The sequence below is a fragment of the Lathyrus oleraceus genome, chromosome 4, assembly GCF_024323335.1.
Source record: "Lathyrus oleraceus cultivar Zhongwan6 chromosome 4, CAAS_Psat_ZW6_1.0, whole genome shotgun sequence".
In the NCBI taxonomy this organism is placed as follows: Eukaryota; Viridiplantae; Streptophyta; class Magnoliopsida; order Fabales; family Fabaceae; genus Lathyrus; species Lathyrus oleraceus.
In genome coordinates this window covers 34,302,823-34,374,911 of record NC_066582.1, presented here as the reverse complement: position 1 = coordinate 34,374,911, position 72,089 = coordinate 34,302,823, and the positions used below count along the sequence as shown (strand labels likewise).

Below are 72,089 nucleotides of genomic sequence, written 5' to 3'. Positions count from 1 at the left end.
GAAGTTACTCCCGAAGATGTTGCCAAACAAGAAATGGAAGAAGTGCTGAAAATCATTCGCAAGAGTGATTTTGATGTTGTAGAACAGTTGGGGCATACCCCGTCTAAGATCTCGATGTTATCCTTGCTGTTATCTTCTGAACCTCATGCCAATGCATTGATAAAATTCTTGAAGACCGCTCATGTACCTCAGGAGACATCTGTCGATCAATTCGAACATTATGTTGCTCACTTGGCTGTTGACAATGGCCTGGGCTTTTCCGACGCTGATCTGACACCAGCAGGAAAGAATCACAATAAAGCCCTGCATATCTCCATTGAGTGTAGGGGAATCACTTTGTCTCATGTGTTGATCGATAATGGCTCTTCCTTGAATGTGCTGCCGACAGCCGTGCTGGATAAGCTGGATTGTAAAAGCATTGAACTGAAACCTAGTGACATTGTGGTACGTGCTTACGATGGTGCGAAGAGTGTTGTCCATGGCGAAGTAGTCCTGCCTATCAAGATAGGACCTCAAGTCTTCAACACTACCTTCCATGTAATGAACATTCGTCCTGCCTATTCCTGCTTACTGGGACGCCCTTGGATTCATGGGGCAGGCGCTGTAGCCTCGTCTCTCCATCAAAAGTTGAGGTATCCCACAAAGGGCAAAATTGTCACCGTGTGTGGAGAAGAAGAGTACATTGTCAGTAGTGTGCATACCTTCAGATACGTCGAGATGGATGGTGAATTCATTGAGACTCCTTGTCAGTCATTTGAAGTAGTTCCTCCGACCAATCCTGTCCTTAAGCCAACTTCCTGTGTACCCAAGGTTATTCGTGCTCCTCCTGCTATGATTTCTCTGAAGGACGCTCAAGCCGTGGTTGAAGATGGTGGTCGTACTGGCTGGGGTCAATTGATCGACGTACCGTACAAGTCTGACAAATTTGGCCTGGGGTTCAGCTCTGACAAGAGTCAAATTAATGCTGTAGAAGATGCTGACAGCGATTGCGACCTGGATAGCTGGATTTTCCCAACAATTGGTGACGGACTCAATAATTGGAAGGCTGAAGACACTATCCCGATTTCCTTTAGTCAGGAGTAATTGTTATTGTCTATTTTAGTGTTGCAAATTTTTGTTTTTTTTACAATTGAACTTCTCCAAGCGTTGTGTCTATGCCCGGGGCACAATAGCTAATTTGTTAAGGGTTTTGTCATTTTCATAAGCATATTCATATTCAATAAATCAATGGACTTTTTGCATTCAAATATTGCGCTCTTTGTCTTTTCTGTCATCTTCCAAACAAGCTATGTTTTCTTACACACACTCACGTAACAAATTGCAGATCCATACCCACTCTGGATCCTGTTGATAATAGTTCTACTACTGTTCATTATGACTTTGAAAATCCGATCTACCAAGCCGAGGATGGAAGTGTGGAAGATTGTGAAGTACCTGGAGAACTTGCCAGACTGTTACTGCAGGAAGAGAGGACTATACAGCCGCACGAGGAGTCAGTTGAGATTGTAAATCTGGGTACCGAAGTAGACAAGAAAGAAGTCAAAATAGGAGCAGGCTTGGAAAACAGTGTCAAAAGAAGGTTGATTCAGATGTTACATGACTATGTAGAGATTTTTGCTTGGTCTTATGACGACATGCCAGGACTGGATACTGATATAGTAGTACATCGGCTGCCAACGAGGGAAGATTGTCGTCCTGTTAAGCAAAAGGTTCGTCGCATGCGTCCTGAAATGTCTGAGAAAATCAAAGCCGAGGTGATGAAACAATTTGATGCAGGTTTTCTGGCTGTTACTTCTTATCCTCAATGGGTTGCTAATGTGGTACCAGTGCCAAAGAAGGATGGTAAGGTGCGAATGTGTGTAGACTACAGAGATTTGAATAAAGCGAGTCCCAAAGACGACTTTCCACTTCCGCACATTGATGTTCTGGTAGATAACACCGCTCAACACAAGGTGTTCTCATTCATGGATGGATTCTCAGGTTACAACCAGATTAAGATGGCGCCTGAGGACATGGAGAAAACTACGTTTGTGACGCAATGGGGCACGTTCTGTTATAAAGTAATGCCATTTGGTTTAAAGAATGCAGGGGCAACGTACCAGCGTGCTATGGTGGTTTTGTTCCATGATATGATCCATCATGAAATAGAAGTGTATGTGGATGACATGATAGCCAGATCTCATACTGAGGGAGAGCATCTCGATCATTTATACAAACTGTTCGAGAGGTTGAAGAAATACAAGTTGAGGTTGAACCCGAACAAATGCACCTTTGGAGTAAGATCCGGCAAACTCTTGGGCTTTATTGTCAGTGGTAAAGGGATTGAGCTTGACCCGGCTAAGGTGAGGGCTATTCAAGAAATGCCAGTTCCCCGTACAGATAAAGAGGTCAGAGGTTTCTTGGGACGTTTGAATTATATTGCCCGATTTATCTCCCACTTGACTGCTACCTGCAAACCCCTCTTCAAACTACTGAGGAAAAATCAAGAGATGAGATGGAATGATGAATGTCAAGAAGCTTTCGACAAAATCAAGGAGTATCTTCAAAAACCTCCCATTCTGATGCCACCAGTTGAAGGAAGACCTTAATCATGTACTTGACCGTGTTAGAAAATTCAATGGGGTGTGTGTTGGGACAACATGACGAGTCTGGCCGAAAAGAGCATGCCATATACTACCTTAGCAAAAAGTTTACCGACTGTGAAACAAGATACTCACTGCTCGAGAAAACTTGTTGTGCTTTGGCCTGGGCTGCTCGCCGACTAAGACAATACATGTTGAATCATACCACTTTATTGATTTCTAAGATGGATCCTATCAAATACATATTTGAGAAACCCGCTCTCTCTGGAAGAATAGCAAGATGGCAGATGATTCTAATAGAGTACGACATCCAGTATACTACCCAGAAAGCAATCAAAGGAAGCGTACTAGCCGATCATTTGGCTCATCAAGCAGTGGATGATTACCAATCTATGAATTTTGAGTTCCCAGATGAGGATGTCATGTTTGTTACCAATCATGAAGAACATGGACCGGATGAAGGACCCGAACTAGGATCCCGATGGACTATGGTTTTCGATGGGTCTTCTAATGCATTGGGCAATGGTGTTGGTGTGGTAATCATTTCTCCCGAGGGTTACCATACGCCTTTCACTGCTAGACTATGTTTTCATTGTACCAATAATATGGCTGAGTATGAAACGTGTATTTTGGGACTCAAGGCTGCTATAGACCGGCAGGTCATGTTTTTGAGTGTGTACGGAGACTCAGCATTAGTAATCAGTCAGATCAAAGGAGAATGGGACACTAAACATCCGAATCTCATCCCTTATCGAGAGCGGGTGTTGACATTAATCCCATACTTTGAAGAGATTACATTCGAACATATCCCACGAGAAGAGAATCAGTTGGCAGACGCATTAGCTACCATGTCATCTATGTTCAGAGTCAGATGGGACAATGAAGCTCCCAGGATCACCATTGAGCGACTAGATGAACCGGCATACTGTTATGAAATTAACACTGAGGGAGTACGGGAAAAACCTTGGTTCCACGAAGTAAAAAGATATTTAGAAGCTCAGGAATACCCTGAAGGGGCATCCATCAATGACAAAAATTCCTGAGGAAGTTCTCCGCTAAGTTCTTTCTGAGTAATGGAGTATTATACAAACGTAACCACGATTCGACTTTGCTTCGCTGTGTGGATAAAAAGGAAGCAGAAAAGATTATGGGAGATATGCACGACGGTATTTTTGGGACTCATTCTAGTGGACATACGATGGCCAAGAAGATTCTGAGATCAGGGTATTATTGGTCTACCATGGAAGCTGATTGCCACCATCACTCCAGAACCTGTCACAAGTGCCAGATATATGCGGATAAAGTACATGCACCTCCTGCTCCATTGAACGTGTTGACCGCACCTTGGCCCTTTGCAATGTGGGGCATTGATATGATTGGGGAGATTAAACCTACTGCTTCTAATGGACATCGCTTCATCCTTGTCGCTATTGATTACTTTACAAAGTGGGTAGAGGCCGCCTCATTTGCTTCTGTCACCAAGAATGTGGTGGCACGGTTCATCAAGAATAGTCTTATTTGTCGGTATGGTATCCCTGAAAGGATTATCACCGACAATGGTACTAATTTGAACAACAAGATGATTACTGAACTCTGCACGCAGTTCAACGTAAAACACCATAACTCTTCTCCGTACCGACCAAAGATGAATGGCGCTGTAGAAGCTGCTAATAAGAATATCAAGAAGATCATACAAAAGATGACGGTGACGTACAAAGACTGGCATGAGATGTTACCGTTTGCTCTTCACGGTTATCGCACTTCAGTACGCACTTCGACAGGAGCAACTCCTTTCTCTTTAGTCTACGGAATGGAAGCCGTTTTACCAGTGGAAGTTCAGATTCCCTCTCTAAGAATCATGAAAGAGGCGGGCTTAGATAAAGATGAATGGATTCAGACTCGACTCGATCAGATAAACTTGATTGATGAGAAGAGACTTGCGGCTGTTTGTCATGGACAGATATATCAGAAACGCATGACCCAGGCATTTAACAAAAGAGTCAAGAGACAGGTGTATCAAATTGGCGACTTGGTGGTAAAGCGCATCACTCTACCACAAGGTGATCCCAGAGGCAAATGGATTCCCACGTACGAAGGGCCGTTTGTAGTTAAGAAGATATTCTCTGGTGGAGCCATGATACTAGCTACAATGGACGGCGAAGACTTCCCGCATCCCGTGAACGCAGACATAGTCAAAAAATACTACGCATAAAAGAGACCTGCTAGGTCGACGTACCTAGGCAAAAGTAAGGGCATCCCGGCGAACCAAAAGGGTTCGGGCAAAAATTAGGGATAAACATAAAAAAATGTGCACCCGGCAAGTCGAAAACCTGAAAAGGCGGCTTGGGCAAAAAGGGGTATCCTGGTGGATTGAAAACCTGAAAAGGCGGTCCAGGCAAAAATTAGGGATCAAAGCGTATGACTATGTCCCGTTCTCAGACAGCTTCATCCAAGTTCAAAGGACTGAACAAGCTAATCACTTCTATCCGACAACAGGAGATGAGAGGCTTGAAGACATAATGGCAGTAGTGGAATTAAAGTCAATAGGACGTTTTCGGCATAGCTTTCTCTTTGTTTTCTTGACAATTTCCTCTTACTAGGATTTTTGTCTCCTTGTACACAAATTGCCTGTTTATAGGCCCTCTTTCGAAATCAATATAATTTTAGTTTCAAAAAAAAAATGCTCTTGTTTTACTTTCTCTGTTTTGTTTGCATAAACGTCCATTGATTTAATTCGAATTAATATATGCATTTGGATATGATCGATGTTTACCAAAAATGCGTGCATGAAATAGAAATAGCGATTACTACTAGGCTTCAGGATCGAGAAGAAGGTCTAATCATGCTTTCCAATGAATCCGTTGCTAATCCTATTCCCCAGCAAAGCCAGTCATTCCCAGAAGAGAGTGGCATTACTAGACAAATGGGTCATCTCTTCCACCCCCAGCCGGGCTTGTGTTGAACATTTCTACCATCAGACAGAAATCAAGCATCTCCGGCTAAGAAAGGGTCATCGATACCAGTACCTCCCAACCAGAAGATTGAGATTTATTTTCCCCAGTAGAGTCCCCTGGAAGAACTTTTCCGATGCATAATTCATTCATTACATCATTTCACAACATACGCATGCATACATTGTTCGCATTTAGTTTCAGAAGCATAAAACATCTCATGCATCATGACATGGCATGAAGCTAACTTTATTTTTCAGGTTAATTATCCTCCTGATACAGTCAAAATGAAGATCCATTCAGACGGACATCTTTATCGATTACATTCAAGATTCAAATACATTCATTCTGATAAGCACTCTGATATCCTCCTAATGGTGGCATCTTTAAGCCCACCCCAGATATTCATTGCAAATACAGCATCTACAAATACGATCAAATACAGTCTAACGTACGGTTCATTCTGATTCAGCCCAACATATAACTCCTTCCACTCAGATACGATCTAACGGACGATCCATTCTGATCTTCAACTACTCCAACACGGTCTAATGTACGACCCAGTTGGACCTTCATTTCTCAGGTACTACCTAGCATACGGTCCATCCTGATTCATCTCAACATATGACTCCTTACTCAGATGCGATCTAACGTACGATCCATTCTGACCTTCAACAACTCCAATACGGTCCAGCATACGACCCATTTGGACCTTCAAGGCCTCGGGGGCTACCTAGCGTACGGTACCTTCTGAAGTGTAGTCTGGCGTATGACTACCCCTTTATTATCAGATGCAGCCTAACGGACGGCTCGTTCTGCTACTCAGAGACGGTCTAGCTTACGACCCGCTTGGAGGTTCATCCCCTCAAATGCTACCTAGCGTACGGTACATTCTGAAGTGTAGTCTGGCGTATGACTACCCCCTTCATCATCAGGTACAGCCTAACGGACGGCTCAGTCTACAACTCAGATACGATCTATCATACGATCCATTCTGATCCTTCACCCCCAGTAACGATACAGCCTAACGGACGGCTCGTTCCGCAACTCAGATACGATCTAGCGTACGATCCATTCTGATCCTTTATCCCCAGCGGCGTATGACCCATTCTAACTCCCCAGTGAAGTCGACGGCCTAATGAATGACTCACTATACGGTCTGGCGTATGACCCAGTGACACCCATGACTTCAGATATCTTCTAACGTACGACGCACTCTGAAGCTCTCATCATCAAACTTCCTAGATGGCATCTTTAAGCCCATCTCCATCAAGACTAACTAATTGACAAGTGCAAATTTTTGGGGCGTTCTAAGTGTTCAATAATCTTCCACCTCCAGACCACGAATGGCGTACATACCATTCTGACTCTCTCGGTTCAAGAATATTGAACAGGGGCAGCTGTCATACCCCAAAATTTGCCCATTAATATTTTAAGACATTTTTCAGGGCACTCCGACTCATTTTTATGACACTGATCTTAAAGGAACGAAGGCCCAGCTCACGAATGGCCCAATCCAGAAAATGGCCCAAACTGGCCTGTTCGCTACACGTTCGCTACACGCTCGCCTAGCAAACGTTCGCTACACGCTCGCCTAGCGAACGTTCGTTACACGCTCGCCTAGCGAAGCTGACAGATAACAGAAAATTCTGGGCTTCACTCTGAGCCCATTAGGTCACAAAAAAGAGCATTATAAATACCAGCACTTCAGTAATGAAAAGGGGACGAAAACGACGAAAGGAGAACCCTAGCACGCAAACCCTAGCGCTCACAGACGGAAAACCCTGAAGGAAAAGCCGGCGGCAGCAAGGTCACTTCCGCTCAATTCGATCCGATCGGCCAACTCAAGGTTACAATTCGATTACAAACAGGTTGGCATTGCTATTACTACCTTATGTTCTTAATTTGCATATGGTATCATGATTGAATTTATGAAACTATCTTAAGTTTTACATATGAATTTAAGTATGCATGAACACCTGAATGCCTAACCCCATAATCTCTGTAATGGATGCTATAAGGTGTGAAGCTTGCTGACATTATGCCGTTATCAAAACCAGAATCCGCAGCCGCTCGCTAGCACATCGCTAAGCGAGCATGCAGCGAGTATTCGCTAAGCCCTCGCTAGGCGAGGCAGCGGCGACCAGGACAGTCGCTGATTTTTCTGTTCTGTCCTTTGCTAACCTGTCATGTTTTTATCATAGCGATGCATTGTTTATCTGACCCTACTGCTGTTCTGGTTTCTTTTGCGGTGCAATCCTTGATTGCATCCTGACTTGGTACTCTAACCCGTTTGCTGAATTTTGTAAAGGTTCACCTTTCCCAGGAAAAGATTGCTGTCTAGGTCTTCCACTTTATTTGTGGGATACCCTTGTGGAGTTTCACCCTAAATTACCTAATTAATTTTAATGTATTAATTTTAATGTATTAATTTTAATGTGGAGATTCATCCTAATTACCTAATCGATTGTAAAATACGGCCTCTAAATATGTGATCTTGGACCTCTCTTTATTGCCTTACGATATTACGGTATTACGGTCATGTCCCGCGAATGTGGGGATACCCTTAGCAAAGACCCTTCGATTAAATCATCATGTCCCTTTAAAATAAATCATAGTCCCTCGGATGTTGCCTTCGAATATATGATTTTGTCCCTCGATGACCCTTCGGTGTAGCCTACGGTTAAATGATGATCGTCCCTTCGAATGCTAAGGTATCCTTACAACTGTTGCCTTCAATGACCTATCGATGACCCTTCAATGACCCTTTTACATCCAAAGGATAAAACTACTTACTTCTCAATAGTAAGGACAGTTTTACCCTCATAAGGATAGGAAATGCCCATAACGACCTTAGGAAGGTATAACTCTCAATTACTGGATCATAACCTAAAACATTTTCCACCCCTCACACTTTGCAAGTCCTAGAAAATCACCACTTGGTATACATTCATATTAGAATCATTACCAAGTTATATCTTTCTAAACTGTTTTTTCAAAATCAAACGAGATAAATACTTTGTATACATTCATACGAGAATCATTACAAAGTTAAACTCTCTTTTCGAAACATTTTTAAACAATTCACCAACACTTTTCAGACAAAAATATAAGTGATCCAGCAATTAAGAGCCCATGGATAACCATGGATACAAAGGGTGCCAATACCTTCCCTTTGTATAATGTACCTCCCGAACCCAAAATCTATTGAGGTCTTTCCTGTTCTTTTCCACCTTTCCTTATTGGATAAAAGAAAAGTCGGTGGCGACTCTTGCTATCCGCGACATTGCGATAAAAAAGCAAAATACCCCAAGTCAGTTCACCGTATGACATTAAGAAAAATGCTTAAATTCAGTTTTGGTTTCTCTAGTTTGGGCGTTATAAATAATTGACCCCTCTATTACAAAATCTGCGGTATTGATGATTGAGATAAAACATTTTTTAATTAAACGACGAGGATGACTAGAATAATTATTAATTAATATGAATTAAAATGAATTAATATTGAATAAGTTGAATTAATATGTTTCTAAACTAATTAATTAATTAAAAAATTTAAAATTAGATCCTCTGGGCTTAAACCCATTCCTTTACGAATTTTTTACAAAAATAACCTACCTTTTTAAGGAAATTCCCAAAATACCCCTGGTTTCAAAAAAAATCTCAAATTACCCCACTTTTAGTTAAAAATTGAATGCAGTCGTCAATTGAATTGGCTAGGACATGTGCCCTAGCCAATTGGATTGTCGTCCCTGTGTATACCTTGAGAGGAGACGCCAATTGGATTGTCGCCTCAGTGTAAAATACAATTTTTATGTTATAAATAGATGTGTTGTGTGAGTCATTGTTCCACATCTCAATTAATCATTTGGCAATCATGTTTGGTGTTCGTCGCCGATATGGAAATATGATTTATGCGAGAGACAAATCTCAAATGCTGATGTTGTTCTGGAACATCACTACGTTCGATCAACTGAAGAGGGAGCTGGTTCGTTGGTTAGATGGAAAAATACCAGAAGGGGAAAAAATTAGAAGTATTGAGAGACTCAACAGTATCTTTGGTTGGGTGCGAATGAAGACTGATAAGGATGCTAGGGAAATGATGTTCGGTCGAGATGACATCAATTTGATTGTTGTAATCAGTTAAAAATATTTCTATTTTCAGGTAGCTTATTTTGTACTGATGTTTGTTGTGAACCTCGTTGTAACAAAAACTTAATGATATATGATGATTGAAGGTTACATAAATACAATGTTACAAAAAGCTTAAGACCCAGATGAACTCGCCGATTTTGGTCATATAAGCAAGATTTTGTCTTGGTCCGTAGATAACAAATTCATTCTAGCTTTATGCGAAAGATGGAGACCAGAGACACACACATTTTGGTTCCCAACCGGTGAGTGTACTGTGTAGTTAGAAGACGTCTACATGCTTTTGGGACTGCCCATTGAAGGTAAGGCTGTTAATGGTAAAACCAACTATGCAAATTCAGTTTGCATGGATCTCTTGGAGACTGATTTGTTATATGATAACGCAAGAGGTCAAAGTATACTACTTTCACGCCTTAAGTCGTACTATAATAGTTTATACTTAGATGAGCATTCTACCGAGAATGCTCGAATAATAAAAACTAGGTGTTACATTATGCTGTTAATTGACTCATTTTTATTTCCCGAAGGTAGTGGTTATAGCATGCATATTATGTATTTACCTTTACTTAGACATGTATATAGAATAAGAAGTTACAGTTGGGGATTTGCTTGTCTAGCCTATCTCTATAACTCCTTGTGCAAAAACTCACACAAAGACACATCTACATTTTCTGGATGTGCTGTTTTGCTACAAGCATGTGGTTGGTCAAGACTATCGTCCCTAACACCCGTCAACAACAACCCTTTCACATTTTCGTATGCACAAAAGTAAGTTGTTTAAATTGCTATATCTTTACTTACTTCTTTAAAGATTATTATCTCTAACTAATATTTTTTGACTTTTTCGTGTAGATGGTCTGCATGTGGTATGAGTTACAACAGATGTCCAAGACACTGTATTACTCAGTATCGCAACCGGTTGGATCACCTTCGACCGACAGACGTAAGGAAAATAACTTAATAATTTCGTTATATTTTGTTAACTTCTTCTACCTAGATTATAATCTTATCTTCTCACGTTTCAGTTCATTTGGCGTCCATACCTTAATTTGGATCATGACCATCAGGTTAACGCTGAAGACGCGGCCGTATGGACTGCATGCACACCGATAATACGGTTCACAACTGTGGAGATGCACAACAGTGATCGTGTGAAGCTGCAGTTCGGTATGCCCCAAAATATCCCAGATCCCCCAGCTAGCTTAAGAGAATTGCATCTGCGTAAAGTTAACGACCAATGGAACTTCAATCCATGGCAAAGCTTCATAAGATCGGAGTATCGCAAATGGAAGCACCGTCATGACCATGTGTTAACTGACGCAGTCATGCCAACTGAAGAAAAACCAAGTCGTACTTATATGGCTTGGTACAGATCAGTTGGTTTTCAGTTCACCGCCGAGGATATGTACTCGTACGACCCACGCTAGATGACTTACACACCTGACACCTCAACATTAAACCCCCAATAACAGTGTCAGATCGGATACACACAACCCCCTGTCCGTCAAACGTTTCGTTCAACCAACACACAAACATACAACCAAAATATACCATACACCCAACCCCAATACCAAGAGCATACCCCATACTACCACAAATAAATTGACCATCAACTTGAGACTTAACATCGCTTCGCACCCACCCTATCACCCTATCAAAGTCGCCTAAGCCAGAACACCCAACGATCATTCAACACCAACCGCCTCTCCTCCTACCATAACCAAGAAGCCCAAACCTCACAAAATCATAACATCCAACAACCCTATCTCTACCAAACAACCCAACAACCTTTCCAATCTTTCCTCGATGCATGGTTCACACCCATGTCTCCCTTCAACCGTCCCGGTCGCCCATCAATGAGTTAACCACAACCCAACTTCTCTGGCATGGGTCATGAGCTTAGTTACGGCGGTACACCATCGATGCATACTGAAGACTATGCTGACTTGTCTGACTACCTCAATATGCATTCTCCTGTAGTTGGAAGTGACGCTCCTGGCCCCTCAGATGCTCAAACACCGGTACCGAATCATCAACGTGGGTTAAGGCCACGGGTTAGGGTAGCTAGAGGATGTGGGACCGGAGGTCGGTTAGGTGATCCCGGTCATCACCATTAGGTTTCTTTGTGTAAATGGAAAATTTTATTAATATCAATTGGTCTTATATCAAATTTATCTATCACGTATACCATTTACAAAAAAAATATCATTTTACACTAAGGCTCCAATTGAATTGGTGCCTCCTCTTAAGTACAACACAGGGGCGCCAACCCAATTGGCTAGGGCACCTGCCCTAGCCAATCCAATTGGCGCCTCCATTCAAGTATTTAAGAGGAGACGCCAATTCAATTGGCGCCTCCTCCTAAAAGTGGGGTAGTTTGAGATTTTTTTAAACTAGGGGTATTTTGGGAATTTTCTTGAAAAAGTGGATTATTTTTGTAAAAAAATCTTCCTTTACAACTAATGCTCAATATACATATTATATTTTAACTTGTGTCTAGTAGATTTATAAACACTTAAATTATTTTTAACAAAAACAATGTGAGACTCTATTCTAACCAATTTGTGTTCACCTTATTTTTCTGAGACTCTTATCCCCCCTTAGAGTGTTCTCCTTCTACTTAACTAGTTCATTTAGCTCTAGGTTCTTGTAATTTGAATTATAAATTTTTTAATTGACTTCAAACACAAAACAAATTATCCATACTTTATCTTTCAAATGTTAGTAATCTATCTCCAATACCTCAATGGTTTTGGAGAAAATTACAAACATTGATTTTCACGTATATTTCAAACACCAATCTCATCGGAAAATTTCCTAATTTGGAATTAAAGTTTGCCAAAGATTTTGTTATACATTTGAATTCAAATCAACTCGAAGGTTCCATTCCTTCTTTTTTATTGCAAGCAACAATATTGCGTCTCTCGGATAATAAAATTTTAGATTTAGCTTCCTGTCTATGCATCAAAAGTAAGCCTAATATTTTAAAAAACTTGGATTTATCAAACAATCAACTGAAGGGTGAACTATCTAACTGTTGGCATAATTTAACCTCATTAGTAAATGTTAATATGACCAATAATGAGTTGTCCGGAAAAATCCCCTTTTCAATGGATTCTCTATGAAAGAGGAGATTTTTCAAAAAAAACATTGATCTCTCAAGCAAGAATCTTATATGAGAAATACCAAAGGAAATGAAGTATTTAATTGGATTGATTTCATTAAATTTATCAAGAAATAATCTCAGTGGAAAAATCATTTCAAATGTAGAAAACTCGAAATCATTTGAATTTTTTGAATTTTTTGATTTGTCAAGAAACCATCTTTCAAGCAGAACTATTTCCCGTCTAACTCACATCGATCGTCTCACTATGTTGGATTTGTCAAACAATCAACTCTATGAAAAAATTCCAATTGGGACACAGTTGCAGACCTTTAACGTTTCATGTTTTGAAGGTAATTCCAATCTTTGTGAAGGACCACTTGATAGAAAATGTCCCGAAGAAGAGCCCACAAAACATCAAGTGCCAACAAGTGATGATGCAGAAGACGACAATTTAGTATTTTGGGAAGCGTTATATATGAGCATGGGATATGAACACAAATTGGTTAGAATATAATCCCATATTATTTTTGTTAGAAATAATTTGAGTATTTATAAAGCTATTAAACACAAGTTAAAATGTAATAGGTATATTGAGCCTTAGTTGTAAAAGAATATGTTTAAGCTCACAAAATTTAATTTTAAAAATTAAATTAATCAATTAGTTTAGAAACATATTAATTCAACTTATTAAATATTAATTCATTTATAAATATATTAATTAATAATTATCCTAGTCATCCTTCCGACCTAATTATTTTTTTTATCTCAATCATCAAAGTCACGTCTGCAAAAGTGGAGAGGGGACACAAAAATTTAAAGACCCTCAAAATTAAGACAAAATCACAAGTTTTATAATAGGAGAATAAATTGTTTAAAACGCCAAACTAAGAGAATCAAAAGTGCATTTAAGCTTAAGAAAAATAATGATTGTTGTATGAAAATGAGAAATTATGAATGTTTTACAAAATTATTCTTCAATAATGATAGGTAGAAGATAAATTTATATAATTGAAAAAAAAGATAATAATAAATTTTTAAGGATATAATAAAAAAATAACATTAATTATTTATTGATAATATAAAATAATTTATATTGTGGTATAAATTTTTTTTAGATGATTTATAATAAAAACATAAGGAGTATGTAGTTACTACTGTCGTGGGTTTCAGTATATGCATTTCTTTTTATTTTTTTAAATCTAATTTTTTATTCTAATAATTGATAGAAATGCTAACCAATTGCCAATGATAAAAATGGAAATAAAATAGACCCACATATTTTCACCTGTTCCTTTTATTTATAGGGATAAATTTGTAGATATAAATACAAATGCAATATCGTTTTTCTTTAAAATATACTATTATTCTATAATAATAATTTTCTTAAAAATATATTATATAAAAGAAGAAGAGAAGTTACAGGGATCCATGCAAAAGAATGTATAGAATTCAAAACAACAAAATCGTTACTTGTAAATATCATTCCGTCTCCTAAAGAGTGTTTCATTTAGAATAAAAAAATATTTTAAAATAAATGATCAATTTCAATTTTTAATGCATCTTTTTCAATTTTACTTTATGATTAATATTACTTTCATAATTTCAAATACATATTTTAGTAAAAATATCATTATCTATCTTTTCTTTTTTCTTTTTTCTTAATCATTATGAAATTGTAAATTGAATCACTCATTATGGAACATAGAGAATAATAGTACTAGTTAAGGATAATAAATTAACGAAAAAATAACTCGATCCAAAATATTATATCTCCTTTTATCTATAGTTATAATTTCTAAATAATATATACTAGTACTATCTAACTTATAATCTCTTCTCTCTTTATTTTATAACAAAAATTAATTTTATCAACATTGCTAACAATATTTTTGAACAATTTAAAAAAATTGTTAACTATATATTTTTATGAACATTGGATTGATGGTTATTGATATTGATAGGGGTGTTCAAAATCAAACCAACCCAATAGAAAATTATAAATCGAACCAAACCAAACTAAAATCGTAAAAAATTGTATTTGATTCGGATGTGTTTGAGTCATCTTTTAACAAAATTGTAAGGTCCAGTTTGGTTTGCGTTTATATTTTGCAAACCGAACCAAACTGAATCAAACCGCACTATATTACAACCTATTTCACTTAACTCACATCCAACCCAAACCTAAACCTATTATGCCTTAGCCTTACGATTACGAATGATTTTCTTTTCCTCACACTCAGAATTTCTGTTTCAATCTTCTCAAATCACTCATAGAAATATCACATCTTCTACGCTAAATACATCTTGCATCTTCTTCTCTAATATCTACTCGTTTATATTCTTTCTTTTCACCCTCTCATTTTTATGCAATAACTCTCTCTTTGAATTTTGTTTTTATGGCACATTTTTTTTGTCTAATCTCTCCTCTTTTTTGTTCTTTCTTTTTCATCTTCACTAGTCTCTTATCTCCTCTATTCTTTAATTATAATATTTTTGATATTGTTTTATGCTATGTTTATTGTTCCAATTTTGTCAAATCTGAATTTTATATATTAAATGAGAAGTTATTGTCAAATATTTTATTGGTATTTGATAGTGTATAAATGATTAAATATAAAGTTATCTTGTGTTCTATATGTGTATTTATGGCTCAATAATATTTTTATAAAAAAACCGAGCAAACCAAACAAAACAAAACCGCATTAATTTGGTTGATTTTATTTTTAAAAATCAACCGAAACAAATCACGTATTTTTTTTTCTGGACGACTTTTACGTCAAAACTGACCAAACCGCACCGAAAACACCCGTATATATTGATATGGATATCATTGGAGAGTGAAAAGGGCAACTGTTAAAATGTTTTTGGATCCAAAGCCGGGAAAGAGAAAAGGCACCGAATCTATGAAGTGATACGGGAAGTTTGACCAATTACGTTGACTGAGTATAAAGGAGGGTAAATTAGGAATCACAGAAAAAAATTATATCATCTTGGAACCCTTACTTACCTTACCCTGCTTTTCAACTTTCCATCTCTTTACATTCTCACTCACTGTTCTCCCTCAACTCCGCCGCGTAGATCCGGGGAGTTTTTGGGAAACCCTAGCTCCGTTCAACTAACGCCGTCGCATTTTCTTCTTCACCTCCGAATCTTCAAGGTACTCTCTCTTTTTCCTAATCCTTTTTCACATTTCACTTTTATCAGCAACTATAGAATAGCTTATTTTTGGTTTTTGGTTTTCGTTGTATGGTTCAGTACTTTATTATTGCGTTTTATTCGGTAAATTAATCAAATTTTTTTGAAAGGCTTTTAGAGTTGGAAATCTCATTTTGCTATTTTTGATAAACTGTAGTAACTTTTAAGTTAGGTTAGTTTTGCTTGTGCTGGTTTTGTTGCTAAACTGTAATCATTACTGTTTGTTTTGCAGCTATGGCAGGCCTTGCACCCGAGGGGTCACAATTTGATGCTGGGAAATTTGATGCCAGAATGAATGACTTGTAAGAACTTATACTTTTTTTTTAATACTCGTTAGTTAGTTACTTATAATGTGAGCATTCTAGATTTGTTTGAAATCTTTTTTACAAATGCTGCTGTTATTGCTGTGACTGTTGTCCATGAGGTGGAGAGGGTTTTGGGGATTTGTTTTTATTGAAAAACCAAAACCCCTAATTTGGGAAACTAAGAAGTTGATTGGTGGAGGGGTTTGGAGGGATTAGTAGAGTTATCAATCCCGGGAGGGGCCGACCCAAAAAATGGGATAGTGGGATAACCGCTATTTGACTACTTTTTAGACTAATTATATGAATACTCTATAAAATATATATTTAATGTAAAACCAAACAAAGAAGAGGAATAGAGTTATTAAATGACTATTACTTAAAAAAAAGAGGTAATGAAAAACATGTAAACTCAAACCAGATTTATTTATTTTAAGGGTAAATATAGGTTTTTGCATTCTGAACAGTTCAAACCCCGTTCGGGCCAAGAAGCGTCCCGCTCCCGCTACCCGCTAAACATCAAATAGCCGCTTCGGGCCGCTATCTCGGGATAGGGCTGCTATCAATAACTTTGGGGCTTAGATAAAATTGTTCAAATATAATTTATTTGTTATAGTATTCTGAAAATTAAAAATATGTTAATGATAAACACTATTTTATCATTCCAGACAAAATTATTCTTTCAAAAAAAAGTTTTTCCTATATTTTTTTTAAAAATTCTGTTTTCGAAACCCTCCCTTCCCATCCCCTCTAAACTCGCAAACAAAGCCTTAGAATATAACTGGGTTTGCTTCATCGCAATATACTAATAAAAGTGTATGTTTTGTTTTTTATGATTTTTTTTCCAGAATGGCTGGTGATGGAAATGAGTTCTACACTATTTCTGACGAGGTTTGTGAAAGTTTTGATGCTATGGGCTTGCAAGAGAATCTCCTCAGGGGCATTTATGCTTATGGTAAACTTAATGTTCTTTTTAGTATATTTTTCTTCTGTTTTTTGCCCTATTTTTAATGCCAGTAATATTATTGATCCCTACTATTCCTGTTGATTGGGATTTACCTTTCTACCTTGGAGCTCTTAGTAATTCAAAATGTATAGCGGCAGCCTAGCACTACACATGTTGTATAATGCGCGTTGTCAATTTGGGATCACTGAAAATAGCGGTTTGCTCAAATTCTGTCATGATACAATGTTATAGCGCCACTACAGCCGATATTTACCTGCACTCTGTACTAAACACCACACCATATAGTAATATCGACTTGTTCAAATTATGCACTGATATACCACTTTAGCTGCTATTCAACACCACTTTATTGTTTATCATATCATCCTGTGTTAATCCTATTGTCTTTGCTACTACTATCACTCTGTTGTCTTTGCTACTGTGTTTCTATATGGTGGATTGAAATTTTTTAACTAGTATGACTTCTGCTTTAGGTTTTGAAAAGCCATCTGCCATTCAGCAAAGGGGAATTGTTCCTTTCTGCAAGGGACATGATGTTATTCAACAGGCTCAGTCTGGAACTGGAAAGACGGCAACTTTCTGCTCTGGTGTTCTGCAGCAACTTGACTACAATGTGACCCAGTGCCAGGCCTTGGTTTTGGCCCCAACTCGTGAGCTTGCTCAACAAATTGAGAAGGTTATGCGGGCCCTTGGAGACTATCTAGGTGTTAAGGTGCATGCTTGTGTGGGAGGTACAAGTGTTCGTGAAGATCAACGCATTCTATCAAGTGGTGTCCATGTTGTGGTTGGTACTCCTGGTCGTGTGTTTGATATGTTGCGCAGACAGTCCCTCCACCCGGATTACATCAAGATGTTTGTGTTGGATGAGGCTGATGAAATGCTCTCTAGAGGTTTCAAAGATCAGGTACTATTTATTTCGTAATAGTTGTAGTCCCCTTTCACTTTTATTGTGTGTATTACCCACACTAGTTTTTTAACTTATTGGCTTTGTTGTTATCAGATCTACGATATATTTCAGCTTCTGCCAGGTAAGATTCAAGTAGGAGTTTTCTCTGCTACAATGCCTCCTGAGGCACTTGAAATCACAAGGAAGTTTATGAACAAACCTGTGAGGATCCTTGTGAAGCGGGATGAGCTCACCTTGGAGGGTATTAAGCAGTTTTATGTCAATGTTGAGAAAGAGGAATGGAAGCTGGACACACTCTGTGATCTTTACGAGACATTAGCAATCACTCAGAGTGTCATTTTTGTTAACACTAGAAGGAAAGTTGATTGGTTGACTGACAAGATGCGAAGCCGAGACCATACAGTCTCAGCTACTCACGGAGACATGGATCAGAATACCAGGGACATTATTATGCGTGAATTCCGTTCTGGGTCTTCACGTGTTTTGATAACTACCGATCTTTTGGCACGTGGTATTGATGTACAACAGGTGTCTCTGGTTATCAATTTTGATCTCCCTACACAGCCTGAGAACTATCTCCACCGTATTGGTCGTAGTGGAAGGTTTGGTAGAAAAGGTGTTGCCATTAACTTTGTCAATAAGGAAGATGAAGCAATGCTGCAAGATATCCAGAAGTTTTACAACGTGTTAGTCGAGGAGCTGCCATCAAATGTCGCTGAGCTCCTCTGATGAGATTTTGCCCTCCATATTAGACGCAAATTAGTACTTTTTGGTGGTAAGTGTTATGGTGATGTTTACCCTCCCACTCAGTTTTTGGTTTTATTTCTGCTTTTGAACTTATTTGTTTGAAAGTCTTGGTAATTTAAGTTGCACTGTCAGGTAAGTACTTTGTGTAATTCTGTTATTGGCCAAATTAGTGTTGGATACTCTTGCACATTTCTAGAAGGCAAATTTTCTAGTGTAAGTTTTAACATCACTTAAACTTCAAATACATTGATGTAGTTTTATTGAAGTATTTAGACTCAAGTTGAGATTTATATGCTTTTATTTAGACCATTTTATTCTTGCTTTGTTTTTTGAAATTTAATTTATGAAATATAACAGCAATCAAGTCTTATTGTCTTATTCCACTTGTTCTCGTAAGTGGGGTAGACTACAAGATCAAATTCTGCCATAATGGATGAAATATAAGATTAAAATCGTATCATTGTATGTTTTTTTTTTTTACAGAATAGCATGCAGTTTTTGTTTGTAAAGCGAACGCTTCAAGAGGATTAGAGTGATCAACGAAAAAGATAGAAATAATGCATTGTACACGTATTAAAATAAGAGGAAATTGACACAATGGTGTCATAAATCGGAAGAACTTATGATTTTATATTAATTGAATATTTTCAAGTAAAAATCATTTGGATATTTTTAAGCCTATATGAAATAGAGTGGAATGTAGAAAAATGAATTTTTTATTTGTTGGAATATTAGCAAAATGACATTTCAAAAAATGAGATGAAAAAGAAGGAATATATTAGAGTAGAGATTCTTAAAGAATTAAAGAAAATAAGAGATGTATCTAATGAAAAAGATGCGTTATTAGTAAGAGAGATTTGAGGGGATTGAAAGTGAAATTTTAAGTGTGGAAGACAAAATCGTTTCTAATCGTAAGACTAAGATATAATAGATCTGGGTTTGAATTGAATGTGGGTTAAGTGAAGTTTGAGTTGTAATAAAATACAGTTTGATTCGGTTTGATTTTCAAAATACAAACTGCAATGCCATTTTATTAAAATAAAATGGCCCAAATAGATCCGAACCAAATATGATTTTTTGCGATTTTCGAATTGGTTTGGTTCAGTTTACGGTTTTTTATTGGGTTGGTTCAGTTTTGAACACCCCTAATAATATATGTTGGTGTCATAGACTTATATCATCCAACATTACTCATGTTATATTAAAGAAAATGATAAATGGTCTTTAATAATAATAAATTATCTAAAAAAAGTCTTATTCCACTTAATGAGATAGGTTAAGTTGATCAACTTTCACCGTAATGTTTTATTAAAGATACTGTTTTTATTCAAATCATTGATCTCAAAATCTTTTTTAATAATTTTTTTGATAATCTTTCGAGGTCTTCGTCTAATTGTTTGTCTTCTTTCCATCTGATTTATCCTCCTTACTACATAATTTACTCGTCTTCTCTCTACATGTCAAAATCATCTAAGTCTATTTTCCACCATCTTCTCAACTATAGGCACTATCATGATACTCTCTCTAATATTTTAATTTTTAATTTTATCCCGTTGAGTCTTATCATACATCCACCGCAACATCTTCATCTCATCTACACTTACTTTATTCTCGTGTTAATTTTTAACCGCCAAATATTCTATCCCATACAAAATTCCATGTCTTACTATAGTCTGATAAAACTCTCCCTTCTACTTGAGTGGTACCTTTTCATTACATAAAACACCTTATGTCCTTCTCCATTTCAACTACATAACTTGAATTCGATGGTTTACATCACCTTCTATTTCTATTTTGCATTACGGACACAAGCACTATTTAAATCGTGTCACTTGAGGGATAATTTGGTCTCAAATTTTCACCTCTAGATTATAAATGCTTCTTCTTTTGTTGAACTTACATTCCATATACTCCGTCTTACTTCTACTTAGGTGAAAACCATGTGTTTTTAAAGCTCGTCTCAAAGTTTCCAACCTCTCATTTAAATCCTCTTTCGACTCTCCAAGAAGAACTATATCATTTGCAAAAAGCATGCATCTCGATGCTAGCTCTTGGATGTGTTCCGTAAGTACATCCAAAGTTAAGGTTAAAAGCTAGGGGCTTTAAGTTGAACCTTGATGCAAACCAATTGTAATGGGAAAATCAAATGTCTATTCATCCTGTGTCTGCATACTAATCGATATCCCTTCATACATATCTTGGATAACTCGAATATATGCAATAATAACTCATTTATTCTCTAGGGCTTTCCACAAAATCTCTAAATGAACTCTATCATATGCATTCTCATAGTCAATAAAAATTAAGTACATGTCTTGTTGGTCCATTCGATACTGCTCTATCACACGCCGTAATAGATAAGTCGCTTCTATGGTAGATCTTCCAGGCATAAAACCAAATTGATTCTCGATGACTTGGGTATCTTTTCTTAATCTCCATTCAATCACTATTTCTCATAACGTCATGGTATGATTCATAAGTTTAATCCCTTTATAATTTGCACAATTTTTTATATCCTCTTTGTTCTTATAGATTGGAACTAAAGTGTTCCTTCTCCATTCATCCGACACACGCTTTGATCTCATAATTTCATTAAAGAGTTTGATGAGTCACTCAATACCTCTATCTACAAGAATTTTCCACACTTAAATATGTATGTTGTCTAGTCTAACCGACTTGCAATTACTCATCTTTTCAACACTTCCTTTACCTCCTATTTCTGAATCCAACGATAGTAATTATAGTTCCGATCAACTTCTATAATGTCGAGTCTACTAGAGTCTGGTGAGATATCATATTCTTCATTAAATAGGTTGTAGAAGTATGTCTTTCACCTATCCTTTATATCTTTTTCCTAAACTAATACTTTGCCATCTTCATCTTTAACACATTTCTCTTGATCCAAATCTCTAGTCTTTCTTTCTCTTCCCTATACATAGATTTCTCCCTCACCGGTTCCTAGAGATTGGTATAATTCGTCAAAAGCTTGGGTTCTTGCTTCACTCATCGTCTTCTTGGGTAATCAAGCTCTCTCCCGGAATAACTTTACAGTTCAAGCAAATCTTCCTATCATACCTCCTAATAAGAAATAAATACATATAAGAATGTGTAACCCACTTTTATATGTGCTAAGATGTTCACCTCTTTTCCTAAACCATATATTTGCAATAGTAATATCCAAATCCGATAAAAACTCCAAGATGAGTTTACCATCTGCATTCACCTCCCCTAGGACAACCCCCTCATGCCCGCTCTCAAAACCTCTTGATATGCTACCTACATGTCCATTAAGACCCCCTTATAGGAAAATCTTATCTCCTTTGGGAATATCCTAAAGTAAACCTTCTAAATCCTCCCAAAACTTTATCTTAAGGTGTTCTGCTAACCCAATCTGAGGTGCGTAAGCACTAATAACATTAAAGGTGTCTTGTTCCACTATAAATTTCAAGGATATGATTCGATCTCCTACTCTTTTCACATCCAGAATATCCTTATTCCACTCCTTGTCCACAATAATCCCCATACCATTTTTCGATTTAACTTTCCGGTGTACCAAAGCTTAAATCCCGAGTTGTCTAATTCTTTCGCTTTTCACATGTCCACTTAGTTTCTTGTAGGCTCATAAAATTGATCTTCCTCCCAACCATAACGTCCACTATTTCCATAGATTTTCTCATAAGTGTGTCTATATTTCATGATCCAAAATGAATCCTCCTCTCACGAACTAACTTCTTTACCCATACTCGTTCACGAAAATGTGGGAACACTTGCTTATTTTTCACTACATCTGGGCGACGATGCAACAACCCTTACTCTTTTGACATTGTACTCGAGCCATACATCACGTTGCTTACAAACAACGACCTATCATTCACATTATTTCGTAGTTGATCAATGTCATAGAGATTCAAAAAAGTTTTACACTAGTTGTCGACTGTCTAACACAACCCTCTCATTTTATCCCGACTTGGGACCGACTATGTATAACAAAGCTAACGTAGGCAGGATTTCAGAAAAATAACACAATACTTTTTTTAATAAATAAAAGTGAATTATAAAAGCACAAAGGACACTCTATCAAGACAATAACACAATGCATATCAACCAAGTATGCAGACCAACAAAAGCAATTACATAATAGGAAAACAAAGAAGAACAAATATGTAACCACTCATACCAACTATGGGATTTGTTTCCTTTGTTTTTTCACTAAACCAATACCCTGATAGATGTTTAATCATGACCTCCATATTTCATTTATCCACAAAGAGCTTTTCATTCCTTCACAACCAAACTAGCCAATCGACATTTAAACATATCAACAACTGATTGGTTTTTTACCATTCCTTTGAGCTTTTTTTTGAACTCCTTTAGACTGCATCACACTGAATCTTGCATAAGTACTGAATCAATACCAATCCAGATATAAACTCTTTTCCACACCTGCAAAATAATTGGACACAAGATAAAGAGACTAAAATGTGATTCTTCAACATAAAAGCAAAGAGGACACACCATATTGTACCTCCTTCAATAATCCCCCTTCTAGCTAGCTCCACTCTTAAAGACAATCTATTCAACAAAAGTCTCTAACTAAACAAGAGGATTTTTCTTGGGGCATTTTCTTTCCATAACTTCCTTAACTCTTTAAGAATATCCTCTTCTATATTTAAGCCTACATAACCAAGTTCCTCCAACCTTTCATAACTTCCTTTAAGTGAAAAACCTAACTTATTTTTCCACCAAACAGAATAATCTTCCACATATTTCACGGGTTAAATTATCTGTAACAAATCCAAAAGGTGATCCAAGTCCTTCCTTTCTTATTCCCTTAAGCTTGCAACTTCAATGTCCAAATCCCACCTCCAACCGTTTTCATCCCACCAACCCATGCCTGCCACATTTTCTCTTGATTGAGAAGCCATCCCAAATAAACTTGAAAAAATCACATTCAAAGGAGTTGTGTCAATCCATCTATCTTTCCAAAAGTTAGTTGTTCTTTCATTGCCTAACTTGTGAAATTCACAACTATCAAACCAATTTGTTTATGCTCCAATAGGATCAGAAGTATGCCTTATATCTCTCTAACAAAGTGAATATTTATTTTCTATTGGCCACACCATGAACATTTAAAACCTTATCTTTTATATCAACGTACCTGAAAATCAACAACTTAAACCAGACTGCATTACTATCATTAAGGATTCTCTAATACCATTCACTCAATAAAGCCATGTTGAATGTTTCATAATTTTTAACCCCTAATACTCCATCATTATTATGCCTACAAACCTTTCTACAACTGACCTAATTTACCCTTCTTTTTTCTTCATACCCTCCACACAGAAAATCTCTTTGAATCTTTTCATTTTCACCTAGAACTACCTTCTCACTTTGTATAAGGAGAAGAAAAAGATTGGCAAACTATTTAAAACTGAGTTTATCATCACAACCATCCCTCATGAAGATAGGTTATTTATGTTCCAAGAAGCAAGACAACTGTGAAGCTTACTCAAAATAAGATTCCATGTTGATCTTCTTTCAGTGTTGGCCCAACTGGAATTCCAAGGAAGGAGAAAGTATCCGCAAATCGTAGAAGCTCGAACTTAGATTTTTCATTGAATTTAAAAGGATGAAACTCTTCTAGATGAACAACATTATACATTAATCCTGCTAATCCTTCCGCTGCAATAAGAAACAAGAATGGTGACATAGGATCCCCTTGGCGTATTCCTCTACCAACTAAAAACACAGAGTGAGACTCCCATTTACAAGTACTTCCATACTACTAGAGAATATATTAGCTTCCATCCACTTTATCCTTTTGTGCCCAAAGCCCACCCTTTGCAATATATATATTAGATAATTCCAAGACACACAATCATATGCTTTTTCAAAATCTAGTTTGAAAAGCATACACTCCTTTTTGTTCCTCATTGCAAAGTCCACTTACTCATTAATAACCAAGACTCCATCAATCATTTGCCTATAGAGTAATAAGGTTGATTGACTAGCAGATATTAAGGAGCCAACCACTTTCTTCAATCTTGTTTCCAAAAGCTTAGAGATTATCATGTATAAAGATCTTATGAGACAAATATGTATAAATTTAGAAACTCCCAGTGGATTGAGAGATTTAGGAATCCTAGCCAGAAAAGATTCATTGAAGGCCTTATGAAGCTTGGCATTTTCAAGGAATTCACCCATAAAATCCAAAATGTTTTCCCTTAGAACCTCCCAATATTTTTTGAAAAATCCCATATTAAAACCACTTGTGCCAGAGATTTTATCGTTACCACAAACCCATACTGCTTCCTTGATTTCCCCTAAACTAAATTACTCTTCTAACATATTGTTTTTTGCCTCTGAGATGGCTCCTTCCAACACAGGTCTTATATGATTAGGCTCTTGAAACCTACTTTTAAACTGGTTATGAAACTCCATTTTAACATGGTCCACTTGATATATCCTTCCTCCAGCCACATTTAGACCCAAAATATTATTTCTAGTTAACCTCCTTTTCATAATATAATGAAGAATTTTGTATTCAAATCTCCTTCTTCGATCCATTTAAGTCTTGACTTTTGTCTAAGGATAAATTCTCTAGTTCTCATACGTTACTGAAATAATTCTTATGAAATTCTAGAATCGAAAGAAAAAATATAACCTAAGTTATAATGAGATTTATATATGCGTATGGTTAGTTTTAGCTTCTTACTATTTATAATAGGGTTAAATACACGTCACTTCTCTGTAATGTTAGCGAGTTTCGGATTATACCCATGTAAAAAATATTTTTTTGATTTCCCCCTTATAATATCAAGATTCCTCATGTATGGCGCTTGGGTTGACTATTTCAATCCAAAATCTTATTTTAATCCTATGTGGCATAATCTTTTTTCTCTACATGACATTTTTCATTTTTTATCCTTTTTAATTTCCCCCTGCGTAAAAATTAAGGTTAGTTTGGTCCCAATTTTCTGAAACCCGTCGAGGAGTCAAATTCGAAGAACGCCATTGAAGCATCACAAGCTTGTTTCTGAAGGACGATTAATGAGGAATTGCATTGCACGGTCGAAGACGAAGCACAAAGAAGCCATTGAAGTTTCCAATGTATGAGGTTAGTTTGTTTGAACTCTCTTCCAAGTCTGAGCTTGTTTCTATATTGATTGTAATGTCGAAGTTGATGCAGGAAATATTCAAGTTGATGCAAGTCATGTTCAAGTTGATGCAAGAAATATTTAAGCTGATGCAAGTCATGTTCAATTTGATGTAAGTCATGCTGAGGTTATTGTAGGTCTAGTTGATTTTGATACAGGTCATGTTGATGCTGATGTTGTTCCACCAAGTCAGGCTGAATTAAGTGTGGTTCAAGCAAGTCAAGCTGATTCAAATATGGTTGAAACAAGTCAGAGTGGACCAAAATAGATAAAGATTCAAAAACCAATTATGAAGTTGAGAAAGAGGAAAAGTGAAAGATTGAAGCTGGAATGGTTTCAAAAACAAGTTATAGTTCTTGGTTCAAATTTTGACCATCCTATAACATTGACAAAGCATGGTGAAGGAACTCCGACACAAGCAAAAACTGCTCATGGACCTGATTCAAAGTTGGGTGTGTGTTTGAGATCAATGGAATCTTGGAGGAAAAATTAATGACAAGTCAATGAATTTGTAACCACTAGTACGTTTATGTGTTATGTGCTAAGTAACATGTTATCATTTTGTAATATATTTGTTATGCCTTTGCAATCACTAGTATGTTTATGTCATATCTGATATAGTTTTATGTGCCATTTGTAATGTAATGAATTTGTAATGCAAATGTAATGACTTATGCACGCTTCTTATTATCTACAATATATTCAGAATTATTTGAGACAAATTGACAATTTGCCATAATTTTATTTTTGTGCTTCTTATTATGCACTTATTCCAAATTGATGGAATTTTAATTTTCTGCTTTTTATTATGCACTTAATCCACATGACAGAATTTGACAACAATCACATGACCACATGACAAAATTTAACCAAAACCAAATTTGATTAAAACCAAAATTTCAAATTGTAACCAAAATTTGACAGAATTCATTGTTGATGGAATTCAAACTTTTCCGATTGTAATCAAAACCAAATTTGACAAAATTCGTTGCTGACAAAATTTAAACATCACAATTGTAACCAAATCTATATTTTCCATTAGAATTGACAGAACTCATATGTCACATTTGATTCAAACTGATATTACATGAACATCACGATTGAGATAATTCAAACATCACAATTGCTACAATGACAATTCATATGTCACATTTGATTCAATATCATCTGATACACTAATATTACATGAACTTGACAACTATGGAGAATAAAATTCAGGACAAATAAGTGTAACCATCAAACAATAACTTTTGTTCTTCTTCATTTGGAGCTTCTTCTTGGTTTTTTCTTACTTCTTTAAACTGACTTCTACACCAAATTGCTTGCTAAATTCGTTCTCAACTTCCTTGCCAATGTTCTTCCCAAATTCTCTCAAATAAGCCATTATCATTTCACAATTATTGTAGTTTGTGGAAATCTTTTGAGTTCTTTGAACCTGACTAACTTCATTGTCCCAAATGAATAATCCACAACTTACCACACTCTACAATTAGGTACACAATAAGAATGAGTTAAACTTAAGAGTAAAATTGAGAAAAAAATTAGCAGTTGCTTACCCATGAATTTCGACATTTCTAGAATTTTCTATTGAGGTTTTCAATGGTGTTTGAGACTCACATCTTCATTGGTTCATTACATCCATATTTGGGTAAACTCAATCCACTTGAGTTGCCAATTGATGAGGTTTTGCTTTCACCTTCAAACTCTAATTTCTTATTCGCCTGAAGCCTGTAACGGGACGAAGAAGATGAAAAAAATGAAGGTTGAACAAGGAAGATTGATGTAGAACGATTCAACCAGCAACTGGAACAATGAGGGAGATGAAGAACGACGAAGATTAGAATGAGGAACAATGCATAGATGAAGCATGAGGAAGGTGAAGTTTGGAATGATATAAGACATTTAAATTCACATGACAAAGTATAAAAAAATAAAAAATGCCACATAGACCAAACAAATTATGTCACATAGGATTAGAACAAGATTCTGAGTTGAAATAGTCAACCCAGATATTAGACATAGGAAATCTTGATAATATAAGGAGGAATAAAAAAAAATACCAGCTAACATTACAGAGGAGGAATAAAAAAAAATACTAGCTAACATTACAGAGGAGGTGACATATATTTAATCCTTTATAATAATATTTTTAATGATGACAACCAATATCATTTTAGAATAAAAAATATATCATATTTAATAAATTTAATTTAAACAATCAATAATAATTTAAACAATTATCCTATTTTTATTAAAAATTAAAAGTAATTAAAACATAGACCAATAATAATTTAAATGATATAAGACATTTAAATTGACATGACAAACTATAAAAAAATCAATAATAATTTAAATGATATAAGACATTTAAATTGACATGACAAACTATAAAAAAATGAAAAGTGCCACATAGACCAAACAAATTATGTCACATAGGATTAGAACAAGATTCTGAGTTAAAATAGCCAACCCAAATATCAGACATAGGAAATCTTGATAATATAAGGAGGAATAAAAAAAAAACTCCTTAACATTACAGAGGAGGTGACATATATTTAAACATTTATAATAATATTTTTAATGATGACAACCAATATCATTTTAGAATAAAAAATATATCATTTTTAATAATTTAATTTAAACAATCAATAATAATTTAAACAATTATTCTATTTTTATTAAAAATTAAAAATAATTAAAATTAACAACAATGATAAGATTACAATTGAAACTTATTTATTGATAATATCTTCAAACATATTATATTATATTATATAAGAATTTAATTGATATACATTTACAGTGGAAAGATTTTTTACACGGTCAGTTAATCACAATCATTGATTTTTTTAAAATGTTTGACTTTTATTTTAACCATTTAAAAAGTAATATAAACGGATGATTGTGATACATTGACAGTATAAAACTTTTTACACTGACAGTACATAACAATTAATCTCATATAAGAATTAGAAATTGACATTATATATACATATGGCCTTCTATTTACAGAAAATATATCAATTTTTAAGAATTACACTCACCTTCTTTAAGATTTGTTAAAAAATAACACTAACATTCATTCTAATTTTAAAATATGCATTAATTTTTTCTATGTATACATATATCAAAAGTTTTATTAATATACTAAAAATCGTAGATAAATGTCATTTATACCTATGATTTTTGTCTATTATTAAAAATTATAGAAGATGTCAACTTCATGAAAAGTCAATGCATATTTTAAAATTAGAGGCCGTCTGTGCCTAATAGAAATAAAAGAAGGTAAGTGTAAAAATTTGATTTTTTTTCTTCATAAAAGCCAAAATAGGCCAATCCACATTTAAGTAAGATAGCCCTATCTTAAAGATATATCAATTAATATTTTAAAAATTAGACTTGTCATTAAATTGGATAGGGTACCATATCACTGGTCATTAAATTGGATATGGTGCCATGTCACTTTTTATTGGTCGAAACATTAAGTAATTTATTGATCAAATCGTATGTCTAAACTAAATTAAATCGGAAAATTCTGTTGAATAAACTTATCTCTATAACAAAATTATATATTTATTAAATCGGTCAAAGCGGATGACTTGGTCTCTAAAAAATGTCACAACATCTTTAAAATTTTAAAATATCATAGTTTCACAATTTTATTATTTAAATTCAAATTCTAAACATTATCTTCATACAACAAAATAGTAAAAAAATTATACAAAATCAAATAAATTTTAAACCAAAATACAAAACCAAATAAATTTTGAACAACATCTAATTGCAAAGAGTGAAAATTATTCCAAATAAATTTTGAATAAAATCTATTTATATTTGATTTTTTTTAAAAATTATCAAAACGACATTGTTCTGAGTAAAAAAGAGCATGCATTTAATCGGCCGATTTTTCAAAATCATCGACTCCTTTATAATTTCTAATTTGATCGCTTCGTTCATCTATTCGATTCGGTTTTTAAAAGAATGATATCAATCCATGAAATGAAATAAACATAACTAACAAGGTGCAATCCCTCTTTGGCTGGCAAGAGTATCTCTGCAAATGCTTCCTTTCCCTTTAAATCTAATTTATTAAATGAAAATATTAATTAATAAATGGTGATGAGAATTTTCTGTATGATAAATAAATTTTCAATACTAAAATTCACCATACAAATGCAGGTAACTTAATTGTAATTGGATTAATTTATTGAGATACTAAGAGTATCTACTAACTTTAATAAGAGTAAATCTTTTGAAAAAGAGTGTTGTTGTCTTGTCTATGGTGGTTCTCACAACTGGATTAATTTAATTTCTGATTAACAAAAAAATCTAATCTAGCGTGAAGGAAGGAATATTGGGAAGTAAAAACAAGATAAACCGACGTTAGTCAGCGTAAGAGAAGACGTGTCCATAAACTCAACGATTAACGATTAAGAAGAAGCAAAATAACTGGGTTTACGATTAACGTGTCAACTTGAAGTTCAAGCAAAGACAGTGCTGATTCACTTCACCTTGCTGCATCTCTCACCACCTAACTTCTTCGCTTCGCATGTGCTCAAAATAAAGAGATTATTATTACATTATTCATTCTAACAAAATTACAACTGCTAAAATATCTCCCTAAACAGAGCCCAATCTTTTTAGATTCGAATAAAATCAGATTCCTATTTTCTCTCTCGCTCTTTCTTCTGCATGAATATATATAATATATCAACACTTTCCTCTCTCATTCAATATTCGCTCATCAATTAATAAAATACAAATTCCTCTATTTCTATAAATAAAGTAACAATAAATATAATAATATAACCGTAACCGATCGTTTGTGGAGTAGACTGAGTAAAGTAAACGTCATTTCCTTTTCTTCTTCTCCGATGGCGATTTCCGACGAGCCTCAACTTCTACGGAACGGCTCCGTTCGAATCGGCTCGGTTCTCTTACGCCGCAGACCGAGCGCCACCTCCGTGAACGGCTTGTTCGATTCGTCTTCTACGGTCGAAGGAGAGAGTTCCGGTGAAGAGTTAGTCAAGGATTCTAGTTCCGACGACTCTGTCAGCAGCGATCAAAATATTGACGCTAGTCCTGAACAAGACCGAGTCAATTATATTTCTGCAATCCAATTCACATACCGTCCTTCTGTTCCCGCTCATCGCAGAATCAAGGAAAGTCCTCTCAGCTCCGATAACATTTTCCGTCAGGTTCTCACCAGTTAATTTAAGTTCGTATTGTAAATTGTACTAATATTTACTCGTTTTATCTGATTAGTTAGAAAGACGTTACGTTAGATTTTATTTTTAAATTAAATTAGTTTAGAATTTGGCATGAGATTATAAAATTGAAATGAAAATAGGTTATTGATTGAATAGAGCAAAATCAAACCGCTCTGCATTGTGTTCTTACTCAGACTTATTTTACATTTAGAAGATGGAATGTGTAAACATTAGAAAGTGTCTGTGCGAACACTCCCTCAGTTTTTCATTGTAGGTCCCTTTATCAATTTCAAATCTAAAAAAAAAAATTAGTTAATTTTATTCATGATATAAATTAAAATAATTTTAAAAAAATTAAAAGAATTAGAAAAAAATATATTAATAAATGATAAATAGTAAGATAAGAATTTATTTGCAAAGTGAATATATATAATTAAAGTTCATACGTAAGGTTAATTGTTAAGTAATTTATAGTTGAATTGTTAAGTACGATTTTTTTACCATACTGTGAATAGTGTAAGAATTTAACTGCCAGACTCTTAAAAAACTATCAATTACTGATGTTTTGAATTGAATAGAATGGCAGAGATTCTTTTAGGCCGCTACTACTGCGGTTTCGGTGTTGTTGTTATAAATGAACAGGCGTGCTGACTAGTAATTGTATTTCTTTACTAATTTTTCAATCAGTTGCAGAGTCACGCGGGTCTTTTCAACCTCTGTATAGTAGTCCTTGTTGCAGTGAACAGCAGACTTATCATTGAGAATTTAATGAAGGTTTCTCTCTTCCCTCTTAAATATGATGGAGGTTTCGTTACGGCATATAAGTTTGACACTTCAATTTCTGTCCTTTTTGATAATTTTTTTTTTTATATTTGTTGTGCAGTATGGTTGGTTGATTAAAACTGGATTTTGGTTTAGTTCAAAATCATTGAGAGATTGGCCCCTCTTCATGTGTTGGTAATGAGCATAGTGATATCTCTTAACTTCTTTCTTTATTTTGAGGCTTGTGTAAGGATTGTTTTTTTTACAATTAATTTTACAATAAATCAGTAAGTGGTTTATGCTTGTTTTGCAGTCTTAGTCTTGCAATATTTCCTTTGGCGGCCTTTATAGTGGAAAAGTTGGCACAGCAAAAATGTATTTATGAACCAGTAAGCTATCAGACCAACTGTACTTTTATTATATTTTGAGGGCTTTGAGGGAATCACATGGGATCCATGTTTGCTGTTTAGCTAAAAAGGTTTTGAAATATTGTAGATTAAGCCGTGGTATTTTCTTTCAAACCATATAATAAATATTTAATGCATGTGAATATTCACTACAATTTTTGCAGATTGCTGTTCTACTTCATATAATCATTACAGCAACTGCAATTCTCTATCCCATTTTAGTAATCCTCAGGTCAGTTTTGTACTTTTCTGTATTCTTTAGAATAGATTTTGGAGCTTCAATCTAGACTTGTGCCGTTGTCTAAGTTTTAACATTTATGAGTAAATAGGAAGAATTGGAAAACAGAAGGGTGTGATAGAAGTCAGTGAGTTTTGGGAGTGTTTGGGCACTCACAAAGCAGCCCTAGATGTACACAACATTCTTTCCCTCTGATAACATTGATCCCGGGAATAATTCCTAATACAAGCATCGCTTTTTCCGTTTATTCTTGTTGTTTCTCCTCTCAATACCAGTTCGGTCTATCAGAAGTTTAAAAGCATTATTTTTAATTATTAATTGAGGAGAGATATGAAGCCCTTTCCTTAGATGAACCATGGTTCAATATTTAGCTCTTAATTCTTATAATGTCGGAATTGAATGTCTTGCAAATTATTATTGTAAAGTTGAAATGGACAAGTAGACGAGGAAAATTGGAAAAGGAAAAAACTGAAAACAAGAGTATGGCTTCCTTATTTTCCTAATACTATATACATAGCCTGTTTGTAAACATGTGAGTTGCTTTATGAGGTATAAAGTAAAGATGACTACTCGAGGGATAACTAATTATATACTTGTTCATTGTTGCTCATTTTAATAGATAAGGCTAAAGCAAAGATGGTTGTGTTTCTCTGCAGGTGTGATTCAGCTTTTGTGTCTGGCGTCACATTGATGTTACTTGCTTGCATTGTATGGTTAAAACTAGTTTCTTATGCACATACAAACTATGATTTGAGAGCACTTGCCAATTCAATTGAGAAGGTAATATTTGTGTTCCACTTTTAAGTTGGTAGATTACTATTGCAGAATATCATTTCAACTTTAGAATAAATATTTCAAGATGAGGGTATGCCGCACAATCTATGTCATGATCAGTTTTAAAACAGGAACATCCTGATTTACTAAGCGAGCTTTGGGATTTCACGTTCTCTTAACACATCATAAGATGCTAAAGACACAGTTTTCCTTTTCATTAGAATCACTTCCATAATGCTATCCCCTTCACCCCCTACCTTTTTTTTCTGAATGAAAGTCTCTTCAGATGTGTGAATCTGCTATCTATAAGCTTTCTGTTTTCACCCCATTCAATTTTGTTTCCTGTGTTATAGGGAGAAGAACTTCCTAGTACTCTGAATATGGACTATCCATACGAAGTGAGCTTCAAAAGCCTGACTTACTTTATGGTTGCTCCTACATTATGTTATCAGGTAGCAGCATTGTCGAGTTATTTATTTTAAATTTAGGATGCAATTTCTTTTGACTTCTATTATTTTCTCATTTAGTTTCACTAAATTTACTTAGTGATATTTGCATGCACTTATCTCATTAGATTGCTTATAAGCACAACCATATGGACTTGTTGATATATCTTCAGTATGAAATATGTTTAAGGTTTTGAGTATAGAGTTTAGTCAGAATATACGTGCATAGATAATTGGTATGCAGCTACAGATTGAGTTGTCTTTTAACAAGCATAACTAGTCAGAATGTTTGAGTTTTCCATGTGATCACTTGATTAGTAGGAAGTGTGTCCAATTAATTACTACCCGTCTTTCCCTTTTCTTTTTAAATGTTGGCCATTTGACCTGATCCATATCACACTCAAAGGTTATTTTCTTTTGGCATGCCTCTGCGACCAAACATTTTGCAGAATCAAATACAAACTCTATAGCAGATCTCCCAAAATTCTTTCTCTAGATTCCCTTGTATTTTCCATCCGTACAAACTTCCCAACATTCCCTTGCATTTTACAAGTTACTGGATCAAACTCTGCTGTATCTAACCTTTATCTCACTATCACATTTTGATCTGGTTGTGTTTTATCCTGGTCCTTGCTTCTTGTTATCACATTTTGAGAATACTGTATTGGCTTTGTCATCTTTTATTTCAGTGTTGTATCCTAGGTTGTACTTTTTTTTTTTTTTTTTTTGCATTTTCCACACATGCACTGCACTTTTTTATTTCCAGAAGCAAATTTTTTCTGTCTTTCTCATATATATCTTGGTCTCATTTATTGTGTGTACTATGAATTATTGTTTTAGCCAAGATATCCTCGGACCCCTTTTATTCGAAAGGGTTGGGTGTTACGTCAATTTATCAAGCTGATAATATTTACCGGAGTTATGGGATTTATAATTGAACAAGTAAGCAGTCCATGTTAATACATTGTGTTAATTTCTACCATTTTGTTCTTTTTCTTTATGTTGTGTATTTTAACTTTACCAATTTTGCATGTATCTGACAGTGTTTTGATCGTATAATTTTGCAGTATATCAATCCAATTGTACAAAACTCCCAGCATCCTTTTAAGGGAAACCTTCTTTATGCCATCGAAAGAGTTCTGAAGCTGTCTGTTCCAAATCTATATGTGTGGCTCTGCATGTTCTACTGCTTTTTCCACCTTTGGTATTCCATCTCCTTATTCAGTTAAGCATGTGTGATTTGTGTTTTTCCTATAAACTATTAGTATGAAATTGTCTTCACTTGCCATAAATTGAAAAAGAAAATGAAGTTATAGTTTCTTGCATTCAATATGTATTTTCAGATTTGATTACTATCTGAATCAGTTTATCCTTGGGCCTGATTTAAATGTAGGTTGAATATATTGGCAGAGCTTCTTCGATTTGGTGATCGTGAGTTTTACAAGGATTGGTGGAATGCCAGAACTGTTGAAGAGGTAGGTTCTTTACCCTAATACATTGTTGTTTATTTACAACACTTTCATTCTTTTATGAAGATTATTTCTGACTTATTTGTCTTTTTTGGATGTATTTGTGCCGCTGCTTCCATCAGTATTGGAGGATGTGGAATATGGTATGTCTTTCTCAAACTTAATTTTAATGATCAAGTTGTATAAACCTTTCTTTTTGTTATCTCTAAATAATTTGCTAGTCTCGGCAATTCCTCTGAAGATGTCTATGAGGCTATGTTAACAGAAAGAAGAAAGAGTAGTTATAGCTTGTCTTCATCTGTTACTTATGTAGCTTCCTATTTGATACTCAATTAAATGATTCTAAAATTGGTTGTCATAACACATCAGTGGTTTTTATTACATTTAAGTGGAGTTCTAAATCATTAGTGTGCATCTGCTGAACGGTTTCTTTCACGTTGCAGCCTGTTCACAAATGGATGATCCGTCACCTATATTTTCCATGTTTAAGGAGTGGTATACCCAAGGTAATGAAGAATCTTCCTGTGTCACTGAACATACCCTGAACGTATTCGACCTAAACACTTGTGTGGATATAAATTTTCTATTTTGGATATTGTCAGTCTGTGTTTACCATTGCAATTTGTTATTGTCAAATTGAAATTAACATCTTACTTGTGTCCTAATAAACATTCTCAAAGAATTGATGTTGCGTAAGTTTTAATTACAAACACACATTCACGGCCGTTGTAGCTAATATATGTTTGATGCACTTGGGGAGCTGTGTGTAGAAAGTATTCAATTGATAGACAATAATCAAAGTTGCAATTTTCTGTTGTCATTTCAGAAGATTGACTTCGGAACTTTATAATTAAGAACGAATATAATATAATTTAAAAAGGAACTAATATCTAATTTTTCATTTTTATATGAACAAAAACATATATTCAACCCATTTTCGTTGGAACCAAAAAAAATGAATTGAAAAATAGGAAAACAAGTATTGAAAGAATAGGAGAGTTCTCTCCTCAAAATACAACAGAGCCACTACTCTATTAACTAAATGTTTAAAAATCTGATTTCTAACTAATCAATTAACAACTCTAATTTCCACTAACTAATCAATTAACAACTCTAGCTGTCGCTTGCTAAATTCTCGCTCTCTTCTATCCTAACACATCTCTTGTTTTCATTTTTATAGTTTATCATTGGTTGATATTTGGATTACCTCTTCATTTTTTAACATTGATGTTATTTTTTTGAGCTGTAATATATTTTATATTAGTTTTTTTTATCATCTCATCGTACAGGGTGCTGCTGTTTTAATTGCCTTTCTGGTTTCTGCCTTGTTCCATGAGGTGTGTTATTCATCTCTTTCTGTATATACATCCTTCACTATTCCCTTTTTCTTATTACACCATAATGGCTGTTCTACTTGACAGTTTTTCTGTATACTAGCACTTATAATACTTGAGTATCTTTTCCCCCTCTTTCTTTTTGTAGTAATGTGAATGTGAGTGATGAAGATGAAAATTAGATACAAAGTTGTGAGTTATGGCTGATTTGTTATAGTATACATGAATTTCAGACATCAGTTGTATTTGAGATATCTACAACCTCACATAGGCCTTAGGGTCCTAACCTGGGGGACCTTTACCTAAACCTCGACACACTCATGGTGTCTGTCTTTAGTCGCTAATCGTTTTGTGTGCATGTTGTAGTTATTATGTTGTTTTCTGTGAATCTGTCATTTGTTTCTCCTAATAAAAAGTATGCATGCAAATATGAATCACTTAAATTTGATTGCCAGTGACAACTATAGTTACACAACTTCTCAAGATTTTTATTCTGTCTGAGTGCAGCTCTGCATTGCGGTTCCTTGCCACATATTCAAGTTGTGGGCTTTTAGTGGAATTATGTTTCAGGTAAAAAAAATCAAATTACCCTATTACTCTTCTGTTTGCTCACCTGCTATTATTGAACTTGAGTTTTCTGTGTCAAATTAATTCAAATTTTCGAAGAAGGTGAGGGCTGGCCCAATCCATTTTAGAGGTCTAAAGCAACTTTTATAGTTGAGGTTCTTAAAAATAATCAAATTTGGGGAAAGCCAAGAGCTGAACCTAAGAATAGAACCTAAGAATAGAACCTAAGAATAGAAGGATACGAGATCTTCTCCTTTACCAACTCAAATAATGAAATATTTATTAAATATATGTAATATTCTACATTTATTACTAAATTTAACTTTTTAAGAAGTGAAGCTCTAAATGAAAGAAAATGTTATGTAGAGTAGGGCATTCTCTCCCATCTAAAATCATAAATACCATCCATATTGTTGATATGGGTTGACTCGACATGATAATGAATGTCTTCTTTTTTTTCTTAGGCTCCTTTGGTCTTGATAACTAACTACCTGCAAAATAAATTCAGCAACTCAATGGTAAGTGTGCTATTTAGCATATTGGTATATTGAAGTTGCTTCATTGTTTTTTTTTTGAATTTTTTAAATTTGGTATTTTTCTCTTGGTGCCAGGTTGGAAATATGTTTTTTTGGTTCACGTTCTGTATTCTTGGTCAACCTATGTGTGTACTACTATACTACCATGACTTGATGAATAGAAAAAGCAAACTTGACCAAAGCTAGCATGACATCATTATACTTGCACTACATCTTGATTACTAATTCAGCATTTCTGGCAATTCTGTGAATATGTAAATTTTTAAGCATCTTGATTACTAATTCAGCATCTCTGGCAATTCTGTGAATATGTAAATTTTTAAGCAATGCACTGACATTGATAACTGCTAAGGAAACAATAGAGCTAGTTTTTGTTAGATATCAATTAGAATTTAAAAGAATAGTTGTATATGATGTGTACAATATTTGTTCCTTCCTAGTTTTGAAATTCCACGGATGGTGTTTCTTTTCTTTTTTTTTTAACGATAGGAGGGTGTTTCTTAACATGTGAAATATTTTTCTTCCATCGTTAATTTTGTTATTTATATTCTTAAAATAACATTGAGTCTTGAAACGTACTAGTTTTAGTAGAACAAACTTTAAAAAATAAAAGAGTTGTTCTTCCACCCTTAATGTTGAAGAGTCATTTTTTAAAAATTTAAAATTATCCTTTATTAATTTAGAAATAGAAATATACTTATGAAATATTTCTTAACATGTGAAATATTTTTCTTCCATCGTTAATTTTGTTATTTATATTCTTAAAATAACATTGAGTCTTGAAACGTACTAGTTTTAGTAGAACAAATTTTAAAAAATAAAAGAGTTGTTCTCCCACCCTTAATGTTGAAGAGTCATTTTTTAAAAATTTAAAATTATCCTTTATTAATTAGAAATAGAAATATGCTTATGTACTCATCACATTCTTTCCCTAAGGAATCACCTCTTCATTTTGTTATGAATTATTTTGGGCATGTATCTCAGCAAAATCTATAGAAGTATACTTATGTAATAATCTTTGGCCAGTAAAGTTTGACATTTTATAAATAATAAGTATTGATGTAATAGATCATTCATAAGAAATATATTATCATAATAAATTTGTTATCAATATGTAATAAGATTAAAATATTATATATTAGGATGAATTTAGAATTCATAATACTATAAAAATAAAAAATGACAAACCATAACACTATGCTTGCTTCTCCTCTAACATTTTGTGGTGAGTTGATCTAGGTGGATCATCATGAATATCTCGTGTCAAAGTAAGAATGTAATACTCTGAAATATCTATTTCGTAGTAAAATGCATTACTTTATGTTTGAGGATTTGAACACTTCATGCTTCCTCTGGTACTACATAATTATAGAAATGATCATAAATCGGGTCAACATCTCTATGAATCATAGCGGGAGGAGCAAACATGAAGGTGTCTCTTGAAACAATTTGTAGAAATTCAAACTGGTGCATGATTCGCTCAGGCAAATGTGCATACATCAGATGTAACACACAAGCCAACTATTTAGAGTATAAGGTTATGTCATCTAAGATATGCATCTAACTGGGATCGTCGTACGATTGAAATCATATATCACCTGTTGCAGTACGGTCAAGAAACACTCTAAAGGGTTCGATCTCCTAAGCCATATGAGCGGGATGAATATGCAAGCACATGGCTGATCCTCAGAGTATCATTAACATATGACCCTCCAAAGATGCGTGAAAAGTGCTGAAAGATTCATGCTTGAAAATGGTACAAATAAAATATTAGTAATGGTGTAACACAATGGTTATAAAATGTTAGTAATAGTAATTGTACAAATATGATACCATAAACTGCATGCATCTTGATTTCATATATCTGGTATTCCAAAGACAACCTTCAGCTAACTCCGAGTACATGCAAACCAAACAAGCGGTCTCCTATTTTTACTCATCAATGCACTCGAAGTTAATGAAGTAGCTAAGGTAAATTGCATCAATGTAATAAACACTTCTATCCACAAATATGGATGTTCTAACCAAATACATGAGGTGTGACCACAATGCACATGCTTTATGAAGCATAACATGTGCATCATCACCATCGGCCTCCACTACCATAGTCAGATAGTGTATATACAACTTCTCCAAAAATACAAATCTAGCATGAAACCATCAGGTGTCTTCCAACTCTTTTAGTGCATCCTTTAGGTCAACTCCAATATAGTAATCATCATATCAAGACAAAGCAGAGACAATCAAATTTTAATGAATGACATTAAAAATCAAACGATGCATACATGATATGGAAGTGTACTTTTGTATTCTAGAAAATTAAATTCAAACAAAATATAAAAATTCACTTCTGTATTTTTTTGAAAGAATGTGAGTGAAACCTGCTCCGACCTTTCTCGGTCCATTTTTTAAGCCGGTTAGGCGGGGTGAGCCAACTTAACGCCCTGAACCGAAAACCTCGGCCTAGCCCGCAAAAAATGGTGGGTCGAACGGTCCGGCCCTATAACACCCTAAACACCAAAACTCTTATTTAAATAAAATTATGTAAAAGAAATACTTTTTACTTAACAAAGAGTGTCACATCTCTCTCATAAAACCATTCTTTTCAAAATTTTAGAATAAAACAGCGGAATTCAAAAACATATTTCAACTTAATTGTCTCATAATTCAAAACAACTTCATTTAAATAAAAACAAATAGTTCAAACTCTCATAACACAAAACAGAAAGGTAATTTATCTCAGTGTTACACTACTAAAGCAACACACAAAATCTAAAATAAACTCAAATCGATAAACCACGAAGAAAGGCGTTATGCCATCCTCCAACTAAACGGAGGTTATGACTCCTCTACTTGAGTATTTGTACCATCGTTCCAATAAGCCACATAAGCAAACAAAATAGATAAGAAATATGTTCATAATGTTAACAGTGTAATAAACAGTTAGGATAGTCATACATAACATCAATTATCATTCTCACACAATAATTCACAAAATAACAACGACAATCATAATGCTAATGTACTAATGCAATGTACTCCTCCTCATATAATGCATGTGGTACCAAAAGTTTGGATGTCCGAGTTATTTTACGGGAATATTCATGTCTCCAACTCCTTTATGAAAAATGTTCTCTCTGAATAAGGAGACCGTCATTGGCTCTCTCTAAGCACTGGATCTCATCATTATCTCTCTCTGGGGACTGTACCTCGTCACATGCTCTCTCTAAGCAATGAACCTCGTCACTGACTCTTTCTGAGCACTCAACCTCATTGGATCAAAGTCCTGCCTAACTCCAATATACATGAATGCATGAATATAATGTTAATTACAACTCACAATCAATTAACAAATGACATCTCACAATAGCAATAATGTTCTCTTTGAACTAAGTCCTTTCTGGACAAAGTTCTCTTTGAATCAAAATTAACCAACATAAGAAAATTATTGTAATTCTTTATGAATTACACAACTCAACAATATAATTAAATCTCAAAAAATTATATTTAAAAAACTAATGGAGTAAAAATATGTTATTACTCAGTAACTCGAAATAACATTAACTAAATTTTCTCATCAAATCATAAAATTACTCAAAACATAACGACATAGTAATTTTTATTATTTATACTCGCAACTCATCAAGAGGGTAACAATTCTCATCTGTTATTCAATAGAGTTCTCAAGACTAACTCTAAATAACTTTAAAACAATCTCTACAGCTCTAAAATAACTATAAATGACTCTAAAGTACTCTATTGACAACACTTGCATATAAAGATAACTCTTATTAACTCTATTGGTTGGCACCTAATTCAAATAATAACATAACTTAACAACTCTAAATATTCAAATACTTTCACTTTAACTCTAAAGCTCAATAGATTTAACTTTAAACAACTCGAAAATAACTCTGACAACTTTATAACAACTCTAACGAGCTTTAACATAACAAATTTGACTCTTAAATTTATCAACAAGGTAACGAAAGCTCACCAGATCCAAAGTTGCTCAAAACTCTGAACCTAACTCTAAAATTGTCTCACTTTAAAATATAACCAAATAATATAGACTTATGATAGAATTATGAAACTCTCTAGTCTAAAATTCATGTAAACCCTCTTTCAAATTCATTTAACTGCACCTCAAACAGAGTTACGAAACTTCATTTCTATTCGTTTCAGTTCAGCCATATTACAATAATTTCTACATAAGCTCTAGAACGGAGTGTATGACTTCAAAATTACAAGAAAAATTACATTCTCATGATAAAATTATGAAACTCTCTAGTTTGAAAGATTATTAAATTCTTTTTCTAACGCAACTAACGACACCCCAAACGGACGTATGAAACTCAAGGTACGCGTGTACCATGATGACCAACGCATGACTGAAATTGACTATGCCTCTAGTATAAAATCCAGCAAATTGATGTTTTTGTAGAACTCCTAGACCCAATTTCCCTACCTCAAAAGAAATATTATCACATTATCTTTCTAATGCAACTAAAAGCACCTCAAATAGACTTACGAAACTCAAGTTATGCATGAAATAAAACAATCAATCCTCTTATATGTCTACCTGCGCTTTTCTCCCCATAGAACATATTCCAAAACTCATTTATTTCGCCTATTTGAGTTCACAGCGTCCCAAAAACATACCGATAAACATATCTATTAAAGATTAAAAATTTTAGTTTTCGTCCTATTGAATAGATCTAGAACTCATAGGCAACTAACACATAGAAACTTGACAATATTATCAACAAAGCATCAACAAGGTTATCGACAAAGTTATCAACAAGGTTAAACAAGACATCAAGAGATATGGATGAGAATACATATCATATTCGAGAGTAAAACATGATCAATTACAGATTACGGTAAAAAGGGAGAAGACATGAGGATACACTACACCACCATATTTGAATAATTTCCCCCCTTACCCTAAGGTTTGAAGATCGATGAATTTTTATGGGCTTTCTCCCTCTCTGAATTCTCATAGATCTGTCTCTCTCCCTTTCTGCCTCTTTTCCCAATTCCTCAATTTTTCACTATCTCCACTTCCAAATCTCACTTACCTATTTATTTAACCTAAAATTTATTTTTACTTCTCTCACCCCTCAATTCTCTTAACACCCTCATTAACTCTATTTCTTCTTCTTCTTCTTCTTCTTATTATTATTATTATTATTATTATTATTATTATTATTATTATTATTATATTATTTTAAAACAAATATTTTCCTAATAGTAAATCAAATCTCTAATTTTTTTTATTTAAATCTCGCCACACTCTCACATCCTACCCAATCTGTAACACCCTTCTACCCAAACGACATATTTAAATAAATTATCAGAGTACAACATGTAGAAGAGTTTACATTTCTTACAACATAACACTTATCGCATCACAACATAAAACATATTATTTATTTTATTAAAACTTCGCAGCGGACAACAACACAAATATTATCATTCATCATATAACAATTCATAATAATGTGTCAACATTATCTCAACAAAGCATCTCAACATATTAGTCATCATAAACAACGTAAATAATAACCAATTATCTATCGAATCCCATAACCCCGGTGTCACATGACCAGAGCATTTGACTCGACTCCGTAGAATAACTCTACACTTATTCTTCAAACCTCAACAATAGCTACTCCTCTTTATCTGCACATTGCTCATCATAGATGAACATAAACACATGCAGAAGGGGTGAGAATTACATTATTAAATAATAATATAACGACAGAAATATAAACATAAATATATTTCACATATGCCAACACAGCTCATCATAATCATCATAATCAACATACTCATGAACATCAACAAAACAACATATCAAATGCAATGCACACACCCATGCATGACTCAACACGACTCGGTATACCCATTTTGTGACCAACTACAGGATCACCACTCCCAGATTCATTACCATAGAATCCGAGTTCCCCGCAAGGAACCAAGCCTCTCAACAAGCCCGGAGTCAACAACATCATTGGAACTCAGTCCGTTCATCGCTAGGCATCGGCCTTTCATGAATGCATGCACACCAAACATGCATCATAATCAACATAGCAACAACAGCATAATATAGTCATGTTATCATCATCATTAATACATTTTATCGCAAAAGCATATCACATCATGCCACATAATCAACACAAATATTAGTATACTCTATTAATATCCAGACTACTCAAACAACGGGAAATGATCCCTCGTATATCATGCATCAGCTAAGTTACCTCGCTCAGCCTAAACAACCAACAACTGCACAACAACAGCCCAGGAAAACCACAAGTCTGCCCATACGCGTATTGCCTATGCCCATACGCGTATTGCCCACGCCTGCCCAAATCCATACGCGTATTGCCCATGCCCATACGCGTATGCTACGCGTATCACATTCCCATACGCGTACCAACAGAGACCAAACCACGTTCAAAACATCCTCTCCCTCATCCATACGCGTATTGCCTAGCGCCATACGCGTACCAGCCATCTCATACGCGTATTGCCTAGTGCCATACGCGTATGACCAGGAACCAGATTTCCAGATCTGCAATGGCTTTCTCTGCTACGAGATCTATCCAAATTCATCCTTCCACAGTCCCAATTTCACACAAAATCACTCATATCATCTAACACGAATCATCCCCTATTCGATTTCACAAATCCTAACATCATTACATATAATTTCTACTAATTCCTTCGATTAAAATCCCAATTTTTGTTCATCCAATATTTCCCCATTTTCAGCATATTATCGTTTAATAAGGTTCAGACCCCTTACCTCTTTGGATTGAAGGAAGTTCTGAGCAATCTTTGGCCTCTTCCTCTTCCTTCTCTTTCTCTTCCGCGCTTCTCCCTTTTTCTGACTCTGAGGCAAAAATACGTGAAAAACACCCTGAGTTCTCCCTTTGGCCTCTCTTATCAAATTCCACTTTTACCCTTCCACTCTTCATATTCCATTTATTTTATTTATTTAATTATTACTAAAATAAATAACATCTATAATAATAATAATAATTCTCAATATTATTTAATAATTCATTTCACCTTCAAATAATCATATAAAATAATATTTAATTTAATCTAACAATATTCGGGTGTTACACAATCCACCCCTCACTCCTTATTTTTATTATTAAATCTACTCTCCTCTATTATTTTAATTAATCCATATTAAACTAATTTCTCATAATATCAACTATTCAATAATTAAATAATTCTTATTTAATTAAATAAAACACACCGCAACCCAAATTAATATTTAAAATTAATAATAAAAATATCAAAATAATATCAAAATTAAAAATTAGGATGTTACAACTCTCTCCCACTTAAAAAAAGTTTGCCCTCGAAAATTACCTAAAGAAAACAACTCTCAATAATACCCTCTCCTCTGGTTCTCTAACCCCTTTGTCACGCTAACCTCAACGGATCCTCCCCAACTTGTTTCAAACTCACTTCTATTGGCTAGCAGTTAAAGGAAGAAAAAAAATGTTGACACTATTTTACACACATGTCGTACACCAGGGTACAAACAAGTTCACAACCTAGGTCGAATGAATCGATCTGCTATGATACCAACTATGAAAGATCCTAAACCCCAAAACTCTTATTTAAATAAAATCATGTACAAGAAATCCTTTTTAATTAGCAAAATGTGTCACTTCTCTCTCTCTCTCTCTCTCTCTCTCTCTCTCTCTCTCTCTCTCTCTCTCAAAACCATTTTTCTCAAAATTTTATAATAAAACAGTGGAGTTCAAAACATGTTTCAACTTAATTGTCTCATAATTCAAAAAAACTTCATTTAAATAAAAACAAATAGTTCAAACTCTCAGAATACAAAACATAAAGGCAACTCATCTCAGTGTTACACTATCAGAGCAACATGCAAAATCTAAAATAAACTTAAATCGATAAACCACGAAGAAGACCAATATGTCATCTGTAACACCCTTCTACCCAAACGACATATTTAAATAAATTATCAGAGTACAACATGTAGAAGAGTTTACATTTCTTACAACATAACACTTATCGCATCACAACATATAACATATTATTTATTTTATTAAAACTTCGCAGCGGACAACAACACAAATATTATCATTCATCATATAACAATTCATAATAATGTTTCAACATTATCTCAACAAAGCATCTCAACATATTAGTCATCATAAACAACGTAAATAATAACCAATTATCTATCGAATCCCATAACCCCGGTGTCACATGACCAGAGCGTTTGACTCGACTCCGTAGAATAACTCTACACTTATTCTTCAAACCTCAACAATAGCTACTCCTCTTTATCTGCACATTGCTCATCATAGATGAACATAAACACATGCAGAAGGGGTGAGAATTACATTATTAAATAATAATATAACGACAGAATATAATATGAATAATTTGCACATATGTCAACACGGATCATCACAATCATCATTATAATCCACAAACTCATGAATATCAACAAAACAACACATCAATTGCAATGCACACACCCATGCATGACTCAACACGACTCGGTATACCCATTTTGTGACCACTACAGGATCACTACTCCCAGATTCACCACCATAGAATCCGAGTTCCCCATAAGGAACCAAGCCTCTCAACAAGCCCGGAGTCAACAACATCATTGGAACTCAGTCCGTTCATCACTAGGCATCGGCCTTTCATGAATGCATGCACATCAAACATGCATCATAATCAACATAGCAACAACAACATCATATAGTCATGTTATCATCATCATTAATAGCATGACATACAACTCAACAAAACAACAACAACATTACAACGATATCACATCTGGGAGTTTAAAACGCGAAAGCTGTCCGTCAAACTGATATGGCGAACGCCGTTAGGCTAATGGTGAACGCCATTAGCGTTAAACGCTCTTATTCTGGAAAAACTGTCTGTCAAACTGATATGGCGAACGCCGTTAGGCTAATGGTGAACGCCATTAGCGTTAAACGCTCCTATTCTGAAAACTGTCTATCAAACTGATATGGCGAACGCCGTTAGGCTAATGGTGAACGCCATTTAGCGTTAAACGCTCTTATTCTGAAAAAAGGCCCAAATGGCGAGCGCCAAAGGCATAATGGCGAACGTCATTTGGCTGTTATGTGCATAAACAAGATTTTAAGCGCAGAAACAGTGGACGCGCGGCTTCTAAGCCTACAACCCAATATCAACATTTAACAATCATACATACACCACATACTTCGATTACAATGTATATAACGCCACCATACTCACAGATCGGACAATTTCCCTCAAAAACCACAACTTTCCCAATCTCCCTAAATTCCCCAAATTTATCAACAACCCAATCCTATATCATGTAATTGCTCGCATATTATCGTTTAATAAGGTTCAGACCCCTTACCTCTTTGGATTGAAGGAAGCTCTGAGCAATCTTTGGTCTTTTCCTCTTCCTTCTCTTTCTCTTCAGCGCTTCTCCCTTTTCTGACTCTGAGGCAAAATACGTGAAAATGAAAACCTTCAGTTATCTCCTTTGGCCTCTTTTACCCAATTCCACTTTTACCCTTCCACTCTTCATATTCCAATTATATTATTTATTTAATTATTATTAAAATAAATAATATCTATAATAATAATAATAATAATAATAATCCAATAATTCAACTTTATTTAATTAAATTAATAAAATACTATTAACTCAATTAAATAATTCTCTTATTTTAATCGGGGTGTTACAACTCTCCCCCACTTTAGAAGTTTTCGTCCTCGAAAACATACCTCAAGCAAATAGAGCCGGATACGACTCCTTCATCTGATCTTCACGCTCCCAAGTCAAGCTCTCACCAGCTGGACCTCCCCAAACAACTTTCACTAGAGCAATTTTCTTACCTCTCAGGGTCTTCTCTTCTCGGTCATCTATCCGAATTGGCAACACCTCAACGGTCAAATTATCCCTCACCTGGATATCATCCAACTGAACAACATGCGACGGATCCGCAATATACTTTCTTAACTGAGATACATGAAACACGTCATGCAGATTAGAAAGCGACGGCGGTAAAGCTATCCGATACGCCACTTCCCCAACCCTCTTCAAAATCTGATACGGACCCACAAACCTCGGAGTAAGCTTTTTAGACTTTAAAGCTCTACCCACACCTGTCGTCGGAGTAACTCTCAAGAACACATGATCTCCCTCTTGGAACTCAAGTGCTTTTCTCCTCTTATCATGATAACTCTTCTGACGACTCTGAGAAATCTTCATCTTCTCCTGAATCATCTTAACCTTTTCAGTCGTCTGCTGCACAATCTCAGGTCCGAGTACAACACTCTCACCTGACTCATACCAACACAATGGAGTTCTACACCTCCTACCATACAATGCTTCATATGGAGCCATACCGATACTAGCATGAAAACTATTATTATAAGTAAACTCCACCAACGGCAAATAACTATCCCAAGAACCACTCTGCTCCAACACACAAGCCCTCAACAAATCCTCCAAGGATTGGATAGTTCTTTCAGTCTGACCATCAGTCTGAGGATGATAAGCTGAACTCAACCTCAACTTAGTCCCCAACGCTTTCTGCAAACTTTCCCAAAATCTAGAAGTAAATCTGGGATCTCTATCAGACACAATACTGGATGGAATACCATGCAGCCTCACTATCTCCTCAATATACAACTCTGCCAACTTCTCTAAAGAGTGATTAATCTTCATCGGCAAGAAATGCGCCGACTTAGTCAATCGATCCACAATCACCCAAATAGAATCATTACCTTTCACCGTCCTCGGCAATCCCGTCACAAAATCCATGGAAATGCTATCCCACTTCCATTCAGGAATCTTCAAAGGTTGCATCATACCTGCCGGTTTCTGATGTTCAATCTTTGACTTCTGACAAGTCAAACAGGCATACACAAACTTAGCAACATCTCTTTTCATACCAGCCCACCAAAACAACTTCTTCAAATCTTGATACATTTTAGTTGCACCTGGATGGATACTCAATCCACTCCTATGGCCCTCTTCAAGAATACTCTTTTTCAATTCAGACACCTCGGGAACACAAACTCTACCTTTAAATCGCAGGATGCCATTCTCATCAATCTCAAAATTACCACCATTACCCTGGTTAACCATAGTAATATGATCAACTAGAGCGACATCAACTTGCTGACCATTCCGAATATCTTCCCGAATTTCACTAGTCAACTTCAGCATACCCAACTTTACACTATCAGCGGAAACTTCACAACCCAAACTCATATCACGGAACTGTTCAATTAACTCAAGCTCCCGAACCATCATCATAGACATATGTAGAGACTTTCTACTCAGCGCATCTGCAACTACATTAGCCTTACCGGGATGATAACTCAATTCGAAGTCAAAATCCTTCAGTAGTTCTAACCACCTTCTCTGCCTCATATTTAACTCTTTCTGATCAAACAGATACTTCAGACTCTTGTGATCACTGAACACTTCGAATCTGGAACCATACAGATAATGCCTCCACATTTTCAACACAAATACAACAACTGCAAGCTCTAGATCATGCGTAGGATAATTCCTCTCATGAACTCTCAACTGTCTAGAAGCATAAGCTACAACTTTACCATTCTGCATCAAAACACCACCAAGACCCATCAAAGAAGCATCACAATAAACAACGAAGGACTCACCAGGATTAGGCAAGATCAACACTGGAGCACTGGTCAACCGCCTCTTCAACTCAACAAAACTCGCTTCACAAGCTGCATCCCACACATACACTTGACCCTTCTTAGTCAACTGCGTCAACGGCAATGCCAACTTAGAGAAGCCTTCAATAAATCTGCGATAATAACCAGCTAACCCCAGAAAACTGCGTATCTCAGTAGCAGACTTCGGAGTCTCCCACTGTAATACAGCATCAACTTTAGCAGGATCAACAGAGATCCCACCACTCGAAATCACATGGCCAAGGAAACTCACTTCCTTCAACCAGAACTCACATTTAGATAACTTTGCATATAATTTCTTTTCTCTTAACACCTGCAAAACAATTCTCAGATGTCCTGCATGCTCTTCTTCCGTCTTAGAATATATCAATATATCATCTATGAACACCACAACAAAATCATCAAGGTACGGATGGAATATACGATTCATATATTCCATAAACACACCTGGAGCATTAGATACACCGAACGGCATCACAGTGTATTCATAATGACCATACCTCGTACGGAAAGCAGTCTTCGCAATATCATCTGACTTCACTCGGATCTGATGATAACCCGATCGCAAATCAATCTTACTGCACACATGAGCTCCAACCAACTGGTCCATCAAATCATCAATCCTCGGCAATGGATACCGATTCTTGATAGTCACCTTATTCAACTGCCGATAATCGACACACAACCTCATCGTACCTTCTTTCTTCTTCACTAACAATACTGGTGCACCCCAAGGAGAAACACTTGGACGCACAAACTTCTTCTCAAGCAATTCTTCAAGTTGCTTCTTCAGTTCAACTAATTCAGTTGCCGACATTCTATAAGGAGACATCGACACTGGACTCGTACCTGGTACTAAGTCAATGGCAAATTCGACTTCACGTTCTGGAGGTAAATCACTTACATCCTCCGGAAACACATCCTGAAATTCACAGACAACAGGCAAATCTACACTCACTACTTTCTTATCCGCTTGTAGAGACGCAAATAAAGCGAATACCTGAGCTTCATCTTTCACAAAATCCCCTATCTGCCTAGCAGATAGAAATCTTGCCTCATCATTCTCACCAACTTCAGAGAACCGCACCGTCTTCCTATAGCAGTCGATGAACACGCCATAGAATCCTAGCCAATTCATTCCTAGAATAATATCAATTTGGTGCAAGGGTAAGCACACCAAATCAATCACGAACTCTTTCTCAAAGATCGTCAAATGACAACCTCGACAGACAACAGAAGTCTTCACAGAACCATTAGCAGGAGTATCTATCACCATACTTCCGCCTAGGGACGACATAATCACACCAATCCTGGTCGCACACTCATACGAAATAAACGAATGAGTAGCACCAGTGTCATATACACTAATCGACCAACAGGGAAAACATCACATTATGACTCGACTGGACTGACTATGCTCTGATACCACTAATGTAACACCCTTCTACCCAAACGACATATTTAAATAAATTATCAGAGTACAACATGTAGAAGAGTTTACATTTCTTACAACATAACACTTATCGCATCACAACATATAACATATTATTTATTTTATTAAAACTTCGCAGCGGACAACAACACAAATATTATCATTCATCATATAACAATTCATAATAATGTTTCAACATTATCTCAACAAAGCATCTCAACATATTAGTCATCATAAACAACGTAAATAATAATCAATTATCTATCGAATCCCATAACCCCGGTGTCACATGACCAGAGCGTTTGACTCGACTCCGTAGAATAACTCTACACTTATTCTTCAAACCTCAACAATAGCTACTCCTCTTTATCTGCACATTGCTCATCATAGATGAACATAAACACATGCAGAAGGGGTGAGAATTACATTATTAAATAATAATATAACGACAGAATATAATATGAATAATTTGCACATATGTCAACACGGATCATCACAATCATCATTATAATCCACAAACTCATGAATATCAACAAAACAACACATCAATTGCAATGCACACACCCATGCATGACTCAACACGACTCGGTATACCCATTTTGTGACCACTACAGGATCACTACTCCCAGATTCACCACCATAGAATCCGAGTTCCCCATAAGGAACCAAGCCTCTCAACAAGCCCGGAGTCAACAACATCATTGGAACTCAGTCCGTTCATCACTAGGCATCGGCCTTTCATGAATGCATGCACATCAAACATGCATCATAATCAACATAGCAACAACAACATCATATAGTCATGTTATCATCATCATTAATAGCATGACATACAACTCAACAAAACAACAACAACATTACAACGATATCACATCTGGGAGTTTAAAACGCGAAAGCTGTCCGTCAAACTGATATGGCGAACGCCGTTAGGCTAATGGTGAACGCCATTAGCGTTAAACGCTCTTATTCTGGAAAAACTGTCTGTCAAACTGATATGGCGAACGCCGTTAGGCTAATGGTGAACGCCATTAGCGTTAAACGCTCCTATTCTGAAAACTGTCTATCAAACTGATATGGCGAACGCCGTTAGGCTAATGGTGAACGCCATTTAGCGTTAAACGCTCTTATTCTGAAAAAAGGCCCAAATGGCGAGCGCCAAAGGCATAATGGCGAACGTCATTTGGCTGTTATGTGCATAAACAAGATTTTAAGCGCAGAAACAGTGGACGCGCGGCTTCTAAGCCTACAACCCAATATCAACATTTAACAATCATACATACACCACATACTTCGATTACAATGTATATAACGCCACCATACTCACAGATCGGACAATTTCCCTCAAAAACCACAACTTTCCCAATCTCCCTAAATTCCCCAAATTTATCAACAACCCAATCCTATATCATGTAATTGCTCGCATATTATCGTTTAATAAGGTTCAGACCCCTTACCTCTTTGGATTGAAGGAAGCTCTGAGCAATCTTTGGTCTTTTCCTCTTCCTTCTCTTTCTCTTCAGCGCTTCTCCCTTTTCTGACTCTGAGGCAAAATACGTGAAAATGAAAACCTTCAGTTATCTCCTTTGGCCTCTTTTACCCAATTCCACTTTTACCCTTCCACTCTTCATATTCCAATTATATTATTTATTTAATTATTATTAAAATAAATAATATCTATAATAATAATAATAATAATAATAATCCAATAATTCAACTTTATTTAATTAAATTAATAAAATACTATTAACTCAATTAAATAATTCTCTTATTTTAATCGGGGTGTTACATCATCCTCCAACTCAACAACAGTTAAGGCTCCTCTACGCGAGTATCTGTATCATCGACCCAACAAGACACAAAAGCAAACAAAAGGGGTGAGAAATGCGTTCATAATGTTAATGAAGTAATAAACAGTTAGGATAGTCATACATAACATCACTTATCATTCTCACACAATAATTCACAAAACAACAACGACAATCACAATGTAAATGTACTAATGTAATGTACTCCTCCTCCAATAATGCATGTGGTACCAAAAGTTGGATGTTAGGTTTATTTTACGAAATTATCCATGTCTCCAAGTCCTCTATGAAAAATATTCTCTATGAATAAGGAGACTATCACTGGCTTTTTTTGAGCATTCAATCTCATTACTGGCTCTCTCTGAGCATTGGACCTCGTTACTAGCACTCTCTCTGAGCACTGTACCTCATTGTACTAAAGTCCTATCTAACTCTGATATATATGAATGCATGAACATAATGTTAATCACAACTCACAATCAATCAAAAAATGATATCTCATAATTGCAATAGTGTTTTCTCTGAAAAAAGTCATATTTGTACAAGATTCTCTCTGAACCACAATTAACCAACAAAAGATAATTATTGTAATTATCTTTGAATTACACAACTCAACAATATAATTAAATCTTAAATAATTATATTTAAAATTATGAAGGAGTAAAATTATGTTATTTCTTAGGAACTCGAAATAACATCAACTCAATTACTCAAAAACATAATAACATAGTAATATTTAATATTTATACTCATAACTCATCAAGAGGGTAACAACTCTAAATAACTTTAAAACAATCTCAACAACTCTAAAATAACTTTAAATTACTCTAAAGTGCTCTAAAATAACTTTAAAATAACTTTAAACAACTCTAAAATAACTTTAAATTACTCTAAAGTACTCCAAAGTGCTCTAAAGAATTCTATTAAGAATCTTTTCATATAAAGATAACTCTTATGAACTCTATTGGTTTGCGATCTGACTCAAATAATAACATGACTCAAAACAACTCTAACGAGTCAAATACTTTCACTTCAACTCTAAAGCTCATCAGATTTAACTCTAAACAACTTGAAAATAACTCGAACAACTCTATAAAAACTCTAACAAACTCTCACATGCAGGGACGGAGCCAAAAAAATTATGTTCTGGGGACAATATATTAATTTATGAATTTGTAGCATAATATATCTACGATGAATAGAATTAAAAATTATAAATATATATCATATTATAAAATTTATCTTTAAAAAATTAATAAAATTTAAATTTTTTATTTATGTAATTTTTTAATTTTATTATCAACAACAATATTTATCTATCTACTTTTATATATAAGTAATTGACGATGATATGAGTAGTTGATCGTAATTTTTCATAATGACATCTTAGTATTAAAATAAAAATATATAAAGCAATTTTAAAAAAAAACTTTTAGTACAATATTATTTTAAAATTAAATAAAAAATCAATTTAACTATATTTTAATCGAACATATTTTAAATTCAAAATTAATTTTTAAAATAAATAATTCACCTAAACAATTATTCATATATTTACATCCTTTTAAATTATTTTTGTACAATAAATTGGTCATTTAAGTTTTTTTATAACAAATTGATCATTTAGATTGATTTGAAATCTTTTTCTTCATGTTTAGAACATTTAGAGATTTCTCATTGCACTTCATCATTTTCATAACCACTCAAAATAATTACATCCACAATTTACACATTTATACAGTTAAAAAAGACTAATGATGCACATGTTTGATAACTTAAATGACCGAGTTGTTACACATAAAAATTTAAATGACAAATCTATTACACAAAAATAATTTAAAAGACTTTTGATATAATTTTGCCTATATATCATATAATTTTACATATAATTTTAAATTATAAATCCATAACAAAATACTATTTCAATTATTTGATAAATAAATATTTTTAAAATAAATATTTTTTTTTATCAATTATTATATAAATATATAGTAATATTAAAATTTTCTATAAAAATTAGTGGGGGCACATGCCCCATTACCACATAATGTGGCTTTGTCCCTGCTCACATCACAAATCTGACTCTTAAGCTTATCCACAAGGCAACGAAAGGTTAGTAAATCCAAAGTCGCTCAAAACTCTAGACCTAACTCTAAAATTGTATCACTTTAAAATAACACAAAATATTATAAATTTATGACAAAATTACGAAACTCTCTTGTCTAAAGGTTATGTAAATCCTCTTTCAAACGCACTAAATTGCACCTCAAATAGAGTTACAAAACTCCATCTTTATTCGTTTCAGTTATGCCATATCGCAATAATTCATGCATAATCTCTAAAATAGAATATCTGACTTCAAAATAGCATGAAGAATTATATACTCATGATAAAATTATGAAACTCTCTAGTTTAAAAGATCATTAAAATTCTCTTTCTAACGCAACTAACGGTACCCCAAATGAATTTACGAAAATTAAGCTACGCATGAAACATGATGACCAACACATGACTGAAATTGACTACGCCTATAGTATAAAAATCAGCAAACTCAAGTTTCATAAAAATGTCTAGTTTTTGTTTTAGATACATTGGCCTTCTAAGGATTAGGCAAGATTTTTACTTTGTGTTCAAAAGTGTTTGTTGTAATAATATGAAGGAGGGTGTCCTTCTTTACTTTCATGAACTTTTTTATGAAAACAAACATAGCAATGTGTCCTTCTTTACTACAGTAGTTGCATTTTAGGTAGAAATTGTTAGTTCTAAAGTTGTATGAAAAAGAATAAGTTTAGGGTTGTTCTTGGAAGTGAGCAAAGGTTGAGTTTAGGGTTGGAGTACTAGAGAAAAATGGTCAAAAATTCAAATTTTAGTTAAACTAAGGAGTTAAAAATAACTTCTTCAAAACAAAACAAAAAGAATGCAAAATGAATATTAAGGACCGTAATAGCAATATCTCTAGTACCATTAATAAGGAAAAAATGGGTTGATAACAAAATGAGAACTATGCACCTAACTCCAAAGGTTTAAACCTAATTTCTCAAAAATATCCTACCCGAACATAAGCCAAGATACAACCGAAATAAGTCCTCATATGTGTGTGTTTTGATTACTTTGACGAATTCTATTAGAACATGATCAAACTCAGATAAACTCTTTTGCATGTTGATTGAGAGACTACTCTATCAATTGAGTGAGTCATGGTGAGATGAGAGATGGGTTGAGTACTTGTCAAAGATTGAAGATGTTTTCTGAATTTGCCAGATTAAAGTTGGAAGCTAGAATGATGATCAAGTAAATAAAATTTCATATGGTGATGTTCAATTGTTATTGTGCAACTTGTTTTCTATTTGGAATTAGCAGTGCAAGCAAGTTACTTGAGGACTAACAGCGATTCAAGTTTGGGGGTGTGATGATACTATGTCTTTGCATATTTTTGATCGAAGAAACGGATCAAAGCAAATCAAAGAGGAACAAAATAAAGGCCAAAAATAGATGCTAAAATGACTAAGTATGAAGAAATAAGGACTTAGTGAAAATCAGATGGCAAAAGAGAGCAAACGTGTGCATCTACTGGAATAATCACGCACGTGGTGAAAAAGCAAAGTCAGCATCGCATGCGTGATGCAAGTTATCACGTGCATGATAGGTTTTTGGGCCTATTCTAACACGTTCTGGACTGATTTGACTTATATAAAAGGAATTTTTTGGCATATTTTCAAGGGTTCTACGTTTTTAGATTAAAAGTGATGGTAAAGAGCACCAAGAGGGAGATTTTGAGAGCACTAGAAGTCATTAGAGGCCAATTCTTCAAGGATTTTTCAGATGCAAACTTCATCTAACCAATTGGTATTTGATTGTATTATTATGAGTAGCTAAACACCTTTAAGTTATGTTTTGTTTGGTGAACTTATTTTAAACTTGTTGAGACATATGTTTAATTTGTCATTGAATGAATAACTGGAGTTATATTTCTATTCAATTGCTGATTTTGCTTAATGTTTTTTATGTGAGACACTCTTTTAATTTGATCTTGGATACATAGGGAATACTAATCATTAGTCTATGTGTTGGAACTATGGCGATTGTTGTACTTACGCTCGTTGAATAGGGATATGATATCTCGAGTAGTGGCAGTTGAATTAACGTTCTATGCATCGCCTAATTTCACTTACGCTGGTTGAATAGAGATAGGAGGCACCGAGTGGTAACTAGTTAGTTGTACATCAAGGGATTAGGTATAATGGTTGTGTTAGTTCGTCGTGGAAATATAATAACATTCTCATTCATTTAATGCATTAGACATCAACAGAGGAGAAATAAGGGAATATATACAAAACATGACTGCTTTCTTATTAATTCATAACAACTTTTATTTTCTCGCATTCAGACTTAACCCCCCCCCCCCAATCGTTACATTTTATAATTGCACAACTATTGTCTTGTTAAATAGAAGTCCATATGGAATCGATATCTTTTTATTACGGTGACATTATCGGTACACTTGCTGAGAAGTCACCAACGTGCTTTAAGTTCAAACCCAACGATGTCGTCAGTTTCAATAAACGGATCGAACACTTCTCCAGTTGGTCAAAGACCAGTAATAGAAACTACAACAAACATTATTGGCGTAATCATGCCACAACGCAGTTGGAACGTGTTCGCTGAATCCTCCCAAAAGTGAAGTGCAACTAGCAACATGTTTTGGTTGTATACATGACCTACCATAGATAACTAGATCGGGTTGAAAAGACCTCGATCTTTCTAAATTTGTCCTTTCTTTGACTCTATCTTATTTGTATGATTAAGGTAATTAAATTTATTGATATAAGGAGTAGAGAGAAAGACACGAGTAGACATATTAGTAAAGTCTAAAGGTTGGTCTACGGTTGCTAAAGGTTTTGTATGGTGGTAACAAGGGAAGAACTCCCTAATTCTTGCCATGTTCGTATCCAGATCAGGAAAATGGACGAAAAAGTATGTGTAATGTCAGAAATGGTGAAAGAGATTAATACCTGGGATTTCAAATGAGTGTTTTTTCTTCCTGAAGAGGAGGTTCAGGTACATACAATAGATTCCCGGCAAGAGTGAGTGTAGTAATGGATGCAACCAATGGAATCTCTTGGTTTGGAGTTGGTGTGAATGCCATTTAAGTGAGTAGAGGTTGGGTTTTTGCAAAGGAAAGCTTAAAAGTTTCGTTGAAGATGAAGAAAATTGGAAGAAAATAGAAGAAGAGAAGAAAGAGGCTATTTATAGCTTTGGGGAGAAAACCGTTCAGTTTCTTTATTTTCTTTACAAGAAAAATGAAATCAGGAAAATGTCCACTAAAAGTGAAAAAATGGGAAGTTGGATTTTTGTGTGGCCCACTTGTACATCTTCTTTGGTTGAACCAAATACATCTTCCTCGTCCACTTATGCATTATTCATTGTCGATGTCTCGCCTTTATGACCCGACATGTCCTTTTTTCGAGCATTGGCCCCTACCAGTGTAGCTAAGTGTGATGAGACCACTCTCATCGTTGCTGGAGACATTGTAGTCGCCTGTTTCTTCGGCCAACCACAGCCTTTCCCCATGTCTTAGATTCACTACGAAAATCAACAAAAATTCTATTAAAATGGTCCTTAATTCGAAGATTAGGAGTTTAAACCATCCTAGAACGAAATTAATGTTATCGGAATCAAAAAAATTTGAACCATAGATTCACCGGAATTCGTCTCCGCCAAATCTAAAATCACCGATGCTCGCTGGAAATTGCCAGAGGTTTAGATGCCAAAATCCTTGTATATAGTCTTATAATTTTGTTTTTATTTACTAATAGTATTCTTTTAATTAGATAATTAAGACAATGATAATGTTTGACTTCCAATATATTTTTAAAAAGGCATAATTAAATTAGAGATTTTTTAAATTATTTTTGTATAATAAATTTTTAAATTTTTTTTTATAATTTAATCTTTTAAGTTATTAAATGTGTGCACCGTTATTTTTTTAATAGAGTAAAATTATTAATTATGGATACAATTATTTTGAATGGTAAAAAAAGATGAAGTACAATCAAAAATATAATAATCACGTATTTTTAAATGTTCAAAATGTGAAGAAAAAAAAAGTAAAAAATCACTATAAAATACCAAATTATTATAAAAAAAGTTAAAGAAAAAAAAAACTAGTAAAATTTTGTCTTTCAAAAACTTAACATATAAATAAATAAATAACATCTTAAAAGTTATATATATTTAATTATTTGAAATTCATATTTTTTTCTAACTTTCCTTAATTTATTTAAATAAATAAGGATTAATACTCATTTTTCTCTATCATATGAGACAAATTAGAAAAACTGTTTGTGATTTTTTTATTATGACCTGAATTTTGTAAGTTGGTTTTTATATTAAATTTTAAGTTTTTTTTACATTGAAATGCTAAAATAAATGAGTATTTTAAATTTTAAGTATGCAATATAGAGAAATATTTCCAATATTAAATAATTCCTATATTAAATAAGTATGTTTGAATATTTATTTTTAAAAGATTAAAGAGTCACAAATATGAAATATGAGAAAAATATGCATAACAAATATACTCATTTTAATATTATAATATTATTGAAATAAATATATATTTCTATTTATATATTTAAAAAATAGTATTACATATTTATTTTAAATTATTCAAAGTGGTAATGTAATAAATATTCTCAATACATATTTATTAATATTTCAAAATGGTAATGTAATAAATATTTTTAATATTATTTTAAATAAATATACTTATTTAAAATAATATTATTGAAATAAATATACTATAACTGTATAAATATAAAATATGAGTCTAATTATAACAAAAGTTAAATATCATATTTTTGAAATTTATCTAAGTTAATTACTAAATAATGGAAGAATAAATACAAGACCTCAACTGGCTTCGTGGTCTGTAGTTATTCTTAGTAATGAAGGTGACCTTTATTTAATTTTCTTTAGGGTTGGTTTTTTTTTTACATTTTAAAATTTTAAAATGTTGAATATAAAAAATAAAATGCTAACATGAAATCCAAAAAAATTAAAAAATAAAATATAAAGTCATCTAACATTCAATGTCATTCAAAAATTTTAAAAAATTAAATAAATAAAAAGTAGTTCCATGATAAAGAAGATTATGATGACAAAGTCTATTGATAAGTCAAAATAGAAAAATATATATAAAAAAAAACAAGGAAAAAAATACGTTGTTTGACACAAGGGCGGTTGGATTTTTATTTATTAATAGTATTCTTTTAATTAGATAATTAAATTAAGAAAACTGTAATGTTTGACTTACAATATATTTCCAAAAACTTAACACATAAATAAGATGTTAAAAGTTATATATTTACTTATTCAAAATTTATATTTTTTATATTCTTTTGTAACTTTACTTAATTTAATTTAAAAATAATTAACATATATAAAATATTAAAAATTGTATTATAATTTTTATCAAAAAAGTAAAATATTAATTCATGATAAAGATATCTCAAAATAGGTCCTTCCTCCTTTCTACTATAATTATTCACTTGAAATAAAAGAGTGTTCTAAAATAAATGATTTATTTTAATTTTTAATATTTTTTTTAATTTTATTTTCTAATTAATATTATTTTTATTATTTTTAATATATGATAAAATTAATTTAGTAAAAGTATCCTTCTCTGTTTCATTTATTTTTATTTTTAATCAATATAAATTAATAAACTGAAACACTAATTATAGAACCGAAATTGTATTTAATCACTCATTCTATCAATTTTAAAATGATTGTCATTTTAAAAGAAAAAAGATTGTTTAAAATAAATATCATTTCTACTTTTTAATGTTGAAACGATTATTATTTTTTTAAGTGTGTTATTTAATTATTATTCTAAATACTACTTTTAAATTCTAACACTTTAATAAAATTAATTTAATAAAAATATTATATTATATTATCTTAAAGAATAGAGTAATAGAGTAGTAGTTATTTTGAAACGGAGGGTATTATATAATAAAATAGCACCGACGGAAAAAGCATAGTAGTCAGCGCCTCTGTAACAGCCAGAGAGACTCTCACTGTCAAACTAAACCACTTCACAAATTCATCAAAAATCGTTGAATTGAAGAAACTCAAATTAGGGTTTCACAACTATGGAAGATTTCAGATCCAAATCGTACGGTGATGGAAGGATGCAAATTGAACCCTACTCAGCAGCAGCAGCAGCAGCACCTTCCAATGGAGCTACAGCTACTAGTGTTTACGGTATGCAAGATCTGCGTTGTTACAGTGCTTCTTATGCTTCCTCTGTTCATCCAGCACAAACACAGAACCAGATGAGTAATATCAGCGATGTTAAGTTCAAGAAAGGAAAATCAACGAACGGTTCGGCTTCGAAAAGTTGGAGCTTTAGTGATCCTGAGATGCAGAGGAAAAAAAGAGTTGCTAGTTACAAAGTTTATTCGGTTGAAGGTAAACTCAAAGGTTCCATTAGGAAGAGTTTTAAATGGATTAAAGATAGGTGCAACAGAGTTGTTCATGGTTGGTAGTGTAAATTTTTATTATTATGATGATGATGATGATGCTTAATTGAAATTGAAATTTGTGAATTGAAATTAAACCTAATTTAGGTTATAAGTTAGCATCTGAATGGAAATTTCAATTAGGGTGTCTTATATATATATATTTATATGTATGAATAATTATTTGTTTGTCCTGTTTATTTTATTGGTAAGTGTTTATGTTCATTGCTGCAATGTAAACTAGCTAGTAGTGTTTATTTATCATAAGGATCATTGATTTGGATTGTAATATGGAAGAGAAATTGTGATTCGTGACTTCTTCAATATGTAGTTTGTTTCTGTAAAGAGTGTAAAGTAATAATCTTTGTTTGTTTTGTTATGAAATGGAAAGGTTTACTAGTAGTCCTTTTTAACATTCATGCATGTTGGTTAATCACTATTTGGAGATTTTGGAAGATGAATTTGTTTTGGTGAACAAGTGAGTGTGATATATGATATATATTGCAGTTCTTTTTGGAGATGGTTAATATTCATGATCAAATTTCATGAATGATACTTCAGAATTTTCAGTGTTTATGCAAAAGGGTGTTTCTTTTTTCTCTCTTGATTAATGAGATTTGATATCATGATTCATTAAGCAACTAGTTCATTAAATGAAATTATAGGAGTAAATCTTATTCTAGATTGTCTTCAGTTGTATTACCATTAAAACCAAAGACACGTTGATTGTTAGATGAATTCTCTACTTAAATCATATGATAGGAAGTAGGCATATCAACTGAACTCAAACCAACTTATACTCAACCGCAAGTTTGACGGGGAAAAACCCATTTTTAAAGGGATTTGAGTTTAGGTTTTTTCCAATTACAAAATATGGCAATTGGTCGGATAATGAAACACTAGTTCTCATCTGAATACACTCCGTTGATATCGTTTGTGATTTTATTATTTAATTTTGATAATTTAGTATATTAGTTATATTGGAATGCTTATGAATTTTGATTTTTACTTTATTATTTGATTTTGAAATTAAGTTTGAAAATTTTCGATACTGTTTAACTTTTTTATTTGTAGTGAAATTTAATATTAAAAAAATCTATTTCCATTGGGAAAATGATTAACTGAATTCAATCCAAACACATTTGGATAAGGTTAGGGTTCAATTTTTCATCCACGATTGAGAAATGTAAAAATCATCTGTCTCTCGCTCCGTTACCGTGTTATGTCTTCCCGTTAAAACAGAAAAATCAATAGTTTATTCTCCTACCACTTATGTCTTTATAGGATTGTATTTCCTCTTGTATTTACAAGTTTTTTAATTTTTTTTGTCTTAAATATATAAATTAATGTCAACAAATTTATGCATATTTTATATATTTATTTTAAAATTATTCATTCATTAATTATTTAATAGTATTAATGTATGATAATTTAATTAAAAATATATTAATGATTATATTATCTCTTTTATATAAAATCAAAAAAAAATTGATACACTTAAATATCATTTTTAATAAACCCGTGAATTTTTCTTCTTCTTATAAATAAGGTTGGAATAGTATAATAATTTATCGTAGATGTTTTTGACGATGATATTCGAACTTTTCAAAGCAATGAGTTACTTGTCTAATAGTAATAATAATCAAAATAGGCGATGTGTTGCTTATGTTGCTTTTTTTAGTTGAATGGATATCTTAGTAGACATTCTTTGATGACACTTCTTGCCTTGGCGTCTTTGTTGTCTCTTCACATTAGATATCGATAAGATGCATCAAGGATGTTAGATGCAAGCATTATAAACTAAAAATGAATAACCATCTAAGGAGAGAATCAAGGATCATTTAGCTATTTAGAGATATATCAAGCACTCCATGAGCCACTACAATTTTCAAACTTTGAAATAAAAATTGGTAAGAATATTTTACATGATATTGATTTTCAAGTATGGAAAACAAAACGGTCCAAGAAGAATGAAGAGTTAATAAAAATCAAAAATTATATTTAAATTTAGCATGTTCAATCTTAATTTTAAGAAAAATTATGATTACCGAGACTCATAAACCTACAAATTTTGATCAACTAATTAAGGGTTAAAATAAAACAGACAAACTAACATAAATCTCTTGTCTATCCACCTAGGCTAGACTTATTTTTAAATAGAAAATTTATAAATAAAAAATAATTTAAAAAAGGAGATTACAAACCATAAAAAATATAGATTTATTTGATCCATTTAAATAAATATGAATAATTTATTATTATTATTATTATTATTATTATTATTATTATTATTATTATTATTATTATTATTATATTTTTAATTACAATATAAAAATATAATTTAGTTAGTTTAAAATCATTTATAAAAATAGACTAATAATATGATATAAACAATGTCATAAATTATTTTTATAAATATTTTCAATCAAATACTCTTACAAAATTTATGTTACTAAATAAGTTTAAATAAATCAATAAAAACAAATTTTTAATTTCATCAATCTTTTTATTTATTTATTAGCCTATTGCAAAATTTATGTTACTACTAAGTTTAGACAAATCAAAAGAAACAAATTTTTAATTCTATTGATCTTTTTATTTATCACTTTATTTAAATATTAATTGAATTATTTTTTATATTTAAATATTAATTGAATTATTTTTTGTATATGTTTAAATAAAATAGATTTTAAGTAGGTTAGCAAACTTTTAAAAATATGAAACTATATTTCAGACTTAAAGTTTAAACTTTTTTAACAAGACATATTTAAGTTTGGCAAATTTTCAACCTATTTGTCCCCGATCTAATGTACCTTACATTTTAGTCATTTTTTACAAGAGAATTGATTTTGTGATATGATGGATGGAATTTTGTAGAAAACAGCATGATTGAGCTGTATTTAATGATGTTGACATGATTTTGTTTTTTATTTGTGTTACAAGTATTTTAGTAGATGATGGTCTCAATTTAAATGGATATGTTTGGATAGTTGTTTTCTTGTATAAATTTGTTTCTTTTGATAATCAATCAACAACCGGCATCTTCCTGTATGTTTGTCTGGATATGAACCTAACCCTGTCTTGCAAGTGTATATCAATAATGCTTTTTGTTGAGTGGGACACATTCAAATGAAGTTGTTTTTGCTATTAACATTATTCCATCAATATGTTGCTCTTGCTTGTACTATATATAAATAATATACGGTGTACACGGTTAGTTCTGCATAAAACCACACAAATAATCCATCGCCTAAAACCTAACAAAGTACCATTGCCACCTAATTGTTTAGAAGAATATAATACTAGAGAAAGGCTAGGGACAATAGAAGTTAAAAATTGGATACTGCAATACCACAAGGTTAAAAAATTACCAGTGACTTGAATATCATTCCCATCTAAATGTTTCATTCCAAAAATATTAAGAATTATAGCATATCAATTTTGAATTAATAATAATAAATACTACAAAAAAATTCTTCTAAAATGTAAACTAAATATTGTACAACTTTTAACAATTTCAATACAATTTTCTTGGTTCCTAGTGACATTTAATAGAATTTAGAAACGAACTTCGTTAAATAAGTTCCAATTCAAGATTAACAGCTCTAAATCTAGTTTAATGACAACCTTTTATAGATTAAAATCATTTGTCATACAGGAAAGCTGATGAGATAATATGATTTCAGCTTGATAGAAACCAGAAAAGGTAAAACATTCGAGTTTCAATTACCGGAATAATTTCCAGATACTTGCAATAGTGGAAACTAAAGGAACTTATCCAACAATACAATGTCAATGGCTAATTACATTTGATAATTTTGACCTTTGTGGTCCACGCGACCTGTAAACATCTGGTATACCAATACAACAACTCACAGGAAAAGATGTTAAAAATTTTGGTGTTCCGGCCAGAAGTGAAGTGCCAATTAAACCTGAACTTCACAGAAAAGCACAATCCCTCGATTGAGCAGACGAGTTAGCAACACAGACCTGGATTTTCAAGTTCAGATCCAAACTTAACAGCTCAACTTCACAACATAAAGCAACTTTTGCTTTTGTGATGGCTATCAACTCACAAGATGAAAAGGTGAGATATTAATAATGGGTCCTCTCGTCATTTTCTAACTGCAAACCGTCCATGCCCCTAAGGGCACTTTCATAATTATTGGCTTGAGAAGCATTTCTTCCAGCCCGTGTTACTCTCTGAGGATCAGAAGACCCAATCGGTGAACTTCTTTGCCCACCCAAAATTCTATGTGCTGCTCCAGGGCTAGCCTCAGCAGTGCGTGTACGGACATCTGATTCAGCACCAACAAATGCATCACGACTACTAGAAACAGCAACTCGCCTGGCCGATCCACTTGACTGACCCAAGACATTGGCACTTGATAGCTGCAAGATCACACGAGGCAGTTACTGAATTTGCAAAAACAGATCTATTGCTGTTACACGTGAAATATGGCATAGAATTAACTTTAGAATCATCTTACAGATCCATAACCAATAATTATGAGTGGCAAAGGAACTGCATACAAAATATGCGCTCTAAGGCTTTGTTTGGGGGGAGGGGGCTTTGGAGAAAGGGGAGGGGGATTTAAAGAAAAGGGAGGGAGGGAGGTCTTGGAGAAAAGGAAGGGGAAAATGGAAGTGGAAGGGATGACAGTGCCCACCTAACTACCTTGCATGAGAGCTCATTTTTGTCGATGGTAAGAATAAAATCCTCGTGTATGTGGTAACTAAAAAAAATGAAAGTAGGAAGATTTTAGAGCTTTGGCAAAATCTCCATATGCTTTCCTCTTTTTATAACACTCTCAACAAACAAAATTATTAATCATAAGCATTGTTCTCTCCCTCTTTAAAAAATTTCTCATAAAGATGAGAAATTTCCCTCCTCTCCTTCCAAATCCCTTCCCTCCTCTCCTTCCAAATCCCTTCCCTCCTCTCCTTCCAAATCCCTTCCCTCCTTACTCCCAAATAAATTTTAAAAGGCTCAGCAAAACATACTCAATACCAGCAGAATATATGGTGACTGAAATTCTGTTATGAGAAACTTACAGTATTCAAAATGGGTCCTGACATTCTGCGCCTCGAGGAATCCACTGATACCAAACCAGGGGGTTGCCCTTCTTCTGCTCCTGTAAGAGAAAGAACATTAAAATTGTCTAGCTAAAAAGCTAAGAAGTCATATAAACTTGTGAAGTTCAAGAGACGTGTCATTGCAAAAATGACTTCAATGGGTAGTTGAAAAATACTGAGTAAATACAATATCAGAAAGCAAAGATTGATCACATCAGACAGTAAGCCACAAAGGCATGCTAACGTGTATAAATAAATATAAAAGAAATCATACACTTCAGAACTTTTTTGGGTCTTAATTTTAGGGCAAGGAGACGACGACCTATTTCAGTGCACGAAAAGCCACAGGGCTCACATTTATCTCACCCCATTGACATGAGAAGAGACTCAAACCTGCAAACTTATTAGGTACAAGATCCTACCTTACGAGAACTACACTTGACCAACCCCTTTAGGTTCCATTTCAAAATTAAATTCACTGAACAACAATGTGATAAATGAACAACAACAACAGCAAAAACAACCAAGTCTTATCCCACTAATTGAGGTCGGCTACATGGATCAAATTACGCCATAATGTTCTATCCAATACCCTATTTCTATCAAATCCGTTAATCACAAAATCTTTCTTGATAGCTTCTTTCGTAGTTTTTCTAGGTCTTCCTCTACCTCTAATTGTTTGACTACTATCCATATGATTTACTTTCCTTACAACACAATCTACAGGTCTTCTCTTTACATGTCCAAACCATCTAAACCTATTTTCCATCATCTTTTTCACTATAGATGTTTACCCCAACACTCTCTAATGTGATAAGAAATAAAAATATTGAAGGCCTATCACACTTATGGGAGATCTTAAATAAAGTACCTGTATGTCTGTCAGCATTGGTAACAGCAGGTGGCATTGCAGAACTGGTTCCAGTACCAGGTATCTAAGCAAAGGTGCACCTATGAGTTACATCTATTTCAGATGAAATGATATCACAACTGGGGTAGAAAAAGAATAATACTTACAATGGCCCGTGCTGGAGGTGTGGCAAGCTGTGATTGCTGATACTTCAAGATGGTCCAGTCAAACACGTAATCAAACTGGAATCCTGTTGAAATATCAATTTAATAATATACACAAACTCAAACAAAGATCCTACATAGACTCAAATGCAAAGTTTAATAGAGTATATAAATTATAAATTTAAGAAATGAAAGGAAAGTTATCCTTTCTATATGATAATATTTTCAAACCTTCACGAATAAACAGATCACGGAATATCCTTTTGAGATAAGCGTAATCTGGCTTATCATCAAACCTTAATGAGCGACAGTAATGGAAGTAAGATGCAAATTCTGTTGGATAACCCCGACACAAGGCCTGGAATAAGCAGTAAATTCTTAGTATAGGTCATGAAGGAGTGGATAATATAAGCACTAGAAAAGACTGAATATAACAATTAACTTACTTCAATCGATGTAGAAACCTTTTTTTCACTAATTCTCTCATACTTCTGTTTCTTGGTTCCTGCTTTAAGTCCCTGCCAAGGAAGACTACAAACAAAGAAAACACAAATCAGATAAAGTACACAGTGCTAGCAGACACCAAAGTATAGGTAGAAAGTAATAATCACCTCCCTCTCAGGAAGTACATTAAAACATAACCAAGAGACTCTAAATCATCTCTTCGACTTTGTTCTGTGCATCAATCAGCAGAGAAGTAGAAGCAATATTAGATAACAAAATTTAATCATTCAAAATACAAGTTGAATGACGGGTCATAAGTCATAACACATACCAATGCCAAGGTGAGTATTCGTGCTAGCATATCTTGCAGTTCCGGTCAAATTTTTATTTTCCCTGCAGTGTTGATGATTGAACAGATTAGACAAATCGCCCCAAAAATTATTTTCAAATAGTAGCCGCCAGGTGTACACTCAGAATAAATGACTGAAATATAGATGATATTGCCGACAAGATTCATAACCTGACCCTAGTAGAATCTAGAAACCAGAAACTTAGGTGAAAGGAAGTGTTAAAACAGTATGCATATATTACACTTCCCCCCACCAAGGCACCAACCCATCAGCTAATAAATTATATCTTATAAAAACAATGGTATCAGTGCCAAATGAAAAGTTGATCACAAATATGAATGGTGTTAGGAAGAATAGATCACAATGCAAAAACATGCATAAAGTTCAGTTTTTCTTATAACTGAGAAGATTTTGCTTGCAGATTCAGGCATTGGAGAAGAACCACGGCATCAGGAAATGTCATGAACTAAATTTCTACTATCAGGAATATAATTTACAGGCATTCTATGACTAGAATACAACAGAGCATTATTTTGCGCAGCATGTTTAGATTGAAGTGTGGTCTCTTTACTCACAATTTACAAGTTAGGAGTCCTGGTCTAAGTAGACAGAACGACGTTAATATCGCATGCCACTGATGCCAGGGATAGAATTGTAGGAGACCTCAAAGAATATTAAGAGTTATCGTATAGCTGTAAACAGTAACTAATCAATAACAATGATGCGGGTTAACAAGAAAGAATATATGTCAGCACATCCTCCCTAATCTGTGTTCTTTTTGCATTTAACAGCTATGCCATAGATGAGTTATAACTGCCATCAGCTAAATGTGGTTCCTACTAGACTAGGATGCTTTTACTGTGCTATCAAGACTTTACAATAGGAATAACAAAGGTAAGTACTACATTTAATGCATACCAACGGAATTGTTGTACCTGTAAGGAATGTGTTGATGGGTTGAACTATCTCTGTATTTCTTAGCCAGACCAAAATCAATAGCATAAACCTACATGCACATCAATGGGCATTAAATTCTCAAATATAGAAAACTAAATATACCATACAATGCATTCAAAATATGTATTTTAACAAGATTAAGCACCTGGTTCGCACGCCTTCCTAACCCCATTAGAAAATTATCCGGTTTGATATCTCGGTGTAGAAATGATTTTGTATGAATGAACTCAACCCGGTTAATCTGGAGAAAAAAATAGGGGAGTTCTTAAAAATTACTAGAGATATGGCAGCAGAAAAAAAGATAGTTTGCAAAGTCGACCAGTGCCTACCATTTGATCAGCAAGCATAAGAACTGTCTTTAGTGATAACTTTCTACTACAAAAGTTAAAAAGATCTTCAAGACTAGGTCCAAGCAAATCCATCACTAAAACATTGTAATCTCCCTCCACTCCAAACCATCTAACATTTGGAATTCCAGCTGTCAAAATCAAACTTGAGTTATAACTGACAATAAATTATAAATATTATTTCGGAAGGTATGTCCCTATGCAGATTGCACAAAGCACAAAAGAAAAAGAAAGATAAGATAATAATATGAAGATTGTCATTACTTCCTCCCTGGAGAATTCTGTACAACTTCGACTCATAAAGCAACTGAGGATGCTTAGTCTTGACATTTTCCTATTTAAAAGCACAGCAAGGAACAGATAAAATGAAAAATAAGCTCCACTGCAAGCACTTGAAGACATAAAAAATCCAGAGAAAAAAAAAACAATACTCATAATGTTAAGTCATAACAGTATGTCATTTTCTCAAGTGAAATTCCCAAAAAAAACATCTGTTACAATCTTGGTTTGTTAAATGCCAATGTTTTGCTGAGGAGTGAGTTGGACTCAAATGAATAAACAAGGTAGGTTTCATGCTTATCCCCTCCACTAACCTTTTGAGCAAACTTCTTTATCAAGAAAATATGAGAACACCTGCTTATCCTAGGTCTACATCCATGAGACAGTGTAGCAGCTCAGCTTTTTATCATTACACTTGATCCATACACACTATATTTACTTATAGGTAACAACCTATCCTTTGCCCAGTTAAGTGCATCGGCTTGATACAGAATGACAATTTAGAACTAGCCAACAATCCCCTCAAACACAGCCCTATTAGGAAGCTTTTGATCACAAAGCACGGTTTTTACTAATCGGTCAAAATGTTTATCATCTTAAAAGACTATCCTGGCACCCTCTAAAGAAATAGGAAGCAGAAATAACCTCAGCAAAGATAATAACACAGACACCCGAATATGACTCCGACACTGACACGGTGACACCGATAATAATTTGAAAAAATTAATAATAAATTAAACATAATCACAAGTGCCTTTTCAGAGGTGTCAGTGCACTACATAGATTCACATCTAGCATACAATATTATCACACCAATGTCACTAAGAATGCTACATGATAATACATCAAAAACTCAACCAAAATTCATATCATAAAACCTAGCATAAAATTAAAAGCAGGAACTAATTTCACATACAATCATCTCTCCATAAACTCATTTCATATTCACTAATACTATCACACACAATCAAAGCTGAAATTTTTTCCAACTACAAATAAAAACCAATAGATGAAGAAAACTTACAAGCTTAATTGCAACCTCTTCATTAGTTTGAATATTAGTACCTGCACAAGAAACAAAATAATCAAAAAATTGCCTAAATTACGAAATACAGGAACAAAAAATTCAGCATAAGAAGAAAAAACATAGAACCTAAGTAGATCTCCCCAAAGGAGCCGCTACCGATCTTCCTACCAAGACGAAACTTATTCCCAACACGAGGTTCCATTAAAAATTAGGGAAAACGAACAATTTTGAAACCCTAAGTAACCACAAAAACGCTTAATTGGAAAAGGAAAAGAATAACGGAAGAATATGAAAAAGAATTGAAGAAATTGGTGCGAGATCTATGGATAAGGATGAAATTAAGAGTGTAATTATGTTTTATTGGTAAAAAAATGAGGGTTAGGTTAATCTAAATTAATAATTAATAATAAAGAAAAAGGTTTTGGATGAAAAATAAAGCGTAAGAAGAAGTGTGGGAATGTATTTGGATAATGGTGTTTGTTGTGTTTATCTCTCTCTCTTGCATTATTATGATGATTGTGATTAGTTGTAGTAATTATTGGGGTTTTGATCCGGTCGAACCGTTCTTACAACCGTCGATTCTTTTGATTTTTTTCCTTTGTCGGGCTTCGAAAGCATGTTCACGCTTGTTCTCTACGCGTGGTGTCACTTCCATTGGTGTAGGTGGGTGGGACATAGTACTTGCAACAGTAAGTTTTTCGCTCTGTTTTCTGTAGCGGGGCCGGGTTGCGTGACGGGTTCGCGCGTCATTTTGAAAAAGATATATTATAAATCTAGTCAAATAGGTTGTAAATATTTCGAAATGATTTATTATACTTAGGATATTTAGGGGTGGATAGGAACGATTGAACTAAAATAAATCGATCAAGTTGTATAGTTTTTTATGGATTAAAACAAACTAAATCACGGTTAATTATGAGTTCAATTTGATGGATTTGGTTTTTGAAATTACACTAGACAGTAATCGAGTTCATCTGGTTCTATCTCTTTTCATGTTTGTTAGCCAAGAAATTTAAGAAGGGAATTCGACAGGAAAGCCAGTTGAAATTTCTCCAAATATAGGGAAAAGTCGAGTTATTTTACGACAAAAAGACTTGTCATGAAAATAATAGTATTCGGAGTCGAAGAGTCTGACTGAGGACTTAGAAAAATTCCAAGAAGTTTAGTGTCACGTCTGGTTCGATTGGGAGCAGATTCGAATTTCAAACTGAAGCAACTATTTTTTTATCTTATCCAAATTAGCAAGGACACGTAGAAATCGAATCAA

At 33.9% G+C, this 72,089-nt stretch overlaps 4 protein-coding genes and 2 long non-coding RNA genes across 7 annotated transcripts; 3 read left to right on the top strand and 3 right to left on the bottom strand.

Moving 5' to 3' along the window:
• Window positions 1–15,758: 15,758 nt before the first annotated feature.
• LOC127138647 (eukaryotic initiation factor 4A-15) lies at window positions 15,759–19,199 on the top strand. Its single transcript, XM_051065132.1, has 5 exons — window positions 15,759–15,948; window positions 16,219–16,288; window positions 17,137–17,243; window positions 17,729–18,159; window positions 18,256–19,199. Exons 2-5 carry the CDS (start codon window positions 16,221–16,223, stop codon window positions 18,889–18,891), a joined length of 1,242 nt encoding a protein of 413 aa, XP_050921089.1. The 5' UTR covers window positions 15,759–15,948; window positions 16,219–16,220; the 3' UTR covers window positions 18,892–19,199.
• Window positions 19,200–27,083: 7,884 nt separating this feature from the next.
• Window positions 27,084–28,172, bottom strand: LOC127138646 (uncharacterized). Its single transcript, XR_007808832.1, has 2 exons — window positions 27,626–28,172; window positions 27,084–27,552 (listed from the first exon to the last, which is right to left on the bottom strand). It is a non-coding gene; the product is annotated as an uncharacterized LOC127138646 (long non-coding RNA).
• Window positions 28,173–30,533: 2,361 nt separating this feature from the next.
• Window positions 30,534–38,283, top strand: LOC127138644 (diacylglycerol O-acyltransferase 1A). 2 transcript variants are annotated; one of them, XM_051065130.1, is made up of 16 exons: window positions 30,534–31,267; window positions 31,967–32,053; window positions 32,163–32,236; window positions 32,355–32,430; window positions 32,613–32,680; window positions 33,343–33,466; window positions 33,814–33,912; window positions 34,747–34,848; window positions 34,974–35,110; window positions 35,300–35,381; window positions 35,498–35,518; window positions 35,819–35,881; window positions 36,665–36,712; window positions 37,217–37,279; window positions 37,741–37,794; window positions 37,888–38,283. In XM_051065130.1, exons 1-16 carry the CDS (start codon window positions 30,944–30,946, stop codon window positions 37,996–37,998), a joined length of 1,533 nt encoding a protein of 510 aa, XP_050921087.1. In that variant the 5' UTR covers window positions 30,534–30,943; the 3' UTR covers window positions 37,999–38,283. The 2 variants fall into 2 exon arrangements, with proteins under 2 accessions (XP_050921087.1, XP_050921088.1); XM_051065131.1 differs by having other exon boundaries at window positions 30,535–31,267; window positions 31,973–32,053.
• A 2,442-nt stretch (window positions 38,284–40,725) lies between these two features.
• On the bottom strand, window positions 40,726–42,891 carry LOC127138643 (uncharacterized). The gene is made up of 2 exons (XR_007808831.1): window positions 42,759–42,891; window positions 40,726–41,102 (listed from the first exon to the last, which is right to left on the bottom strand). It is a non-coding gene; the product is annotated as an uncharacterized LOC127138643 (long non-coding RNA).
• A 17,918-nt stretch (window positions 42,892–60,809) lies between these two features.
• Window positions 60,810–61,712, top strand: LOC127138642 (uncharacterized). Its single transcript, XM_051065129.1, has one exon. The coding sequence runs from the start codon at window positions 60,960–60,962 to the stop codon at window positions 61,353–61,355; it is 396 nt and encodes a 131-aa protein (XP_050921086.1). The 5' UTR covers window positions 60,810–60,959; the 3' UTR covers window positions 61,356–61,712.
• Window positions 61,713–64,940: 3,228 nt separating this feature from the next.
• On the bottom strand, window positions 64,941–71,331 carry LOC127138641 (casein kinase 1-like protein 1). Its single transcript, XM_051065128.1, has 14 exons — window positions 70,949–71,331; window positions 70,820–70,860; window positions 69,781–69,850; window positions 69,499–69,647; window positions 69,315–69,410; window positions 69,148–69,218; window positions 68,194–68,255; window positions 68,030–68,093; window positions 67,865–67,949; window positions 67,650–67,776; window positions 67,422–67,504; window positions 67,276–67,339; window positions 66,384–66,463; window positions 64,941–65,720 (listed from the first exon to the last, which is right to left on the bottom strand). The coding sequence occupies exons 1-14, from the start codon at window positions 71,022–71,024 to the stop codon at window positions 65,424–65,426; spliced, it is 1,365 nt and encodes a 454-aa protein (XP_050921085.1). The 5' UTR covers window positions 71,025–71,331; the 3' UTR covers window positions 64,941–65,423.
• Between the last annotated feature and the right edge of the window lie 758 nt (window positions 71,332–72,089).

Bases quoted from the DNA above. Each gene is read 5' to 3' on its own strand.
- LOC127138647 (XM_051065132.1), top strand. From the start codon at position 16,221: ATGGCAGGCCTTGCACCCGAGGGGTCACAATTTGATGCTGGGAAATTT. The intron at 16,289-17,136 runs GTAAGAACTTAT...TTTTTTTTCCAG, and splicing joins GATGCCAGAATGAATGACTT to AATGGCTGGTGATGGAAATG. The intron at 17,244-17,728 runs GTAAACTTAATG...CTTCTGCTTTAG, and splicing joins CAGGGGCATTTATGCTTATG to GTTTTGAAAAGCCATCTGCC.
- LOC127138644 (XM_051065130.1), top strand. From the start codon at position 30,944: ATGGCGATTTCCGACGAGCCTCAACTTCTACGGAACGGCTCCGTTCGA. The intron at 32,054-32,162 runs GTTTCTCTCTTC...TTTGTTGTGCAG, and splicing joins TCATTGAGAATTTAATGAAG to TATGGTTGGTTGATTAAAAC. The intron at 32,681-33,342 runs GTCAGTTTTGTA...GTTTCTCTGCAG, and splicing joins CCCATTTTAGTAATCCTCAG to GTGTGATTCAGCTTTTGTGT.
- LOC127138642 (XM_051065129.1), top strand. From the start codon at position 60,960: ATGGAAGATTTCAGATCCAAATCGTACGGTGATGGAAGGATGCAAATT.
- LOC127138641 (XM_051065128.1), bottom strand. From the start codon at position 71,024: ATGGAACCTCGTGTTGGGAATAAGTTTCGTCTTGGTAGGAAGATCGGT. The intron at 69,851-70,819 runs GTAAGTTTTCTT...GCTTTTAAATAG, and splicing joins AAGAGGTTGCAATTAAGCTT to GAAAATGTCAAGACTAAGCA. The intron at 68,256-69,147 runs GTACAACAATTC...TCAACACTGCAG, and splicing joins CATCAACACATTCCTTACAG to GGAAAATAAAAATTTGACCG.